This window comes from Myxocyprinus asiaticus, chromosome 18 (assembly GCF_019703515.2).
Source record: "Myxocyprinus asiaticus isolate MX2 ecotype Aquarium Trade chromosome 18, UBuf_Myxa_2, whole genome shotgun sequence".
Classification (NCBI taxonomy): Eukaryota; Metazoa; Chordata; class Actinopteri; order Cypriniformes; family Catostomidae; genus Myxocyprinus; species Myxocyprinus asiaticus.
Genome location: NC_059361.1, coordinates 17,305,723 through 17,374,055, shown reverse-complemented (window position 1 = coordinate 17,374,055; position 68,333 = coordinate 17,305,723). Strand labels below are relative to the sequence as shown.

At 39.6% G+C, this 68,333-nt stretch overlaps 1 protein-coding gene across 3 annotated transcripts; it reads right to left on the bottom strand.

Moving 5' to 3' along the window:
• Positions 1-15,952: 15,952 nt before the first annotated feature.
• On the bottom strand, positions 15,953-41,847 carry LOC127456495 (galaxin-like). Of its 3 annotated transcripts, XM_051725019.1 has the most exons (12): positions 41,783-41,847; positions 41,638-41,682; positions 39,123-39,150; positions 38,176-38,270; positions 37,859-37,993; positions 37,373-37,552; positions 37,017-37,080; positions 36,443-36,468; positions 35,472-35,560; positions 21,968-22,188; positions 18,680-19,041; positions 15,953-17,895 (listed from the first exon to the last, which is right to left on the bottom strand). In XM_051725019.1, exons 1-12 carry the CDS (start codon positions 41,805-41,807, stop codon positions 17,612-17,614), a joined length of 1,554 nt encoding a protein of 517 aa, XP_051580979.1. In that variant the 5' UTR covers positions 41,808-41,847; the 3' UTR covers positions 15,953-17,611. The 3 variants fall into 3 exon arrangements, with proteins under 3 accessions (XP_051580979.1, XP_051580981.1, XP_051580978.1); XM_051725021.1 differs by lacking the exons at positions 41,638-41,682; positions 41,783-41,847 and adding an exon at positions 40,735-41,053; XM_051725018.1 differs by lacking the exons at positions 41,638-41,682; positions 41,783-41,847 and having other exon boundaries at positions 39,123-41,053.
• Positions 41,848-68,333: the final 26,486 nt, after the last annotated feature.

The window sequence follows — 68,333 nt, the reverse complement described above, 5'->3', positions numbered from 1 at the left end:
ACCAAACTTGCCTAGCTGATCAGCCCATTAAAGTTCTAAATCATCTACTTGAGGTCAGCAGTGCTAATGGTCAACCAGTCCATTACGAGGGATATATTGTGTTTCCTATCACTTTTTTGGAGGACATGGTAGGGTCTGAAGTTGGAATTTCCACACTAACCTTAGCTGTTCCCGATTTCAATCCTAAAAAACAGTCTCAAGTCTTGATTGGAACCAGTACTCTCGATTCACTTTATGCAGAATGCTCCAACTTGCATACACTTGAATGCCATTCTCCGCTGGTACAATCCTGTCCTAAAAACTCATGAGTTATGGCACAAACAGAATACAGATGGCTACCTTGGGCTTGTGAGATTGCAAAGCAAAGAGCCTATGGTAATTTCAGCTCGGCAGACAATTGCTTAATGTGGAAAAGCCAACATAAGTTGCCTAAATCCTCACAAATGTATCCTTATTGAGCCACCATCCAATCATTCTCTTCCTGGAGGTATTCTTTTGCCAAGTAATGTGGGTCAAGTACAGTTCACCCCACAGCAAGTGGTCAGATCAACTACGAAATTAACAAAAGCATGACTACAACCCAACTCCATCATTGCTGAAGTATGTGCCATTGAAAATATAATTCCACAAGAATGTGATGTGAAATCTATGACTTCCACTCAGTCTTGTTCACAATCTGCTCTTAGTCTTGACTTTGGAAATTATCCATTATAACAAGAATGGGAGGACAGAATTACTAAGAGACTGAGTGATATGTCTGATGTTTTTGCACAGCATGACTTTGATTTTGGTCAAAAGTATTAAGCTCTCTAATGAGACTCTGTTCAAGCAAAAAGCACATCCTATCCATCCTCATGACATAGTTGCTGTCCAGTGTCACTTACAAGAATTAAAGGAGTCTGGAGTAATATGAGAGTCTCCTTTCTCATCTCCAACTGTGGTTGTGCGGAAGAAGAATGGTGAAGTAAGTTTATGTATAGACTACAGAATGATAAATTTGCAAACTGTAAAATATTCCTATTCTTTTTCTAATCTTGAAGAGTCCTTTTCAGCCTTAACTGGTTCTCGCTGGTTTTCAGTTCTGCACTTGAAGTCTGGTTATTACCAGATAGAGGTGGAAGAGACTGATAAGCACAAAACTGCTTTTTCGTGCCCCCTGGGCTTTTGGGAGTTTAACAGGATGCCACAAGAAATCACTAACACACCAAGTACATTCCAGCTCTTAATGGAAAAATGCATGGAAAATCTGAATCTTACTGAAGTTTTGGTGTTCCTTAATGACTTGATAGTGTTTTCATGCACACCCTAAGAGCATGAAGAATGTCTCTTAAAAGTGTTGACAAGACTGCGAGAGTATGGATTCAAACTTTCCACAGAAAAATACAAGTTCTTTCATACCTCAGACAAAGCATTCAACACAATCATTTCTAAGTTCACTAGTGCCCCTGTGCTTGGTTTTGCTAACCCGAACTTGCCGTACACCCTTCATACAGATGCGAGTACCACAGGTCTTGGCGCTTCTTTATACCAAGATCAGGAGGGAGAAAAGAGAGTCATTGCTTTTGCCAGCAGAGGTCTTTCTCACAGTGAATCCAAATATCCAGCCCATAATTTGGAAAATTTGGAAAATGGGCAGTTATGGAGAAATTCTCAGACTATTTGTATGGTAACCACTTTACTGTTGTAACCAGCACCAACCCTCTTATTTACAATTTAACTTCTGCAAAACTCTATGCAATTAGTTACTGCTGGTTATTAGCACAGGCAGAATTCTCTTTCAATCTGACCTACAGAGCTGAGAAACAGAACCAGGATGCCGATAGGTTATCGAGACATCCTCAAGGTGACCTGGTGAATTACATTATATCACAAAAAGAGCAGGAACAAATCCAGCAGTTTGCTGCTAAGCATCTGGGTGAAGATAAATGCACAGTCATAGATCATGCTGTTGTCCAAGCTGTGTGCGAAAACACATTGTTCAGCAAGGAAGTGATGATTCTGTTGCTCTAGTGGAGTCTTTAGCAATGGAGCAAGAAGCTATCCCTGATTACTTTGCTCATGACATGGTGATGTATGAGTCTTTTCCAATACCCAGTCTAACCAGTGCAGATCTGCAAAATGAACAAAGAAAGGATCCCACTATAAACCAAAACATTACTCACCTGGAAGACAACGGCAAAGTGATTACCAAACCAGATATCAATTAGTGTTACCCACGAAGTTCCATGCTACTGTACTGAAAAACTTACATGATCAGATGGGTCACATGGATGTGGAACGCACTCTCGATCTTGTTCTTTATCGCTTTTATTGGCCTAAGATGAGTACTAATGTCAAAAGAAAGATAAAAACCTGTGAAAGTTGCATCAAACAAAAAGCTATACCAGAAAAGTCAGCACCTTTGGTCAGTATTCAAGTTATGTGTCCCCTCGAGTTAATTTGCATAGACTTCCTTTCTAATGAACCGGATAAGAGTAATATCCAAAATGTCCTGTTTATGACTGATCATTACACTAAGTATGCGGTAGCTGTACCCACAGCTAACCAAAAGCAAAAACTGTGGCTAAGTGCCTTTGGGACCGTCTCATAGTACATTATGGCTTCCCAGAATGGCTACTTAGTGATCAAGGAGCTGATTTTGAATAAAAAACCATCACAAAGCTTTGCGGAACAGCCAAAATTCACAAAGTATGTACAATCCCGTATCATCCTCGAGGTAATCCTGTCGAGGGTTTTAATAGGACGCTTCTCAATATGTTGGGTACCTTGAAGGATCAGGACAAGCCACATTGGCATGACTTTGTAAAACTCTTAGTGCATGCTTACAACTGCACAAAGAATGAGGATTCACTCCATACTAACTCATGTTCAGGAGACAACCCAGACTACCCATAGATTTAGCTTTTGGGCTACCTGTAAATAAAACTGCTCATAAATCATATTCCCTATGTGTGAAAAGTCTCAGAGCCCAACTTGAGGAGAGTTACAAAATTGCAACTCAAAATGCTTCAAAGTCTGCAATGCAGAACAAGGAAAGGTTTGACAAACGTGTGAAGGAATCAAACCTAAAGTACTGGTAAAGAATGTCTGCATCCAAGGGAAACATAAACTTGCAGACAAATGGGAACCTACCATTCATGTAGTGATGGAACAGGCTGGTGACTTACCTGTCTACAAGGTCTGTCCACAAGATAAAGATGGTCCAGTGTGTGTTGCACAGAGACTTATTACCCTGCGGGTACCTTACTTCGTCTGAAGAAGTTGTTCCTAGTCCGATTCCAGTTTCTAAGCCCAAAATACGAAGTCAAAGTAAGACAGAATTGATAAGCGAAGATTTGTCTGATTCCGAAGATGAAATTTTGTCTTTCACAAGAAGTCCTGCTGGAGAAACCAGGATTACATATGCCTATGACATTGAAAAGCCTACCTCAGTTAACAGGAGTCAAAACAATTTCAAAACTTGACATCCCCAAACTACATCAAGTCTAGCTAATCCTTCAGGAGTTTGCTCTCTTAATGATAGTCCTGAAGAGTTGGAAGAAGTAATACCAACCCTGTTGAACAGGGCAGTGATTCTTCTGATACAAATGTTGCAGAGGGATACTCCCCATCTTCTAATGCAGTCGGTGATGGAGAGACTACTATGTCTACTGAATCACAGGAACTGGAATAAAAAACATAACAAGAGGTTAATGCAAATGCAGAATCAAGTACTCAACCGATGTGAAGATGATCAGTCTGAACTCAAAACCCCCAAAGAAATTCCATTATCCATAGTTTGTTTCAATCCATGACTGAAGCCATAGTTAATCCCATGAATCTTGCTGACTTACAAGCAACACTGCCAGAAAGTTACCAGTTAAGTTAGGTCAAGGGATAAAAGCAAAGGGACTTGCTTACTTTCAAAAGGGGAGAATGTAACACTATACAATTTTATATTGTCATAAATTATTTGTCAAAAGAAAATAATTGATGGAACTGATTATATTACTAACAAAATGTAATAAGTAAAAATGTTTGGAGAACAAAATAAAATAAAAGTAAAAATCATTTTCAATACAATGATTTGCATGAACGAATCATCCAATCATGGGAGACCTAATTAGGATGTGCTGCAGTTGAACCAATTCAGTGTTCCAGTAGTATCAACATCAATGGCTTAACAGACAGCATTTAATTTTGTTGATAAAAATAAATATATAAAAAAGTAATTGTTTGCGCAATGGTTTGTATGAACTGAAAATAATGACAAGCACATAGCCAGTCTCTCTCAGCGGAAGCAGATTTAAATCTTATTAGTTTGATTGTGTCAACATTCTAACTGTGTAATGGGGCAGTTTTTGACTAATATTTATGTAGTAAAAAAAAAAACTGGTTCTGGCGCGGTGACTGTTGTACATGTACATTTTGTATCAATCTTGTGTTTTAAGGAATGTCCATTGTGCAATTAAAAAAAGTACTCAAAATTATGTTTTTATTATTTTTTAATTAATACGTTTCCAGCGTTAGTAACCTATAAGACATCCGAGTTATATAACAGACAAATAAAGAGTTTGTTCTCTGTTAGTATGATAACAGTATGTTGAAATGCAAATTAAATATGCTCTCTTAAAAGTTTCTCTGTGTGCATTTGAAGCATGAAATAAGTGCAATTACATAGTACTTTTAATTAGTACATAGATATGTTAATGTATTTGTAGTATACTTATCATGAAATAAATATATTTTAAACACAATTTGGTATTTTATTTTTTCACTAGGGTAATCATTATAATCTTACCTGCATGCTTTTATGTCCATCTACTGTACTTGTATTTTTAGAGCTTTTTCTCGAAAATAATCATTAAGTAAAAGTGTCAGCACTTTGTGGATTAAAAATGAAAAAATCTCAAACAGAAATATTAATCAAATTAAAGAAATTGAATGTTCTTATTTTACTTTTGCCATTTATTGTATCCCACTGAAATATTGCGGGAATCAGATTACCTTTCAATGGACTGCTGAATGATGTAACCGTATGTGATGCTTCAAAAGACAAAGACAAAAACAATAAATAAAGTGATCACAGTGTCATGCAATTGTTGTCTTTCTGAATTGGTTATAACTTTCAAGATATGATAGATAAAACTAAATCTTTTTCTTCAGTTGATTATGAATCATACGAACACATTGTTAATTTGTTCAAAAATATTTATTTCATGTTTTACGTATTAGCTTTAATCTGCAAAACGTTGTGAACTTCATGCATTCAATGGAGATAATGATAGTGAAATATATAATTTTGGCTTGCATTAAACACACATAACTACATTCATCATATTATGGGACTTTTCCACTGCACGGTACAGCTCGACTCGACTCGACTGTGCTCGCTTTTTGGGGGTTTTCCACTGTGGATAGTGCCTGGTACCTGATACTTTTTTAAATACCACCTCGGTCCTGGTTCCAAGCGTGCCGAGCCAATACTAAATGTGACATCAAAACCCTGCAGATCACTGATTGGTCAGAGAGAATCGTCACTACCAGCATCACTGGATTTGCGACACGGGACATCAACCCGCTAGTTTCAAAGTTAGCAACAGTGTCATCATTTGTTCACGCGACTTTCGAATTGTAAAAAGTAATGGCTGTGTGCAAAACCACGCCGTGGTCAGTAAACGAGGTGCAGACGTTCCTCTCTTTAGCGATGAACGAAACGACGTGAATGAAAAAGTCTTTCAGGAAGTGTCTCAGCTATTGGCTGCACATGGCTACCACAGGACCTACCAACAATGTAGGGAAAAGTTAAAAAAACTTAAAAGTGACTACAGAACCATCAAGGACCACAACAGCCGGAGTGGTTCAAACAGAAGAAAGTGGAAGTGATTCGACCAAATGGACGCTATCTATGGCAATAGACCGGCGAGCAATGGGAGCGAGAGTGCCCTGGACTCTGCGTTGTTGGAGTCCACAATGGAGGATGGTACGTTTTGTTACGTTAACTCTATATTCTGCTTGAAAGCTTCACTTTATTTAGTTGACCAGCTACTGGAAAGCTTGCTTCTTAAACAACCAGGCCAATTTAACTGTTATACTTGTGTAAAATCACCATGCAACAACTGCTTTATGCAGCACAATGAGCTAGTAGCTAACAGCTAGAGGTTGTGTTATTGTTTATGTTCAGTAATGTTTGTGTCACGTTTAAGATGATGTCATGGCAGTAGAGGCGGCGCAACTATGACGATCCGCCTATATCCCACCCACGTTGAGGCGGCACAAATCTGCAGTGGAAAAGCAAGCTCAAAAAAGTAAAGCAAGCAGAGTCGAGTCGAGTTGAACTGTAACGTGCAGTGGAAAAGTGCCATTAGTGTTGTCAAGGTACCAAAATTTCAGTAAAATTACAGTAAAAAAAAAAAAAAACAGTGAAATTTCACGGTTATTGATATCAATTTCTATAGCACAGCAAAAATATGTTAATATTATAACGTGCTATTTAACACACCAGTTTAGCTATTCTTAATTATTTAAGAATTATTTTATAATTATAGTTTAATAATTATTATTTTTCAGAACCTTTTTAAAGTTTAATTTAATTTCATCATCAAAATGGTGTCTAATCAATCAATTCTATTTTTTTTTTTTTTTTTTTGTAATTAACATTTTTATTGATTCAAAGAAAATAACACAACAGAGAAAAACACAACATATACACACCAAATCAACATTTAACTTTCAACCCTCACTAATATCCCTCCCCAAACACCAACCCCAAAGAACACCCCTGTGGTCACATAAAATAATAAAAAAATAAAAAAATAAATAAAAAATAAAATATATAATAAACATGCATAATTAAACTAAACTTCTCTCTCCTCATCCCTTCCCCTAGAGTCCCCCAAAACCACCAAATACCTACCCCACTTCCTGAAAAACAAGTCAGAACCCAATTTTTTATATATTTGCCCCCAAATTTATAACTGAAAATACAAAGTCTGGGCAAAGTAAATTTGAGTGCCCAAAATATCACAAATAATTCTGAACCTTTAACCAAAAATCTTGGATCTTCACACATCCCCAAAAGACATGGGTTGTGTCTCCAACTTCTGATTGGCACCGCCAGCAGGTAGGTGTGTCTTTAAGACCAAGCCTATATAATCTAGAGGGGGTCCAATAAAATCTATGTAAAATCTTATATTGCATAAGGCGAACCTTGCATCTCTAGATACAGACTTGACATTTTTTAGAATCTTAGTCCACACTCCTTCCTCCAATACCAAGTTCAAATCTTTCTCCTGTAATCTCTTGAGAGAAGTTAAAGCTCCATCCCCCAGATTCTGAATTAGCAGGGAGTAATACACTGATGCCTCATGACCTTTCCCAAAAGCAGTAATCACCTCTCCCAAAGTATCTTCCGCTTTAGGGGTGTGTGTGCTACTTCCAAAAACAGTACAGTGCATGTGGCGCAGCTGTAAATACCTATAAAATTGAGATCTGGGAATCCCAAAATGATGACCCAAATTCTCAAAAGATCTCAACACTCCACTCTCATACAGGTCGCCGAGTGTAGTAACCCCCCTCACGATCCACTCTGACCAACAGAAAGGAGAGTTGTTGTTACATAATTTTGGGTTAAGCCATATGCTTGAGGCAACATTTAAATAAATGTCCGAATTAAATACTCTGGCCACTCTTGTCAAAATCACGTGCAAATGTGAGATAACGGGATGTATCTTTGCTTTGCAATGGCGAAATAGGGGCAAGGACTTCCCGTTCAATGGAAAACCAGGGAGGGCTCTCTCAGGTGGAAGCGACCAATGAGCCAAATACCTGAGACCGAATGCATAATAATAAAACAAAATCTTGGGTAGGCCTAGCCCACCTTTGTCAATCAGCTAATATGTAATTTGTTGAAATGTAATCTGGGACATTTACCATTCCAAATGAAGGACTTCGCTATGGTATCAAATTGCTTGAAATAAGAGAGGGGCACATCTATAGGGAGTGACTGTAGCATCGATAAATGTAATGAAGCCCACCTGCCACATCGCTCGAAAATCTTTTTATTAAAGGGTGAAAATTAACTCTAACTAAATCAGACAAATTTGCTGGGAATAAAACACCCAAATACTTAATGCCCTGTTTGGGCCACTGGAAGGCGCCCGACTGGAAGGCCGTTACTGGACAGAACGCTGTCAGAGCCAAAGCTTCGGATTTAGACCAATTGACTTTGTATCCTGAGAGCTTGGAAAAGGAATTAATAATTCTGTGGAGGCAAGGCATAGATCTGGTTGGGACAGAGACAAATAATAAAATATAATCTGCGTAAAGCAGAAGCTTATGCGCCACACTTCCCACCATCACCCCTGGAAAATCATCCTCCTTTCTAATCACGGCTGCTAATTGTTCTAGGGCAAGACAGAACAATAATGGGGAAAGAGGGCAACCCTGCCGAGTGCCCCTATTCAGAGTAAAATAATCCGAAATTAATCCATTTGTTTGTACCGCTGCTACAGGGTGTCTATAAAGTAACTTAATCCAACCAATAAATGTACTCCTGAACCCTTTAATTTCCAAAATCTTAAAAAGATAATCCCATGCCTTTTCAGCATAAAGTGAGATGGCAGCGACCGGAGACTGATCATTCGCTACTGACCACATTATATTGATGAAATGCCTAATGTTATCAGAAGAGCTATGGCCCCGAATAAACCCCATCTTATCTATATGTATAAGAGATATCATAACGTTACTTAACCGGTTAGCCAAAATTTTTACATCTAGCTGGATCAGGGAAATTGGACAGTAACTTTTACACTCGCTTGGATCTTTGTCCTTTTGAAGAATCAGACTGATCCGGGCTTGTGTCATGGCTGGGGGAAGCTTTCCATTCTTTAATGATTCTGTATAAACTTCTAACAAAAGCGGAGCCAATTCTGTAGCATAAAATCTAAAAAATTCAGTGGCAAAACCATCTGGCCCTGGAGCCTTGTCGGTAGGTAAGGCCTTAATTACCTCGTCAAGCTCATCCAAGGTTATCTCAGAAACCAGAGAATTTTTTTGCTCAGTCGTCAATTTAGGAAGTTCTAATGGTTCCACAAATTTTCTAATATCTTCATCAGTAGACGAAGATGTGGAATTATAAAGATCAATACAGAATTCTTCAAAGGCATTATTAATATCAATGGCCAAAGTAAAAATTTCACCACCAGCAGATTTCACTGAGGGAATGGTAGAAAAAGACTCTCTCTGCTTTATATATCTAGCCAAAAGCTTCCCTGCTTTGTCCCCCAACTCAAAGTATGACTGTCTTGCCCTGAATAGCCAAAACTCCACTTTCTGCGACAAAATAGTATCATATCTGTATTTCAATCGGGTCAATTCTCTGAGAACATCAGATGACATTCGGTGCTTCAGCTCAGCCTCGGCACTTTTAATATTCCCTTCCAACTCCATGAGTTCTCGTGCTTTGGATTTTTTGGTAAATGAGGCATATTGTATGATCCAACCCCTAAGAACCGCCTTAAGTGCCTCCCAAGCCACGCCCACAGAAGATACTGAGGACCAGTTGGTCTCCATATAAACATTGATTTCAGCCTTTAACATTTGTTGGAAATCAGGATTTTGCAACAGGGATACATTAAAGCACCAACTATAAGATTTCGTTTTCTCCATATGTGGCAACATCTCTAAACTCACCAGGGTGTGATCTGAGACTAAGATGTTTCCAATTGAGCAATCAACAACAGATGAAATGAGGGACTTAGATATATATATAAAAAATCTATTCTAGAATAAATCTTATGGACTGATGAAAAAAATATAGTCCCTACCAAATGGGTTCAAAAGTCACCAAATCTCTACAAGACCAAGATTTGTACACATCCTGTGAAGCGTCAATGTTGCTCTAGGGGGCTTACATACTTTTGCTTCACTATGATCAAGGACTGAGTCCATCAAAAGATTAAAGTCTCCTACCAATATTATATCATGAGGGGTGCCAGCGGCTTGCAACATCCCTTCAAGATCAATAAAAAAGCCCTGATCATCAACATTAGGCACATAGATATTAGCAGAAACCAACCTTTGCCCCTGAATTTCTGCTAAAACAATAAAGATTCTCCCTAATTTATCTTTAATCTGTTTGAGAGATTTGAACTGTAGATGTTTACTTATCAATGTAATGACTACCCTACTCTTACTTGAGCCAGCACTAAAGAAAAAATGCCCACCCCATGTCTTCCCAATTTTTTCAGCTTCCTGCGAGGAAAGATGTGTTTCTTGAAGAAACACTATATCACATTGCTTACGCTTAAGAAAATAAATAACCTTCCTTCTATTTATAGGGTGCCCCAACCCATTCACATTCCATGTGGAGAGAGATAACCTACTCATATTAACATTTGTCATATTGATATAATAAAAAAAAAAATGTGTGTCAAAAACAAGATTATACAGACCACATTCCCCATTAGTGCACTTCCCCCGGAAAAAGACAAACGTGCGACAGCACCAATTGGCGTCAATCCCTCTGAACTCAAACAGTCCATGTACGCATACGAGAGCCCCCGCAACAACTTTGCCATCGGACTGCTCATGTCCGGTGCTTCTGCACAAATTTTGTGAGGCAAAAATACATAACAGAAAATACTTTGTAAAACAGACCCCAGCCAACAGGCAGAATAAACACAAAGAACATGTAGATTCATTCACAGAATTGTCTCGAAGGTGTGTTCCTCCACAAAAAAATTCCAGCCGATATAAAGCTGTTCAGTTTCCTCAGACAGACAACCAAGTGTTCAGTAAGCCGGCTGTTTATGAATATGGCAGATGACGTATTCATTCTAATGTCCCTTAAAAATACTCCACAAAAACAAACTCCAGCCAACAGGAGGCATAAGCACAAAGAACGAACAGATTCATCCACAGCTGTCCCGAAGCAGTGTTATTCCACAAAACAAGCTCCAGCTGCTAGGTGGAACCAGCACAAAAAGAAACAAAACAGGCATCCCGGTTCCTCAGTTGATCAAGTGTGTATTGAGCGAGTCAAATTCACTCGGAGGCCGTGTTAAAAAAAAACCCACCATCACTTACTCAGTCCGTCAACTCTATAAAAGACGTCCTCTTTCTGAGCATGTAGATATTTTGCGGTTATCCATAGTGTCCATTCTCAATCTGGCCGGGAACTTCAGTGTAAAAGCGATCTTCCGTCAATGCAAAAGTTTCTTGAAGGAGAAGTGCTATGCCACAAAACAAACTCCAGCTGCTAGGTGGAGCCAACGCAAAAAGAAACTTCCTTAGACAGTCGAGTCACTGAACAGCGAGTCAGTCCACTTACAAGAGAAACACACAATTATTTACTCACCCATATATTCTATAAAAGTCAGTGCCTGCTTGGGGCATAGAAATACTTTGCGACCATCCTTAGTGTCTATTGTCAATTTGGCCGGAAACATCAAGGCAAAAGCGATCTTTAGTTAATGTAAGAGTTTCTTACATTCCTTGAACCGATCGCGTTTCTCTCTTGTCGAATTCGCAAAGTCCGGGAACAATAAATATTGTGATTCTTCCAAGAAAGTTTTCTTTTGCTCCTGGCCTGGAATAACACAAGATCTTTAACGGATGATCTCAGAAATCTGGCCAGAATTGGTCTTCGTCAGCAGATCTGTGAGCAGGGACTCTGTGAGCTTGCTTGATTTCCAGCTTATGGCCTGTTATTTTGAGCAGACTCAGAAAGAGCTCGTCCAGGAATTTCACCATATTTCTGCCCTCTTCATGCTCGTCCAATTTTTCCAATATGTGTTCCAAGTCTGTTTTGGACGCTGGCGTATTAGCAGATAATTCCTTTTCCGATGACTCCAGAAAATTGATTTCTCAACATCTGCCACTCTTGTGACCAATTCAGAGAATTTTGTTTCCATCGCCGTAATCGATCGACGTATTCAGCAAAAACCTTCTTCAGCATCATCGAGATGTTGGACAGTTGATGCTGAATTTCTTCTCCCGTCGCGCTTTCCAACTCGAGTCCCCGGCTCGCAGGGCCATCAGAGGTTCCAGCTTGAGCACGTCAGTGTCTTTTAATGTCTCCAGAGTCTGAGGATTTTGACTTCTTTGCCATGTTTACCTCAAAGAGCAAATATGTAACTGGGTGTACCGAATCTCAACAGATTATAACATGAAAATAATTAAAACACTAGCAAAGTGTGCAGAGCTCTGACTCACATTTCTGCTTCTCACATGGCGTCACGTGACTCTCTCGTTTAAAGGTTTCATTAATGATATGAAAATTAAACCAGATGTGTTATGTATACAAGAGACATGGCTTAAGCTCAGGTTTGATTTTATTATAAAATGTTATGTGAGTGAGAGAAGGGATCGCGAGGAGGGTAATGGTGGAGGCTGTATCACTTTGATCAAAGAAGGATTAATTTACAGAATGGTAGGTAGAGGAATAGATAGGGAGTATGTGGTTGTGGAAGTATGGGTAGAGGGGAAAATTTATTTAATAATAAACTTTTACAATCATCCTCCTTTCTAATCTAAATATTACTGAGTGAACTAGAGCAAACAGAGGGTCAAAGGAGAAATAGGGTGATTTGGTGTGGGAATATTAATGCACAGAGCACTTTATGGGGGGGGGGGGGGGGGGGGTTAATGACAGATGTAAATGGGCAAGTAATCGAAGATTTTGTGGATATGAGGAATTTGGTCAGCCTAAATGATGGGGGATATACAAGAGTGAATGAGGTTACAGGCCAGGAATCAGTATTGGATCTAACATTGGTATATGATTCTCTTGGGGGGGATCACTAATTGGAAGGTTTTAAGAGAGAGTACAGAAGGAAGTGATCATTTTCCAATATTAAGGTCAATTATGGTAAATGTAGGTAGAATAGACATGAGTCAAGATAATTTAAGTAAATGGAGGTATGATAAAGCAAATTGGGAGGCATTTATGAGGGTGATTGAAGAAGGATTGAAGAACATAAAAATAGGAAAAGATGGATCAGTAGAAATGATTAGCGGACAAATATAACAAGTTATACAATCAGCAGAACAAAGTATATTCCAAAGAGTAAAGGTAGGAGGAAAACTAAGATAGTTCCCTGGCGGAATGATGAGTGTGCAAATGCAATAAGAAGGAAGAAAGAAGCATTTAGGAGGATCAGGAAATCACATAATTTTCAGCATTTGATATATAAACAGAGTATAAACAGGCTCAAGCAGATGCCAGAAGAACAGTAAGAGAGGCTAAGAGGATATATTGGAGATCATTTTGTAGCGAAATAGGTAAGAATATGCCAGTGGAAGAAGTATGGAACATGATTAAAAAAATGAGTGGAATACAAAAAGAGTATGGGTACCCATTTTTAAATATGGATGGAAATACAGCAGTGAAGGATGAGGATAAAGTGGAAATGTTTCTGAAGGCATTTGTCAGGGTAAATAGTTAATAGATAATTTAACAGACCAGAATAAGAAATTAAGAGAAGATATAGAAAGAATGTCCAGATTTAATAAGGAAAAGAGGGGCAATGGATAATTTGTTGGATGTTCTATTCTCTATGACAGAATTAAAACGAGTAGTGAGAAGAATGAAACAAACCACCCCGGGGCAGGATGGGATTAGTTACTGTATGGTGAAGCATTTTAGTGATGTTTCAATGGAAGTGTTGTTAGCATTCTATAATAGAATATGGACAGAAGGGGTATTGCCAAAGAGCTGGAAGGAGGCATTAATTATACCTATAGTGAAGCAAAGCAAAGATCCAAGTATCCCTACAAACTGTCACCCAATAGCTTTAATTCCCCATCTGTGTAAAATAATGGGAAGAATGGTTACTGATAGACTGACATATTATTTAGAAAAAAGAAATTACTTATCTCCATATCAGAGGGGGTTTAGGGGTGGGCGAGGGACATTGGATCCAATGATATCGTTAGAGGCAGGTATAAGAAAGGCATTTATTAATAAAGAATGTGTAATTGCTGTATTTTTTTATACAGAAAAGGCATATGATATGTTATGGAAAGAGGGATTATTAATAAAATTAGTGAGGATGGGTATAGGAGGAAGAATGTATAACTGGATAAAATAATTTTTAATTGGAAGAAGAATTAGGGTGAAGGCTGGGGTAGCCATATCCTCTAGTGGAGTGGTGGATAATGGAACACCTCAAGGTAGTGTAATAAGTCCTCTGTTGTTTATCATTATGATAAATTATGTTTTTTCAAGGGTAGATATAACAATTGGTAAGTCATTGTTTGCTGATGGTGGGGCTCTTTGGTATAAAGGAAGAAATATAGAGTATAATGTGAAGAAGATGCAGTCTGCATTAAATAAAGTAGAGGAATGGTCGATAAAGGAGGGATTCAAGTTGTCAGCAGAAAAGACACAGATTATCCTTTTTACTAATAAGACAAAGTGTATGGAAGTAAAATTAAAATGATATAAAAAAGAATTAGAACGTGTATCCATAGTAAGATATTTGGGTTTATGGTTTGAAAGCAGATTAACGTGGAGAATACATATAGATAAAATGGTTGGGAAATGCAAGAGAATATTGAATGTAGAGGTGTGTGTCAGGTCAAGTATGGGGAGCAGATAGAATGGCATTAAAGACTATATATACATCAATTATATGGTCTATACTGGATTATGGTTGTATTGTATATAGATCAGCAAGTAAAACTCAGTTAAATAAACTGGACAGAATTCAGTCTCAAGCTTGAAGAATCTGCTATGGAGCATTTTTAACATCTCTAGTTTCAACTCTTCAAGATGAAATGGGTGAAATGCCACTACAATTAATAAGACAGCAGTTAAGGTAGTATTGGGTAGGAGGCCAGAGTGAAAGTCACCCTACAAAAAAGGTAGTGGGTCCTAGTTGGGAACATGGGAAAAGCAAATGCACCAGTTTTGGTTGGGTTGTTGGAGATTTAGTTAAAGACATGGGATTAGAGTATAGATATGCATCAATAGTAACTTTGCCGCCAGTGCCGTTATGGGTCTTGCCACAGCCTAGTGTTGATCCAACTTTATTAGAAATAAGACCAAATGAAGGACATAGTGAATCAGAAGTGTATAAGGTTAAGGAGTATGTGGAGTTGAGATATGGGGATTTCACACACATTTTCACAGATGCTTCAAAAGATTCAAAAAAATGGTCGCGTAGGAGTTGCATACACAATTCCAAAGTTGAAAGTGTCTAGGATAAGTAGGATATCAGATAATTTATCTGTGTTTACTGGAGAAATGATTGCTATAATGATGGCAATAAAGTGGGTAAGTGAAGTTAGAGCTCAACATGTAAACATATGCTCAGACTCTAGCTCAGCCCTCTTACGTCTGTATGTTTAGCAATCAGATACAAGACAGGATTTGGTAGTAGAGGTTCTTCAGGATTTATATTCATTACTGCAGAATAATATACATGTTCAGTTTTTGTGTGTTCCGGCGCATGTGGGGTTGAAAGGAAATGAAGAGGCGGATACATTGGCTAAGAAGGCATTAAAGAGGGAAACAGTGGATATCCAAGTGTCTTTTAGTAGATCAGAGATTAAATCAATAATCAAAAAGAATATTAATAACATATGGCAACAGCAATGGGATAATGAAATAAAAGGCAGACATTTGTATGCAATTTAACCAGCAGTAGGAAAGGGTAGGTTATCAGGAGGGAGAAGGAGAGAAGAGAATATTATAACAAGACTAAGGATGGGTCATACTGGGCTGAACAGTACATTATACTTAATTGACAAACATCCAACAGGATTTTGTGAAGTGTGTGGAGTCAGTGAGTCGGTGGAGCATGTAATTGTTCAGTGTAGGGAGTGGAAAGAAAGAGTTTAACAGAAGAGTTAAGCAGAAAGGGAGAACAGCTTACATTAAAGAATTTGTTAAATTCACAAATAGGAAGTAATAAAATACCTATAGTGATGAAATATCTGGGAAATTCTGGGCTAGTTAATAGAATTTAAGGTGAAAGGGGTTTTTATTTTTTTTTTTTAAATTTTTAGGGGCTGCATGTGGAAGCTGGAGGTGCTGAACACACAGCACAATGTTAGGAAAGGTAGGTAAGGTGGTGTAGGTAGTTAGTGGATTTATTGGAGTTATACAGTGAATTGTAGGAGTTTAAGGTGATTATACAAAAGAGTTTTCAAGTATCCTTTAAACTCAAATAAATCCTCTTAAAATCATCAGTCAAGTCTTCACCATCATTCGTGCGGGGTCTACTACAAAGTCATTCTTTTTTATCATTTTTACTTTTTTTATTTTTCAGCAGTTTCTTGGGCTGAGAATCTCAGAATGTACACTGCCTAACCAAAAAACAAAATTTGCTGTTTGGATTTAAATAAGCAGATACTTCAGAGCCTATGATTGGATCATTATTGCAGTGATTAATACTGTATGTTTCAGCTGGCAAAAATTCTTTTAACCCTAACTGATTCAGTGTGTAGCTTCTTATTTCTGAAACATCCATGTCAGAAGACATATCCCGTGGTCATAGAAAAGATGTTACTGTGGTTCAGGAAGGGCAAATTATTGGCCTGCATCAGCAAAGAATACAACAAAGGAGATTGCTAAAATCACTGGAACTGGGTTAAGCACTGTCCAGTGCATTATTAAAACGTGGAAGGATAGTTGTTAGCGTGGCTAATTGGACTGTGGAGCAATGGAAAACGGTTATGTGGTCTGATGAGTCAAGATTTACCCTATACTCAAAAACGTCTTTAGAAACAATAGATTTCATATTCACAAATGTCAATATACAGTATAAAGTTACTTTTGTACTCAGTAATTTAATGTCTGCAATTCTATAATACACCACGCTTCACATAACAATAAATATGAATGTTGTGTGATTAGCATCAGTTGTATTTAAGACATGAAAATGGAACAGTACATAACAGATCAGAGAAGCTTAAAACAAAATTTCCAAGTTAGTGCATGAGATACTACTACAGAATATAATGTTTGGCAAATAGTATCAAACCTATAAATCAATCAATCAATGGAATAATAAAAAAAAAAAAAAAAAGGATGCATAACTGCAACAAGCTTATGGTGGAGCTATAAAAAAAATACACAAAACATTAAGGAACACCTGCTTTTGTTTACATCCTGAACTAGGATAAACAAAACTTGTTAACTTTTTAGAAAAATTCCTTTAAATGACAAAAATGATCAAAATACAAACAATTTCAAAAACACCTTTAAAGCACCTGTATCTTATAAAGGGACTATAAAACCTTTACAACTGTCAAAACATGGAACAAACCTGAGACCGATGAATTGTCAAAATACAGTACTTGATAAAAACATATATTAGGCCATGCAGTGCATCTTGCAAAATAAAATAAAAATAAAAATAAAATAAATAATATATATACACACTGTGTGTGTATATACATTTTATATATATATATATATATATATATATATATATATATATATATATATATATATATATATATATTTTTTTTTTTCTTTTTTTTTTTCCCCAATTTACCCTTAGTGATTAATTACAATTAATGACAGATTAAAGTTCTTGTCAGGACAGAAATCCAAGTATTATGAAAATCAACATGAATTTGTTTTGAAATGACTTGAAATAGACCTTAATACTTATTGCTATTTTTGATTGCAACCCTCATATAACTGTAACATAGTAAAGAGCATGTGAACGTCAGAGGTTAGGTTAATAGGGTGAGAAAGAGGCTTGTACACACTGCTGTTCATCTCCCATAGGTAGGTCATGCCATGCTCCAGGGCAGGAGAGTTGCAGTGATCCAGTGTCACGTTTACCAAAGGGTTTTTAATGACTTCAGCCGACTTCACATGCATCCTTGCAATAACTCTTAACACGATATGTCGATTATTGTCAAGTGCAACACTCTCCACTTTTCCAAAGAGCACTAGAATCAAACACAAATATACAAGCAAAATTATTTTTTCCCATTTGGATAAATATATATTATATCTTCTGCTTTAGTGTGTCAATAAGAAATATAAATGTTCTATGTCCAAAAACTCTTCTGGTTATGATGGTTATTTATATTTTCAGCTTTAGTGTGCCAATAGTAAATATACAATTTAGACTCCCAAACATTCCTTTTGCAAATAGAAAAACAGGGAGCCCTGCAACAGATGGCAGACCGCACTTTAACTTGTATTAAGGTTAAATGATAGATACAATTATTTATGGCATCATTTTTGAAAACATCCTCACTACAACATTTTCACAACTGCCTAGAAATTTTGCACAGTATTGTACAAATACACACACGCACACGCGCACACGCACACACACACACAACCGTATAGACATAACCAATATTTGGTGTGACCACCTTTGCCTTCCAAACAGCACCAATTCTACTAGTTACACTCACCAATTCTACTAGTTACACTCAGCTTTTCTTGGTTGTTGGCAGATAGGATGTTCCAAGCTTTTGGAGAATTAGTCACAGTTCCCAAACTGACACTATATTCTGTGTGGACCATGCCATCTGTTGCAGGGAGGAATATTTGGGAGTCTAAATTTTATTTTTCCTATTGACAAAGCTGAACATATAATTAACCCTCTAAAGACAAATGTTTTGGTGAAACATCTTATGTGCTAAGACTTTTGCACAATACTGTATATGCTATATACTATATTATATACTAATTATTACATTACACCTTAAAGAACATCACCTGCTTTATTGCATATGTCAGGGATCAGCTCCATTAGTGGCTTTAGTCTGTGCTCTGTAAGAGATGAACTGGTCTTTGGTGTTGGTTTGAGATGTCCAGCGCAGCAACTCCACAGGGATGTGTTGTAGTAATAGTGACCACAACACAAGTGCTTTGGTTGAGTTTCATAAATCATGTTATGGCTTGTGGAAGAACAGCAAGTTTGATTTGTATTATCTTCCAGCAAGAGGGTTCCACAACACTCTGCTTTCCCACCCAAATGGGTGATGTTGTAGAGGTGACCTGAGCAACACCTCAAGAACTGGTTGTAGGGGTCATAGGCTTCTGAGCCACAGCAGAAGTTACCATTTAACCTGGCGTGCCTGAGTAGAAAAAAATACTTATTTGGTGACAGCTGTGTTAGTTTCTTTATCACACATACATTTTCAGCAACAATCATTATTAATCTAATGGCAGAAAGCCACTTTGAAATTGGGCCAGTTGAAAAGTACTTAAACAGGCAGCACGGACAAATATGTACACAAGAATACACAAATCAAGAGACTGAAAATCATTAAAGCAAAGATGTATAAAAATATTTTCAGTACAATCTGACACTACCAACTACTTTTAGTAAAACAATACACTAAGAACTATAGACACTTGAGTGTAGTTGTCTAACAATCACCACAGTCGATTTATTAGCGTGACTAGTTTCTGTAGGTCTTTTTTTAGTATATATTTTTAAAGTTTTGATATTTTAGCAATGGTTCTTTAATTAGCATGCTGACAGCGTGCTGTGCTTTAGAAGTTTGCACAGTATAACCCTCTGAAAAGTTGCGTCTCATCCCATTGAAGTCCCCGCCACAGCATTTATACACATTCAGACTGATGTTTATGGCCACTGTGTTGCGTCTCAAGCTGTCTTTTGAGCATGCATCCAATAGCATTGCATATTTTAAGACAGCATGTCAAGTCAACAACAGTCCAACTTTTAAAAAAAACTTTAGGACCTCTGCATTCTATTCCGTTCTTTTGCGCTTTTTCTAGCTGATGAGCACAAGAACATGTCTTATGTTAACAGCTCCTAAGAACCAGAAACCAGCCTAATTATCAGGGACAGTATAGGATGATACGGGTCATTGGTATACTTATAAATGGGATAAATCGAAATACTGATTGTGCCAACTCTAGAAATGTTAGTTTATTTGAGAACGCACATGTGTATTTTCTGGACCAGCCTGAAAAACAGCTTTTTTTCGTAATTTGAGAAAAACAAGCACATTTTGTGATAACATTGTTCAAATTGTATTGCTTATTTAAACATTTTATTTGATGATAATCTTGATGAACCATTTTTGAGATTTCTGTTTTACCCCATTAAAAAAGATTATATCATTATCATTATAACAGCCTAAGCACTCTGTTTGTCTCTAATGCCTAAAGTTACTAGATTTTTCACAGATTCACACTGGCACTGCTCTCTGATTCCTGATCAGTGTTACAGTGGCAAGAAAAAGTATGTGAACCCTTTGGAATGATCTGCATTAATGTATAAATCTTAAAATTTTAAACTCTGGTTTGAGCTTCATCTAAGTTATAATAATGAACAAACATGATCTATTTTAACTAACACACTAACAAATTAATGTATTGTTCTTTTACATATTGAATACATCAAACATTCAGTGTAGGTTGGAAAAAGTATTTGAACCCCTAGGGGAATGATGCCAAGAAAAAAAATAATTAGAGTCAGGAGTTGGCAAACCTGGCATTCAATTAATGAAATAAGAATGGAGGTGTGGGTTAACGAGCTGTTTTGACAAAAAAAAAAAAAAAGCAAAATTTTTGACTTTGCTATTCACAAGAAGCATCTGCTGAAGTGGACCATGCCTTGCAAAAAAAGAGATCTCAGAAAAACTACGATCAAGTACTGTTGCTTTGCATAAAGCTGGAAAGGGTACAAAGTTGTCTCGAAGAGCTTAGATATTCATCTGTCCACAGTTAGATAAATTGTCTATAAATGGAGACGATTTAGTACTGTGGCTACTCTCCCTATTAGTGGCTGTCCAGCCAAGATGACTTAAAGGACACACTCACAGAATGGATTCTAAAAAAGAAAATCCACCTTTTGGAGTGGCTCAGTCAGAACCAAGACCATAACCCAATAAAGATGCTGTGGAATTACCTCAAGAGGGCCATTCACACCAGACATTCTAAGAGTATGGCTGAGCTGAAGCAGTTCTGTAAACGCTTGGTTAAGATTATTGCTGCCAAAGTAGGATCGACCAATTATTAAATTCAAGGGTTCACTTACTTTTTCCACAGCACTGTTAATGTTTAATGGGATGTGTTCAATAAAGACATTAAAGTTTATAATAGTTTGTGTGTTGTTAGGTTAAGCACATTGTGTTTGTCTATACTTGTGACTTTGATGAAGATGAAACATTTTATGACCAATTAATGCAGAAAACCTGCTAATTTCAAATGGCTCACATACTTTTTCTAGCTACTGTATGTTTCAGCAGAAACCAGTGTTACCAACAACGAAAAACAAGTGACCCATTTTTTCATGGTTGCATCTGATTTACAGAAAAGGAGAATTGCTCAGTTTCATTTAAGGTGCTGTAAGCGATTTCCTCATTGAATTAGACACAACAACCCCTCTTTTTAAAACCCCAACCTCCATAAATCTCTCTTGTGTGCCCACGCTTACACATGCATGGGAAAGACAAAAGGTATGTAAAGGGACTGGTAAAGGCAGAAACACAGGATGAAAGGAGAAACAAATTAAGGTGAAATATAATAACATTATGTGGAGTGTGGCTCAAACGGTGGGGATATTTGACAGCTGCATTTAGTGGATGGTCATGCTTTATTGTGCTATGGGAGCCAAGCACCAAATCTAAAAAATAAAAAAATAAATAAAAACACAACTGTTTTCATGAAATACCGTGACTGCATATTTATAAATGACTTTTAATTCAAATTAAGCCCAAAATCACTTATAATAAGTGGTCATGACAATACTGGAAGTAACATACACATTCCTCTGCACAATGTTCTGTGACTTCCTTATTATCAAACACTTTTAGAAGAAAATATATTAATTATGGTTTACAAAATATTGCTGTGAATGTTTTTTTAAGGTGACATCGGTAAAGGACAGCTTTGCAAGGTGCTGCCTCCACGACAATGTGTGCCAGTATAAAGCCCAAGACCATCATTGGTCAGACAGTGAAATGTGAGCAAAAAATGACTTTGCACAACTTTAAATCAAAATCAAACTTTAGTGCGCTGTGGGCCTACCTGTATCCATTACAGCAAATATGCTCATTAAGATTGAAGGTTTTCTCTCCACAACAGTGTTCACCAAGACGAGGGCGGACAAACAGTTGGCAGGCTGTCTTTCCTGGAGTATATACAACACCTCCGACACACTCTGACCGTTCAGGCAAATTGCTATGAAGAATTCCATTGCAGCATATCACCTTTTTATCTGATAGACTGTAGACATGTTCACCACAACACTGAAGAACACAGATATACATGATAAGTAAATGTATTCAGAATTTTTGAAGAATATTAGGGATGTCAAATGTACCAAGTCGATACAAGGAGTACCAAATATTGTTATACATCAAAAAGAATACTGACAAGAAAAAAAAAAATCCCTTCCTGCTATTATTTTATTCTTTGTTCTTCATTTTATTAATGACTGTTAACTCAAATAACCACTTAAAAGCTGCAAATTGCTTTATGCCAATTGTCAAATGTCTGATTATGAAAGAACATTCAATACAACTAATTTTTATTACCCCTTTCAAGACCTTTTGCATTGCTGTAACCCTTATACAGAAATCTGTAGAGATAATTGCTTGACCATTATTTTGCAATGTCATGAATACTGTAGGATCTTGTATATACAGTGACAAGAAAAAATGGTATTACCTGCATTTATGTATAAAATTGTTTTAAAATCTGGTTTGATTTAAGTTACAATAATGAACAAACACAATCTTTTTTAACTAATATCACAAATTATTGTATTGTCGTGTACATATTGAATACATCGTTCAAACATTTACAGTGTAGGTTGGAAAAGTATTTGAACCTCTAGGCTAATGACATTAACAAAAGCTAATTGGTGTCAGGAGTTGGCAAACCTAGCATCCAATTAATGAAACTAGATTAGAGGTGTGGGTTAGAGCTACTTTGGCTTATAAAAAGAACATTTTGAGCTTGCTATTCACAAGAAGCATCTGCTGACATGGACCATTCCTCACCCAAAAAAAAAAAAGAGAGATCTTAGAAGACCCACAATCAAGAATCGTTGCATTGCATAAATCTGGAAAGGGTTACAAAGTAATTTTGAAGAGCTTAGATATTCATCAGTCCACACTCTTTACTGTTTCTTGTACCGTTAAGCTCGCAGTCTACTAGTGAACACAAGCTGTGCACACCACATGTCTGCAGGGAACAGGAGGTTTTCACATATCTGTTGTTCTTTTTGAGTTATATGTAAAGTAATGCTGTTGACTGTGGAGTGTTTGCCAACTATAATCTCATGTGAAACTGATGGTGATCTGCAAATAAATGCCACCTGTGGAATGCCATCCACGTTGTGAGTCTCTGTCTAACTCTGCTGCAACTAATTGGGCAAGCTATCCCCATTAAAAAATGTGTTACATCACCCAAAGATATGCGTTAATGTGCGGTAACACACACCGGCTGCGAGCCACCACAACACGATAAGGTTGAAAGTTTCTCGCAATGTGGAACACTTGTGTCAAGCCTTGGCAGGACAGTCCCTTCACCTCCGTCTGTTTGTCCTGTGTGTGTGTGTATGTGTCTCCCTCCCTGAGTTATCAGTCTTCCAGCTGTAAAAAATCAGTTTTCATGTAATGCTCTCTGATTGTAGGAAAACGTATGTGGTTTTGTCTGCCTTCAGAAATTCCAAGAGATGACTATAGTTTAATCAGTAGGAGCCTGATGAAAGGAATTTGTAAAGAAGTACTTGGTCACACTGTCAAAATATTTCAAATTATAAAAATTAGGTGTTATTTTTTTCCACAGATGTTACTGTTGCTAATATTATAATTTAGATCTGCTAGAGGTTGACCGATAGTGGATTTTACCGATACGATAACTAAGTTGGGCAGTACCTACTGATAACTGATTAATCAACCGATAGTTTTTAAAATACTGAATGAGCTTCAACAGACAGTTCACATGGTGTTACACTTACACTGATTCCTACTACTCCAGACTCAAGCTTTAAAATACCACATAGTTTTTTTATTCAGTACAGTTGTATGTAGAGTAGCAATATTCACAGATAGCAGTGGTATTCGGCTGAACTCTGTGGTGAAGCGGCTCAGACTATGAGCCCAGTTCAGGGGCTGTTCAAACAGATGGAACACAACAGACTGGAACCAAAAACGAGAATCTCAAGACACATATTTCCAAGTTGAACATCGTTCCTGACAAAGCATTTAAACAACTCATTGCTTAAACTGAGAAACGCTTATAAGAGAGAAAGACACAACTCAACCTCCACCAACAATAAGGGGCTGTTCACACCGAACGCTTTTGCAACCATCAATTTGTTTTTCCATATAATAGCGTGCTAGACGAACATCTTTGTTTCGCTTTGTTTTTGTTTATTCAGCGTCTTGTGCAGGAGCGCTGTTTTTCAGATGATGTGTCTAATTAAAAAGAACTTTAAAAGCATATTGAGACACCTGCTTTCTGTTGAACTTTATTTGTTGCACTGTGTCTAGCCTTTTTTAGCACAAGAATGTGATCGATCTGATGTCATCATATTACAGTGAGGATAAAAAATTGAATTGAAATCAGATGCATTTCTGATTTGTTTATACGTTTCTCTCAGCTGCATGAAGATATTCAATCACATCTCTGGCTTTAAATATGCAACTTAGCTGGCTAACGAATGCACAAACTTTACCAGCTGGGTATAAACTAATGCAAATAGATGGTAATAGATGGTAACAAACATTTGGGTAGGACTTGCGTGTATTTTTGTCACATTGTTCTAACCGCTTGAGGTTAGCTTTAATATTAGTGTCCTCTCAGCCTTGTTGGCAAACATATTGTTGTTCTCTACTAAAGCAGCATCTAGTCAACAAATTATTATATAATTTATAAAGATATGACAACATGTACTGTATACATACCTTTTCGTTGTTGATGTTTTAAATCCGCATCTGAAGTGTTCCGCTTCATGCAGAGAGTAGTGTCATTTGTCAAAACAAACACCATAAGGCATCAGTGAAGTGAAGCACCTCTAAAGGCCGCTCTCATACTGTATAACGACAGCTGACCCTTTCCAGCCGCAATGGGGAAAAACTAACAGTGTGAATTTTTGCTGATAACAGATAGTTCCAGAAATCTGTTATTGGTGCCAATTAATTGGCAAAACCGATATATAGGTCGACCTCTAACATTCGCATTCCAACTACAAAATCAATGCTATACTGTCTAATGTGCATCTCAATGCACAAAAAAATGTACGATTATTGGTAACTGCATTAGTGCTACCAAAGCAGATGCTGGTACCACATTTTCAACCAGCCCTTGGAGAGCACAAATAAACCCTGATGTGGCCCAGGCCAGAGGCGGGCTTGTGGACGTACGCATAACAGCACCGCTGCTGAAAAATAAAATGTATAGGGGTAACACTGCATTTTTCAATAAGTTTCCCCTAAAATACATTTATTCACACCAAATGTATGAGTTACTGATGCGATGCAACCAACGATGTGATATCATCGATGCAACGTGTAAACATCATGTATATCTTTTAAGATGCACCTTTATTTTGACACTCAAATGCCAGCCATGTCCGTACGCATTTCCGTAAGGTGATGCAGCAACCTTATGATACTCATCTCGCTCATCTCTGCTCTATCCATGCATGCGCGTCAACCGGGCTTCCCTCGAAATGCGAGCTCCGGTGACAGGATCGCGACCCATTTGAATTCTACATGAGAATTTCTATTTTAAGGCGTTATGGAGCAATTCAACCATGTCAAACAGCAAGACTGCCCCGGCATTCTGAACAGAACTGATGGGGGAAAGAGAAAACACCTGCCCGGCACCAACAACAATACTTTTCACATCTTCACATCATAATTAATTTTAATTTTCTTTATTTATCACATTATACATTTGCACATATACAGTGAAATTCTTCTTTTTCACATATCCCAGCTAGGCTGGGGTCAGAGTGCAGGGTCAGCCATGATACAGCGCCCCTGGAGCAGATAGGGTCAAGGGCCTTGCTCAAGGGCCCAACAGTGGCATCTTGGCAGTGCTGGGGCTTGAACCCCCGACCTTCTGATCAGTAACCCAAAGCCTTAACCGCTGAGCTACCACTGCCCCTGCTGAGCTACCACTGCCCCTTCAACACCCTTTCTAACTTTTCACAGTAAACTGTAACAGAATTTTTCAGTATAACTGTGGGAGTTGTAGCCAAGAAAAAACACAGATAGGACATACTCTCCTGTCGGACACAAGTCATGGTATTTAAGTATTTTGGATTGAAAGACTCACTTGACTGTGGTGATTACCTCTGTCCACTAGGCAATGAGCTGTCATCAAACGATTGATGATCACTTGTGAGTGACTGTCTTTTATGTAATTTAATTACGTGGCACCTGTTTAGGTTTCACTTTCACATCTGAAAATTTTGATTTAAATATTGATCTGTTTCTTACCCACACCTACCATAACGCTTTTGAGGATATGGATTTAATAATTCATGGATTACTTTTATGCTGTTTTTATCTGCTTTTTGGACCTTCAGATTTATGGTCACCATTCCCTTGCATTGAAAGGACCAACAGAGCTAAGAAATTCTTCTACAAATCTTTGTGTTCCGCAGAAAAAAGAAAGGGCCACTTCATGTGTTTTTGCTGACTGGATTACTATCCAATTGAAAAAGCTAATTCTGTTTACACTTGTCTACATCAATGTGTCTCCGCCAAATGGATATAAATCCGATCTTCAATTCCCGCGCTATATACAAATAAAACAGAGTTCACATCCATGATTATGCTAATTCCAGACAGTGAATTTAAAATATGTGCTTTATTATTTGATTCCAAGTGAATTTGCCCAGCACGCGAATGTCTGTGCATGGGCACGCTGTGTTTTCCCCCTCTGGGCTTCTCGTAGTTTAGACGCGTCTTGCGCGTCAGCTGTGCTCATGTCAATGTTTAGTTTCAGTTTCATCAGCGATCTGCATCAAATACAGGTGCATCTCAATAAATTAGAATGTCGTGGAAAAGTTCATTTATTTCAGTAATTCAACTCAAATTGTGAAACTCGTGTATTAAATAAATTCAATGCACACAGACTGAAGTAGTTTAAGTCTTTGGTTCTTTTAATTGTGATGATTTTGGCTCACATTTAACAAAAACCCACCAATTCACTATCTCAAAAAATTAGAATACATCATAAGACCAATAAAAAAAAACATTTTTAGTGAATTGTTGGCCTTCTGGAAAGTATGTTCATTTACTGTATATGTACTCAATACTTGGTAGGGGCTCCTTTTGCTTTAATTACTGCCTCAATTCGGCGTGGCATGGAGGTGATCAGTTTGTGGCACTGCTGAGGTGGTATGGAAGCCCAGGTTTCTTTGACAGTGGCCTTCAGCTCATCTGCATTTTTTGGTCTCTTGTTTCTCATTTTCCTCTTGACAATACCCCATAGATTCTCTATGGGGTTCAGGTCTGGTGAGTTTGCTGGCCAGTCAAGCACACCAACACCATGGTCATTTAACCAACTTTTGGTGCTTTTGGCAGTTTGGGCAGGTGCCAAATCCTGCTGGAAAATGAAATCAGCATCTTTAAAAAGCTGGTCAGCAGAAGGAAGCATGAAGTGCTCCAAAATTTCTTGGTAAACGGGTGCAGTGACTTTGGTTTTCAAAAAACACAATGGACCAACACCAGCAGATGACATTGCACCCCAAATCATCACAGACTGTGGAAACTTAACACTGGACTTCAAGCAACTTGGGCTATGAGCTTCTCCACCCTTCCTCCAGACTCTAGGACCTTGGTTTCCAAATGAAATACAAAACTTGCTCTCATCTGAAAAGAGGACTTTGGAACACTGGGCAACAGTCCAGTTCTTCTTCTCCTTAGCCCAGATAAGACGCCTCTGACGTTGTCTGTGGTTCAGGAGTGGCTTAACAAGAGGAATACGACAACTGTAGCCAAATTCCTTGATGCCTTGACCCCAGCCTCAGTCCATTCCTTGTGAAGTTCACCCAAATTCTTGAATCGATTTTGCTGGACAATCATAAGGCTGCGGTTCTCTCGGTTGGTTGTGCATCTTTTTCTTCAACACTTTTTCCTTCCACTCAACTTTCTGTTAACATGTTTGGATACAGCACTCTGTGAACAGCCAGCTTCTTTGGCAATGAATGTTTGTGGCTTACCCTCCTTGTGAAGGGTGTCAATGATTGTCTTCTGGACAACTGTCAGATCAGCAGTCTTCCCCATGATTGTGTAGCCTAGTGAACCAAACTGAGAGACCATTTTGAAGGCTCAGGAAACCTTTGCAGGTGTTTTGAGTTGATTAGCTGATTGGCATGTCACTATATTCTAATTTGTTGAGATAGTGAATTGGTGGGTTTTTGTTAAATGTGAGCCAAAATCATCACAATTAAAACAACCAAAGACTTAAACTACTTCAGTCTGTGTGCACTGAATTTATTTAATACACGAGTTTCACAATTTGAGTTGAATTACTGAAATAAATGAACTTTTCCACGACATTCTAATTTATTGAGATGCACCTGTAAATGAGGAAAAAAGTTCTGTCTCTCTTATATCATGGATTCATCTCTTTCTTTGTTATCATTTACTGCGCAAAGCAAGCCCTATGCAAATATTTGTTGACAGCTGTTATGTTTAGCATTTTTACTATGCTAACGTAGTGCTGTTTGGGTGGGGTAAAATTTAGATATGTAATTTGAACAGCAAGATGCATTTACATTTGACCAGTTTCATCTGGAATAAGTCTCAAACCAGCTCCTGAAGTGGTTTGAGCGATTGGATTGCAATCCGTCTCGAATACGTTTCGGAGGGCATTTACACCTGGTCTTTTCATGATCGGATATCCGATTAGTGAAAACTCATGAAGTGGCCAAGTGTAAACCGGCTCAGTCATACACATCTGAGATGGCATGAGGGTGAGTAAATGATTAGAGAATTTTCATTTTTGGGTGAACTATCCCTTAACTAGTAAATCTATACTTGATGTCGAGTTCCCTATTACATTAAATCTAGACTTCCCCTGTATTTAAACATATTAATGACTGAATCATCCTTGAATTGAGCTAATATTTCCCCATTGAAATCTGACTTTTTACTGCCCCATAACCAGTTGTGAGCATTAAAATCTCCACACCATAACTCCATGTTTCTCCTATTGTCACAAACATTTTCACGAAATTTTTAAACATGGATTATAAAAGTTTAACAAAACAAGTGATCCCCCTTGACAGAATATTTATATCATAACACATTCTACCTGGAATTGCCCTATATGCTATTCCTTATCCAAATGTCACTACCCTTCCACCCTGTGCTCCTTCCGAACAGAGTTATATCCTGATAAGGTGTAAATTTGGCTTAAGCCATGATTCTTGAACACACAATATACTTGGCTTGTGTTCTTATTATAATACAAAATATTTAAACTCTTTACTATTAGCTAAAAGGCTTCTTGCATTCCATTGCAGTACACTTATTACCCTCAGGCTAATCAGAAAAATAAACAGAATGCTGTGTTGTTGACCGAGTATATCATTAATCACACTAGGCTGAGATTCCAGAAATCCCCAAAAACTCTGATGCAGTTTTTATCTGAAATGATTTGCTCAACAACACAGCATTGACAATAATAACCTTGACAACGAATGCCAAAAAAATGGTCATTATTAAGGAATCTTTTTGAAAAATATCAATGTTTACACCATGTCTCCACTGTATTTTCTGTCTCCATGTTCATTGTTCATTGTTGTTTGTTCTTAACCCCCATCTCTTTCAACCTGACCTCCCTACTGTACTTCCACAAGCCTTCCCTGCTTCTGCATAAGTAACTTTATGTTAAGCTTTATATCTCTGGACCTCACACCCTCCATATGCTGCACTATGAGGACCTCCACAATTACAACATTTTCAAACATTTGTTTCTGGACATTTATCATATTCATGTTCTCCTCCACATTTTGCACATTGCATTTGTCCTCTCCAAACTGCTGCCATATATCCTATGCGCAAACAGCTGAAGCACCAATGATGGGATTGGAACATATTCTCGCACTGGATAACTAATAAATCCCATTTGTACTTTATCTGGAAGTTTTCCTTCATATGTCAACAGTATACTCATGCTCATTTGGTGTTTCCACTCATCTTTTTTTTGTTTTTGTGATTAACATTTTTATATTGATTCATATATTAAACAAATAAGAGCAAAACATACAAACATACTCCCTCCCCCTCCCAATCCCCACCCCCAAGAACACCCCAGTGGTCCCACATGATTATAGTATATAAAAAAAAAAATATAATAATCACACACAACAACTACACCACTCTCTCCATTGTCCCTCCCCGAGAGCCCTCCAAAAACATCAGATATTTGCCCCACTTTCCCACAAACAAGTCCAAATGTCCAAGTCTTCTAGATGACCCTTCTTCAAAAGCCGCCACCCTCCCCATCTCTGAGCACCACTCCTGAAATGAGGGCACGCCAGCCGACTTCCATCCCCTTAAAACTATTTGTCTGGCGATCATGACGCTGGTTAGGACCCACTTTTTTATATGCTTATTCTCCACATTGATGACCACCCCATCGCCAAAAATACAGAGTCTGGGGCAGAATAAAATTTGAGTGCCCAACACATCACACACAAAACTCTGAACCTTCAACCAAAATTCTTGGATCTTATCACACCACCAAAAAACATGGGTTGTGTCTCCATCTTCTGATTGACATCGCCAACAGGTGGGTGTGTCTTTAAGTCCAAGCCTATACAATCTAGAGGGAGTCCAATAGAATCGATGTAAAATCTTAAATTGCATAAGGTGAACCCCTGCATCTCTAGATGCAGACTTGACATTTTTTAAAATCCTAGCCCACACTTCCTCCTCCAATACCAAATTGAAATCTTTCTCCCATAATCTTTTGATAGAAGTTAAAGCTCTATCCCCCAGACGCTGAATTAGCAGGGAGTAATATACTGATGCCTCATGACCTTCCAAAAGCAGCAATCACCACTTCCAGAGTGTCTGCCACTTAAGGGGAGTGTATGCTACTCCCAAAAATAGTACAGAGCAGGTGTACAAAATAATTTGAAATTAATCCATTTGTTTGTCCCGTCGCTACCGGGTGTCTATAAAAGTAACTTAATCCATCTAATAAAAGTATTCCCGAACCCATATGTTTCCAAAATCTTAAAAAGATAATCCCATTCTACCATATCAAACGCCTTTTCAGCTCAAGTGAGATGGCAGCGAACGGAGTCTGATCATTCGCCACTGACCACGTTATTGATGAAACGCCAGAAGAGCTGCAGATCAGAAGAGCTGCATCCCCGAATAAACCCCACCTGATCTATATGTATAAGAGATGTCATAACTTAATTGGTTAGCCAAAATGTTTGACAATATTTTAACATCTAGCTGGATCAGGGAAATTGGACGGTAACTCTTACACTCACTTGGATCTTTGTCCTTTTTAAGAATCAAACTGATCCGGGCTTGTGTCATGGTTGGCAGAATCTTTTCATTCTTTAATGATTCCATATTAACTTCTAGCAAATGTGGAGCCAGTTTTGTAGCATACGATTTAAAAAATTCAGCGGCAAAGCCATCTGGCCCTGGAGCCTTGCCTATAGGCAAGGCCTTAATTACCTCTCCAAGCTCCTCCAAGTTTATCTCAGAATCAAGAGCATTGTTTTGCTCCGTCATCAGTTTAGGGAGTTCTAATGTTTCCACAAAGTTTCTAATATCCTCTTCAGTAGACGAAGACGTGGAACTATAGCGATCAAGACAGAATTCCTTAAAAGCATTATTAATATCAATTGCTGAGGTAAAAGTTTCACCACCAGCAGATTTCACTGAGGAAATGGTAGAAAAGGACTCTCTCTGCTTTATATATCTAGCCAAAAGCTTCCCCGCTTTGTCCCCCGACTCAAAGAATGACTGTCTTGCCCTGAATAGCCAAAACTCCACCTTCCACAACAAAATAGTATTATATCTGTATTTCAATCGGGTCAATTCTCTAAGGCCATCAGGCTACATTCTGCACTTCAGCTCTGCCTCTGCACTTTTAATATTCTCTTCCAACTCCACATGTTTTCGTGCTTTGGATTTTTTTGGTGAATGAGGCATACTGTATGATCCGGCCCCTAAGAACCACCTTAAGTGCCTCCCAAGCCACACCCACAGAGGACACTGAGGACCAGTTGGTCTCCATATAAACATTGATTTCGGCCTTTAATGTTTGTTGAAGTTCAGGATTTTGCAAAAGGGATACATTAAAGCGGCAACTATATGATTTCCTTTTCTCCATATGTGGCAACACCTAAAATTCACCAGGGCATGATCTGAGACTAAAATATTTCCAATTGTGCAATCAACAATGGATGAAATGAGGGATTTAGATATATATATATATATATATTCTAGAATAAATCTTATAGACTGATGAAAATAATTTATAGTCCCTACCAGATGGGTTTAGAAGTCGCCAATTATCTGTTAGACCAAGATTTTTATACATCCTGTGTAGCGTCGATGTTGCTCTAGGGGGCTTGCACAGTTTTGCTTCACTATGATCAAGGACTGAGTCCATCAAAAGATGAAAGTCTCCTCCCAATATTATATCATGAGGTGTGCCAGCGGCTTGCAACATCCCTTCAAGATCTATAAAAAAGCCCTGATCATCAGTGTTGTGTAAATATTAGCCAAAATAAGACTTTGCCCCCGAATTTCTGCTAAAACAATGATGACTTCCTAATTGATCTTTAATCTGTTTGAGACATTTGAATTGTAGATGTTTACTTATCAATGTAATAACTCCCCTGCTCTTACTTCAGCCAGCACTTAAGAAAACATGTCCACCCCATATCTTCCCAAATTTTCTAGCTTCCTGCGGGAAAGATGCGTTTCTCGCAGAAACACTATATCATATTTCTTACGTTTAAGAAAATAAATAACCTTTCTTCTTTTTATGGGGTGCCCCAACCCATTCACATTCCACATGGAGAGAGACAATCCATTCATATTAACATTTGACATTTTGACATATTAGAAAAAATAGATTGTGTGTCAAAAATAAAATTATAAAGACCACATTCCAACATTGGTGCAACAATTAACCCCCGAACATCCCCCAAAACAAAACAAAAAGAAAAACGTGTGCATTAATCCCACGCACGAAAGCGCCAACTGGCGTCCATCCCTTTAAACTCAAAAGTCCATTCACGCCTACAAGAGATCCTGCGACAAGATTGCTCGAGTCCGGTGCTTCTATACAAATTTTGTGAGACAAAATTACACTACAGAAAATAATCTATAAAACAAACTCCAGCCAATAGGCAGAATAAGCACAAAGAATGTGTAGATTCATCCACAAACTGTCCCGAAGGAGTGTTATTCCACAAAACAAACTCCAGCCGCTAGGCGGAACCAGTACAAAAAGAAACAAAAAAGGCGCCCAGTTTCCTCTGACGGTCAAGTGAATGTTCAGTGAGTCAGGTCCACTCAGCTGTAACATGAGAACCACAGATAACTTACTCAGTCATTGACTTTATAAAGGACATTGCTTGCTGTGGGCATGTAAATATTTTGCGGCCATCCTTAGTATCTATTCTCAATTTGGCCGGGAACATCAGTGCAAAAGCGACCTTAAGAGTTTCTTGCATTCCTTGAATCGATCACGTTTCTCTCGTCAAATTTGCATAGTCTGAGAACAAGAAAATGCTGTGGTTCTTCCAAGAAAGCCTTCCTTTACTCCTCGCCTTGCATAACACGAGATCTTTATCAGATAATCTCAGAAATTTGGCCAAAATTGACCGGGGCCTGTCTCCCTCAGCAGATCTCTGAGCTGGAACTCTTTGAGCTCGCTTGATTTCCAGCTTATGGCCTGTTATGTCGAGCAGACTCTGGAAGAGCTTGTCTAGGAATTTCACCATATCTCAGCCTTCGTTCTCAGGAATTCTAACAATTCGGACGATGTTTCGCCGATTACGATTCTCAAGGTCTTCCAATTTTTCCCAGAGATGCTCCAAGTCCGTCTTGGTTGCTAGCGAGTTAGCAGCTAATTCCCTCTCTGATGACTCCAGACAATCGATCCGTTTCTCAACATCCGACACTCCTGTAACCAACTCGGAGAATTTTGTCTCCATTGCAGTGATCGATCGATGTTTTACAGCAAGATCCTCCAAGTCAGCAACGACCTTCGTCAGCATCGCCGTCATGTTCGACAGTTGACGCTGAATCTTTTCCACTGCACCATCCATATTGTGTCCGGGGATTTAGGCCTGTTGTTCAGGGGCTTCAGCTTGAGCACGTAAGTGGCTTTTAATGTCTCCAGAGCCCGAGGATTTTGAATTCTTTGACACATTGTCTTCCTAGAACAGTTATGGAACAGAGTGTATCGAATCTCACCGGTTTATGACACAAAGTATTAAAAACTAGCAAAGTGTGCAGAGCTCGCCGTTCACACATCCGACCCTTGCTTAGTGCCACGTGACTCCCCACTCATTCTTAAACGATCTTCTTACATTTACAACTTTACCTCCTTTTAGATTTTCCTTGATTTCTTCGGTTGCGCTAAATGTTGGAATTCTAGTAATAAATTCCTTTTTCGTATGAAATACTCCAAACTTCCTGAATGAGAGCTTTTCCCCATTCATTTCTTTAATCCTGAGAAACTTCTTTCATTGTGCAACATCTTTAACGATTACCAACTCTCTCCCCAGACCCAAACATCTAGCCATATTAACCGATCCAATCTTTTTGTCTTTAGCCTTCGACAGTCCTATTAGGTGCATGTTTTCCTGAGATATTCTGAAAAGGTCATCATCACTTTATATAAATTCAATTTACTATTTTGTGCAGATTATATTCTTCTTAAATCAATTATAAAAAATGTTAAAAAAAATTCTAGTCACAATTTAGAAAAAGTTAAATTGAAGAAAAGGAGAGAAAAGGACAATTATCCATTCTTGAAGTAACTGGAAAAAAATTTGAAATAAAAGTTTAAAACCGTTTTCCTGTTTTTGCAATAGAAAGCATTACAGGGACCCTCTTCGGGTTAAAAAAAAACTGAAATGTATTTGTTAATGAGGCAAATTAATTACAGTAAAACTTTTTTTTTTAATGGTCTACAAATGTTTTTTGTTTTTTTTAAATGCACAGTCAAAATATAATTTCATTTTATAGTTGAAATGTTATTTCAAATTGCATTTTAACATGTTTAAAATGCAATTTAAATTTAAAGGATTAAGGCGTTAATTTGAAATTAAATATTTAAACATGTTATTTCAGTTTATGATTGAAACACCTATTTCATTTTGCAGTCTAAACATGTTAATTCACTTCACAGTCTAAAACTGTTTTGTCAGTTTATGGTAAACGTTTGGCACCCTGTGCTGCCATGCATTTACCGTTATTTTACTTAGTTTTTTTTTTCACAGTGTATCCAATCAATATACAGGTGGACAAAATTTTTATCAGAAGTAAGAATCAACAATACTACTTACCTTAGTAAGTACTGATGACTTCCTATACAGATTCCCTGAGCAACAAACTTCCTTTTGGGGATTGTAGGCTTTTGATCCACACATCAGTTCTTAGACAGAAGACAATAAGTTAGAGTGTGAGATTAAGATGGAACAAGATGTTAACAAATACAATCTCATTGTAAAGTGATGCCAAATTATATTATATGCCCTGAACCTAATATAAAAACAAAATCTGTTCTTATTCATAGTAGTTGCATCCAAAAAAAAAAAAAAAAAAAAGAAGAAAAAATTAATTTGAAATGAGCAGGGTGCAGCAGATTCACCAATGAGAACATAAATCACCATAAATGTGACTTGAAACAAAACACCTATTAAGAAGAAAACAATATTAACAACTCTAAATAATGCAGTACCTCTAAAAATTGCAAATAATTATTTGTCCCCATAAGTCTTCACATTTCATATAGTAACATTTACTGTCCAGAGAGCAGGACTGAGTTCTCATTTAAGTCAAGTTTGGCCTATTAACCAATACGATGCAAGGGAACCAAATTAAATTGTCTTTAGTTTGTTCGACTCGCAAAATGTTGTACATTTGAATTTTCCAACCATAGAGAATACACTACTTGTGTACATTTAGTGAGAACTAATCATGAAAATGTATGTAATAAACTATACAGTTTTAAGCAAATAGCACATCAGAATTTACAGTGTACGGCAACAAACAGACAAGCAAAAATGGTGAAAAAGATATTGCAGGACACTGAGAATGTTATAAATCTAATTACGTGTTAGGATCTTTATCTTTATCTTCATTCACAGACATAGAAGAAATAAGCTGAAATAAATACAAGACATTGCAGAGCCCTAAGTTATCAGATTGTGCAAGTCTGAACTCAAGAGAGTAGCAGTGGTTGCTGACTCTGAATTGATGCCCTTTTCATCAAGAGAGATTCATAAAAACACTTGAGGACAATGAAGTGCTTTACCTGAGACTTTGTTGTGTGGGTTTGTACTTGACCACAGAGATTTCCAATCATACATAAAAACAGACAGACACACAAAATTATGGAAATGCAAAAATGAATAGACTTCCATTGTAAGAACATTTCTGTAAATAGTTTGTTCTTTTACAAACTGAGGGATGATTTGTATTGAACCCAGAGCATTCCTTTGATGCATTGTCTGTGAAAAGCAAACATATGCTATAAAGCTTTCCCATACTTTTTGACTATTGAATTTGTATGACTTTTCCAGTCACACATGATTCAAGCCAATTAACTATTTTAGAGCTGTGCATCACTAGACATGACTTTTTTTCCTTGACTTTTCAGTCATGGAAATCAGGATATACAAACAATATTTGTAATTTTAATTGTAATAATTGCTTTAATTATTCATTCAATTACAGTATTAAGAACTACTTTTGTTTAGGGGTACTTTTTAATACTAAAGCATACTTGTTTTTTGTAATCAAAAGAAGCAGTGACTGCACATAGATGTTACAGTATTAGTACTTGGAGGAATGAACAGGAAAGTGTGATTCACAGCAGAATGACTCACGAGGTGGAGGGGAATTGTTGCTGGCTTTGTGTCTCTGTGCAGCTGTTCTCAGTGGACTGGTCATCTGATCAAAAAGGGGAACAAATACAAAGATAACAGACACTAAACAACTTTGCTTTACTATTATATGCCTACTACATATTTTTCGAGTGTGAACTGAAGGGAGTAGCACCGGTTGACATTACACAAATCACATGTTTGCACAGTGATTGAAATAATCCATTTACTACAGAGTTACAGTTAGTGTAATTATCCCCTACAACTGTGAAAGAGATTACTTTGTTGTCCAATGTTTAGCCACTTGAGGTTTGTTGCTCCATTATCTGATAATCACTGTAAGAGCTTTAAACACAAACCTGTCAGAAGTTTTGAACAGCAAGGCTCAGGCTTGGACTTCACTTTTGGATCGCTACAAAGTGAAGTACAGCAGCAGTGGGTTTCTGTGCTATATGATTTGTTGCCACAACAGGAAAGATTTTGCTCCAGTTTGTATATAGTGTCAACACAACACAACTCAGTCTCCTTTAGATACACTTCTGTAAATGAGCAGATAAAACCTTCTGGTCATAATAGGATTTCCTTGATCTAAAGGTATGAAGATCTTACCAAAATCTTTTAACCATTTCAAAATGTGTAAACAGAAATTGAACAGTTAAGTAGTAATCAATGTTAATTATTGTTACGCCAACATCTATTTTAATAATCTGTACTATTAGAAAACAAACACCACACACTTAATAGGCAACATGACAAGAAAACTCATACGCACTCAGAAGAAAGTATAAATACCGTGGTGCTTCCAGTTGTTTTTTGTTTCAAGTTACTTAAAGTGGATCATCTACCTGTGCCACAGCAGTCTCCTTGAGCACTCTTCCGAGTCTGAATGCGGCCATTACAGCAAATCTTATTAAGAGGATTGTAGGCTACAGATTCACAGCAGTCAGCCACCAACTGGCTTAATCCTGGTGTTATCTTACCTGGAAAACATAAAGTAAATAAAAAAAAAAACATAATTAGGACACAAAATGTAAATAATGTGTGTTCAATCTGTGCAGTTTCTGAGAAAAGCATTACTTGTATCTTCAAAATCACATGTTGTGAATCACTTCTCTTACTGACTCAGCAACTGCATACTGAGGGCTCAACAGGTATCTCTTACCATTACAGCAAGAACTACTTGAGATGATGTAAGTCATATTTCCACAACAGTGCAGATGGTGGCCTTCATGTATTTTTTCTGTGTCACCTGTGATGCTGGTGGCATAATAAAAAGGCAAATCATTCTGGTTTTACTCTTACTAAGACATTTCATTGAGTTATGTTTAAGTGATCTATGATAAAACATGTGTAAATCAAAACAAATGTATGTTTTCAAACTTTAAGCTCCAACTGCAGAGGCTCAGAGCTTTAAATGGTTAGTTTGCCGAAAAATGAAAATTCTCCCATCATTTACTCACATGCCATCACAGATGTGTATGACTTTGTTTCTTCTGCTGAACATAAAGATTAAAAAAAACAAAAAAACAATTCAACTCTGTAGGTCCATACAGTACAAGTGAATAGTGGCCAGAACATAAAGGCAGCATAAAAGTAATCCACAAGACAGTGGTTAAATCCATATCTTCAGAAGCGATATGATAGGTGTGGGTGAGAATCAGATCAATATCCTTGATCAAAAGTCTTTTTTTTTTTACTATAAATCTTCACATTTACTTTCACATTCTTCTTCTTTTGTTTTGGTGATTCACATTCTTCGCGCATATCGGCACCAACTAGGCAGGGAGGAGAATTTATAGTAAAAAAGGACTTAAATATGAATCTGTTTCTCACCCACACCTGTCATATCTCTTCTAAAGATATGGATTTAACCACTGGAGCCTAATGAATTACTTTAATGCTGCCTATATAAACTTTTTGGACCTTCAAAGTTCTGGCCACCATTCACTTATATGGACCTACAGAGCTGAGATATTTTTCTAAAAATCTTTGTTTGTGTTCAACAGAAGAAAGAAAGTCAAACACATCTAGGATGTCATGAGGGTGGGTAAATGATGGGAGAATTTCCATTTTTGGGTGAACTATAAAACCCTGGAAAAAGTCACTCACGGGCTCCATGTGTCATGATGGCAAATTTCTGAGGAAGACAGAGAGACAATTAGTGTTATGAGATTGTAGGTGATTGAAGGCCATGAAGGATGCACATGATGCATCATCCAAGATATGGCAAATGAAGGCTGCGAAACAAGGCTGCCTTCCAAGGGTCTTCACAATTGCGACGGCCTTCGACGGTGCTTGATGACGTGGAAAAAAAACTTTCGCAAAAATAATTTAGAGATTAAGTACATATTTCTCGTTTTCTGTAAGTATATGGGCTTTCTAAACAAAGTCAAATATCACATGGTTCTAAGCATATGGTTTGCCATGCGCACTTACTAGACCATCTCATTCTGGCACTGAATGCTGAGGAGGAGTCTAGCCCACAGCCTCAGAATGACTCAAGGAAGGACACAGCCTAAAAAGGCTACATAAGATAATTATTATCAACCTCCCTCAAAGGCTATTTTAAATGCCAGCATCGATTGTTACAGTCAGAATACCTATTTTTTGTAAAGTTATTCCTCTCTCTAACAATGGCAATGTTGTTGGGTTGGTTGAATTTTTTTTTTTTTTTTTTTTTTGTGCTTTTCTTAATTTTATATTTTTGTTTCCTATGGTGTTTTGAAATAGTAAGCTTGCGTTTTCACTTATTATTTGAAGCACTTTTTGCTAAACAATGTGTGTTTGTGTTACGAATGTAATGTGGACATCAATTACTGAATGGCAACCTTAACAGGTCTTTTGTAAATGGAGACATGATCTATCGGACTGCTACACTTGGTCTGTCTCCACTCAGCAGATTCATTTTGTTCCAGTGGCTGACAGGCATTTGTCAAGCCGTGCTTCCAGATACGCAGTCTGTACTCTTTGCCACAGGCTACATTTTTGAGTGCGCTTCACCGACAACTAATCTTTCTCCCGCCGCTGATACAGGGCTAAGTGCATTTGGTTCGTAACTTATTTTTTTCATAACGATTTGGTTCCCTAAGGCGCCGTTCACACCGAACCAGTCCTTGCCCTAAAGCTAAACGTAGGGCTACGAACGCAGGTGTCTCGAGTCGCAATTTTAATAAAGTAAGTTGTTATTTGTAACTTGACACGGCGTCTAAAAACTGCTCGTGACGCTGAAAAAGAAAAGCAACGGGTAAACACGTCCGTCTGTCGTACGTTTACATAGAGCAACTATTGAAAGACAGCGCTGAAGGACGCAAAAACGCATTCGGTGTGACCTGCCCCCAATATGCTGCACTGACATGAGCTCATTTACACACGCGCTCTCGCGCTCTCTCTCTCTCTCTCTCAGCATGATTGTGTTCACATACAATACTGCCAAAGCATTAATACACAAAACAGATAATGACCAGACAAATAATAATAATAAAACAGTAACAAATAACAACACAAACAGAATTAAAATAAGGTGCCAGGTAATGAATAAAATAAATAAAAACTATAATAACAATATAAACTCTACAATATAAAATAAAATAAGCATGACATTATGAACATTAACAAATACTGTAACCGAAGTACATTAAGGCAGTAATTGGTTTCTGAGGGTGTGCACTTGAAAAATTAATTTAGCTGCAAGTGATGCATGATGGTCCTCCCCCAGTCACACCTGCATTAGATCTATTTCTGTTGAGCTGGCCCTCAACCATGAACGAAACCCACAGACCTCCATCATAGGAGATATGTTGCCCATTACAGTTCGGTACAGGCGTCGGAACCGCCGTCAGCCGTCCTTGCAGCGTATCTTCGTTTGTGTGTGCAACGGAGGAATTCCTGCCGCTGTTTTGACTCCTTTACACAATTTATTAGCTCTTCGTTTGTTCTCAGCTGGTAAAAATACCACCATATATACATATATAAATCTAACGAGCGCATTTCGCCCAGCAGCCAACATTGTTTTGGATGTTCTGCAAGTTCCGTCGCAAAATATACGTCATAAAAGCTGTCCAATCAGGTTAAAGAAAATGACTTTAACTATTACATTAGAATGACTTTCCAGAAGAAGAAAAAAATAGAGCGGTGGATTAAGACAGTAAAATGGGAGAAGATGCCAAATTTACTGTCACTCTCTCAGCAGCTGCGGTAATTCGTTTTTTAAAACTAATTCCAAGGTAATATAACACAATAATGTTATAAATTTACACAATATTTAAAAAAAATGTATAATATGAAAAGTTGTGCGAGATTTACGCTGCTAAATAAGGTGGAAATGAGTCATCACAGTCTGTGAAAAAGGTCTATTGAGCTGGATAGTCAATAATTAATGCCCACATTATTGAGCACACAAACATGCCCTCTTAAACTGAACGAGGAACATCACTTGTTTTCTCTCAGTGCTCTTATTGGTTTCAGCAAAACCAATAAAATTAATTTGACTCACTTATCCATTTTAATGGCGATTCTTACAAATTACACATTGGCTGACACAATTAAAACAGTAACCATCACATGTCACCATATCTAAGATACAGCCATTAAAATAAAATAAAAAAATAAAAAATTCCATGCTTACCTTGTGCAGAGAATGTGGCCAACAGGGAAAATATTGTCACTAAAACTGTAATGAAGAGAGAGAAATAAAATAAAATTATATTCAGATACAGTATTACCTAAATTCCCAAAAAGAACCAACTTAAAAAAAAAAAAAAAGAACATACATGCAGCTAATTTGTAGATCTCCATTGCGCATCTACAGTGAATCAGTGTTCAGTGAAGCAAGGAGCAGACATCCAAAGGGATGTGAATTTATCTAAACTAGACTCCACCTACAGTGAAACAAGGAAGGACCTGGGATTTTGAAGCCCAAAACAGAACATGGGAATAACAAGTGAGGGTATGACAATATAGTATCAATTTAACTTTATGCATTAACACATGATTGCATGTGCAGCCCTGATAGCACATGTACTGTACGTCACCCAGACGTCTGTTTGATGTGTGTTTACATCTGGAAGACATGTGTTTTGTTGTTTGCTCATCTGCATACAGTATGTCAATAAGTACGTCTCAGATGTCAATAAGACATTCAGCAGATGTCTTTGAGACGTTTATGATTTAGAATGTTTGTAAATCTGATCTTTTTAAGATGTTTAGTATAGATGTTAATTTGATTGTGATGCTTTCCAGATGAAAAGATCTAAAACAGACATCTCAGAGATGTACGTGTGGCATCTGGGAGGTTGTAAGGTCCACAGGTGAACTGCATGGTCACTGAGATCTATATTGGCATAGTGAACTAGTAATTAACTTATGAAAGACTACCATGTCTGCTGTACCATTGGTATACTGTAAGTTGCTTTGGATGAGTCGCTGTATAGGTATGCAACGGTTGAGCATTGCATCATCTGTTTAAGTAGTACTGCCAAAAACAATAGCCTATTTATATAAAATATTGAGTTAATTTTCAAATTCTAAAAAATGTGACCTGTTTTTCTTTATACACATTGGAATTTGGGTTAGCAGGAGTGAATTAGTTTTTAGGAGCTAGTTTTTTTTTTTCTGTAAGATGACAAAAGATGACATTACAAAGGGCAGAAATTTCACCGATATGTTTCTGAGCTCTTGAGGGGATGTGAAAGCATGTTTAAGGATTCACTACAGGCTCTTGCATCAGCTACCTATTATTGTTAAGCAAAATGGTTTAGCACTTTTATGAATAAAGGTATACTTTTTACAAAGCAACTAAAATTTACCTTCCCACATCCAAACCAACCTGCTGATCTCTCTCTCTCTCTCTCTCTCTCTCTCAATTCAAATGAGCTTTATTGGCATGACTTGTGCAGTATTGCCAAAGCATTGGCTATTACATGAGCAATGGACAAAATGATTATATAGTACATAAAGAAAATGAATAAATCAATACATTAAAATATTTTTTTTTATAAAAAAAAAAAAAAAAAAAAAAGAATATTTCTGACTTTAGTTTTGTCCACTGGCTGACTCTTAGTTTGAGGCAAGCTGCTACATATTTTGCTGCTGTTGTGATCAAGCTGGAGTTCTCCCAAAATATGTCTTAATTTTTCAGGATTCGGTAATGCCATAATTGGTGCTATTTGTCAGAATTTTGTAAAGTAGGCAGATCCAATGTTGTGATAGTGATCACAGTGCAGCAGGAAGTGTTCTTCTGTCTTGTTACGGCACAACTTCCTTGGTCTAGGGGTGTGGGAAGGTGGGTAACAAATGTTTTTGAATGCAAGAGTGATCCTGCCTCCAGAGCAGACCACAAAATACTTCAACATGTGATATAGTCGTCCACCTCCCTACTAAAGAATCCCACAACATAAACAACTTAAAATGGGTTACAAAAAAGAAAAAGAAAAAAAAAAACATGTAATAAAACTAGTTTAGAGATTGCACATTCAACTGTAAAGTATTTCAACAGGAGTATAAGCAGTACACCACTGCAAATTACAAGATTGTTATGCTACTCACTTTAGTATAATATGCTCAAAAGCTGGGACCAAGAGACAAAATAACTCTTGCTGGAGAAAAAATTCTCTATGCATCTCTCTCCAAGGTGAAGAGAGTTGTGGGCCTCTTGTACTCTCCATTCCTGGGCTGAGCCAATCATAGGTAATGAACAGCAGGTGGGTCTCTTTATCCTGCTTAATAGACAGCAAAAGTGACAAGGAAAGCACAGGGAGACACAACACACATCAATCCACATTTAAATATCACTATCACAATGATATTAATAATATACGTCCCTCGGGACGTAACAGTCTCCACCTCTCTCTGAGAGCACAGTGAACACAGTCTCTGCTCTCGCGGCTGCCATCTCTGTCTGTGCCTGCCATCTCTGTCTGTGCCATCCTCTCTCTATAGCCAGAGAGTGATCACTCAGTCTGTATTTGCTTATTGTCTTTCTCACTTTATGCTCTTTCACACAGCTCAGGTATTCTGCTGGTTTGTAATCTCTTTTCAGGTTTAAATAGAGTTCCATCTTCTTTTGTAATTTATTGGCATCTCTCCAATAGGCAATGTAATTTTGTTTTTGTAATTTTATAATTTGGTTGGGCCAGATTATGCTGTGCTAGTTTGGATGTAGTTTCAGCACCAGTTGTGAAAGGGGCGCTCCTGTGCAGGTTCTGCTCCTGGCAATGCAGGGCTTCAGCCTGGGATGAGCTCGGCTCACTGCATTTTAGGTGCTTATATAATTTCAGAGCTCTTTTTTGGATACTGATTTGGAAGGGGTATTGTCCTAATTCAGCTCTGCACGAGTTGTATGGTGTCGCTCTGTTTACTTTTAGGATGCTTTTACAAATTTGGGTATGCAGAGTTTCGATTTCTTCTTTTCCGCATTTCAGCGTCTTCTCCCTCCTCTGCACTGTTGCACTGCAGAGAATGCCCCTGGGTGCTTCGGCAGAAAAAAAAGAGTATATTTTCCTAAAAGAGTATATTTCCAAGAGCGGCACACATGGAACGTCTTTTTAAAGACGCATCTTTTTAAAGATGCCTTTCCGTTTGTGTGTTATTCCTGGTTGCGGTCGTTACCTCTCAACTTCAGACAGTCACGATCGCTGTCTTTCGTGTCTGGGCGCGACCCACGCGGAAACAGCATCCGTGGATGGTTCATGTACTTACTGCGAGAACATGACTATGGCAACGTTGCAGTCGCGGCTTGCTTTCGTAAGAAAGTGGAACCCTCCGCTCTTCCCCCAAACCCTCGCTGCTCGATGATTGGTTCCTGGGCTTGTGGTGCTGCTCAAAGCAGCGGAAGTGCACGAGGAGCTGACAAAATCGTGGGAGGCACCTTTTCTGCCCAGTCCCGATTTCTCAGCTCCCCCACCCTCACTACCGTCGATGGCGGGGTGGCCAGGGGCTATACGGCGATTCCCCTGGTGGATAAGGTGCTCGTGGTGCACCTATGCCCGCAGAGCGCCGCCACCTGGTGCGGACGCCCAAAGCTCCCATCCAAGGCCTGTAGGTTCATATCATACCTGACTGCCAAAGCCTACAGTGCTGCTGGACAAGCCACCTCTGCCCTGCAGGTCCACCAAGCCAAGGCGCTAAAAGAACTGCACGAGGGTAGTTCCACCCCAGATCTGATGCAGGAACTGCACTCGGTGACCGACCTCGCTCTCCGGGTGACGAAGGTCACAGCGCAGTCTCTCGGGCGGGCGATGTCCACATCCAGGTCCAGGAGCGTCACCTTTGGCTCAACCTGGTCGAGATGGGTGAGGCTGACAAGACACGGTTCCTTGCTGTCCCTATCTCCCAGGCTGGCCTATTTGGCGACAACATCGAGGTCTTTGCCCAGCAGTTCTCGACGGTGAAGCAGCAGACGGAGGCTATCCCGTATATCCTGCCCCGGCGCGGCTCAAGATCCCGCACCCCGCCTGCTCATCGCCAAGGGCGTCCCCCTGCGGTGACTGCCCCGGCATGGAGCCCACCGCAAGAAGCAGATGCCACCCATCTCACAGACAGCTTCAAAGCGCCCTTGAGACGGGCGACCCAGGGTCGACGAAATGCACTGCTTTGGAGCTGGTAAGAAGACCACTCCATCCCCCGTTGGAAGGCCGGGATGAGAATCTTTTGTTGCCTTTTCATTTGATTTCGCCGCTTGCCTAAGTGGCTGCGGTACCCAACAGTTCAGCAAAAGAGCAGTTTCCTCGTTCCCTGGGTCACATACCCGGTGTGCACGGCCGTCATCATGACCACCGTCCACCTTTTTATCCTTGCAGGATTGGCGCTCCAGCGGCGGTCTCCTCGCTCCTGTGCACCCAGTTGTGGCACATATCCGCCCACGATGTGACAGTCTCCACGGGTTGTGAGGACAGGCCTCTTCCTCCCCCGTCCCAGGCTGTTCCAGGTGTGGTCAAAAGGAGCCAGGTAAGTGCTTCGATGTCCCTAGACACAGCACGGCCACGACATGGTGTGGCACCTTGAGCTTCGCCCCGCCACGAGGCCCCACCTACCGGTATGTCCGATGAGATTGTCCCTTTGGTTCCCCTTGTGTGAAGCTTGGATGCGTGGCTTGCGCTTTCCAATCCGTCGCGATGGCTGATCAGGACCGTCCGACTCACTACGCGATTCAGTTCGCCAGGCGTCCACCCAGGTTCAGCGGTATCCACTTCACAAAATTGTGAAAAATGCTGCTACCTTGCGCACGGAGATCGCCACCCTCCTACGGAAGGGTGTGATAGAACCTGTCCCTCCGGCTGAGATGAAGAAGGGGTTTTACAGCCCCTACTGCATCGTACCAAAAAAAAAAGGCAGTGGGTTGCGGCCAATCTTGGACCTGCGAGTACTGAACTGGACTTTACACAGACTCCCGTTCAAGATGCTGACGCAAAGATGCATTCTGGCGAGCGTCCAGCATCAAGATTGGTTCGCAGTGGTAGACCTGAAGGACACGTACTTTCACGTCTCGATTCTACCTAGGCTCCTGGGGCATATGGCATCCTCAGCGGTGGCCACCCTGCTCGGGTTGATGCATATGAGACCGCTTCAGCACTGGCTTCAGACTCGAGTCTCGAGATGGGCATGGTGCTGCAGGACACATCACGTGGTCATCACGCTGGTCTGTCACCGCCTCTTCAGTCCTTGGACCGACCTCACATTTCTACGGGCAGGCGTTCCCCTAGAGCAGGTCTCCAGGCACATCGTGGTCACGAAAGACACCTCCAAGACAGGCTGGGGCGCTGTTTGCAACGGGCACGCAGCCGCCGCCTTGTGGACGGGCCCGCGGCTGCGTTGGCACATCAACTGCCTCGAGTTGCTGGCAATTCTGCTCACCCTACGGAGGTTCCGGCCATTGATCCAGGGCAAGCACTTGTTAGTTCGGACAGACAACACGGCAATGGTAGCATATGTCAACCGCCAAGGCGGTCTGCACATCTTGTTGTCATTGCTGTGTCCGGTGCATGCTTTACACATCTATTTGGATCACATGCAGAGCTTTAGGATCTCTGAGCAGCTCTTTGTCTGCTTTGATGCACAGCGGAAAGGAAGCACTGTCTCCAAGCAGAGGATCGCCCACTGGCTCATTGACGCCATAGCGATGGCATATCATGCCCAGGACGTGCCACCCCCGGGAGGGCTACAAGCCCATTCTACCAGGGGTGTAGCGGCCTCCTGGGCCCTGGCCAGGGGTGCCTCTCTAACAGACATTTGCAGAGCAGCGGGCTGGGCAACACCCAACACCTTTGCAAGGTTCTACAACCTCCAGGTGGAACCAGTTTTGTCATGGGTAGTGGCACATAATACAAGCGGATAAGCCTGGGATAGCCAGCTGGGTGTATTGCTTGCACATAGCGCCTTTCACCTCCTCTGAGCTGAAGACGTGCGCCATTAATTCCCAGTAGTGTTCACAAACTATGTTCCCTAGTTGACTTCCTCCGAGCCCTGTGGCAGTCGAGTTTTCGGAGAGACTCGCTGCCAGCCCAGTACACGTGCTAACTAAAAGCTCTGTCTGGGGTAGGTGCTTCGCATGTGGCAGTTCCCTGTAGGTAACCCCATGCGATGTATATCTTCCGCTAATTCGTTTCCCTGTTGGCAAACTGCGTCTTCCTTGGGCAGAGGCCCCTCTGCCCCAGTCTCCATGTTTGTAGTAACTCCTCCCCCATTGGGTAGGACCTACCATGAGACTTCTCCACATGATGTACTTCCGACATAGTTCGGCAAGACCATGTGACATATTTTCCACTTAAATATCCCCCCTCTCTCTGGGCGAGGTGTGGTCTCCGCAGTGTCCTCCCCTTGGGAGGGACACCCCCCGACTAGACCTGGTCGGCCCAATTGGATATTCCCCCTTTTTTTAGGGAGTGGAAAAAAAGAAGGGGAAAAGAGGCCACGACTGGGTTAGCCTGTCTCTATCTTTTGGGTAGATGACTTGTCCCCAAAGGGCTGTTCGACACTCATAACTATGTTGGAGGAGGTTACATGTCAGCCTGGTGCGCTGGCTACGAGGCACACAGTTGTCTGCCTGTCACACACCGCCAGTTCACGTAACACAGTTCAGCCATTTGCTGCGTTTTGTATAAGGACCCCTAGTGTCACTACATCGACACAACGTCGAGTGAGTGACAGATAGGGAATGTCATGGTTACTTGTGTAACCTCCGTTCCCTGATGGAGGGAACGAGACGTTGTGTCCCTCCTGACACAATGCTGAACTACCCCCTGAAATGGCCGGACCATGTCTCGACTCCTCAGCATAAAACATGAATGAGTGGTTGCACGCCAGCTCCTTTTATACCCGTATGTCCAGGGGAGTGGCATGCAAATACACTCGCCGGTTTTCATTGGCCTTTTATCAAAGACCAGAGGTGCCTCAGGCTCCCAAGAGTGACCCCTAATGTCACTACATCGATACAACGTCTCGTTCCCTCCATCAGGGAACGGAGGTTACACAAGTAACCATGACGTTTTAGTCCAGATAAGTGTATTCGTAGGTGTGGACTTGGTTTCCTGCTCTGAAGGTGTATTTATTTTCCCTACACCTGGATCTATTTTGAAAAATCATTATTTTTGTTTTTGCTAAGTTGATTTTAAGAGCCCACGTTTGACTGAATGTCTCTATGATGTCAAGGAGCTGTTGTAGTCCCTCTTTTGTTTTTGACAGAATGACCAAATCATCTGCAAAGAGGCGACATTTAATTTCTGATTCAGCCAGTGTTGGGCCTGGAGCAGTCGAATTATTTAATGCTTTGACTAATTCGTTTATATAAATGTTAAATAGAGTGGGGCTCAGTGGGCAACCTCGTCTGTTTTTTCAACGGAAAAATTCTGTTCGTTTGTTCCCTATTTTTACAGCACATGGTGCTAATTAAATCAAATGTTTTCCCTACAATCCCATTTTCCAGTAGTTTTAGGAAGAGTCCTTCATGCCAAATTGAATCAAAAACCTTCTCAAAGTCAACAAAGCAAGCAAAGACTTTGGTTTTGTTTTGGTGTACATGTTTATCAATAATCGTGTGGAGGGTGTAAATGTGGTCAGATTAGGGGCGGACTGGGAAGAAAATTCAGCCCAGTATTTTACATAGAAACTGGCCCAAAAGTTGTTGGGGGTTGGGAGGGGTTGCTGTCCTTTTCTGCATATCGCTCCCCCCTTCTGCATATCGTGGCGCTGTTTTGTGGCACGTTTTGCATGCGGCCCCATTTCACAGCCGGCCTGCCAGGAAAAGTCCCGGTTCTCCCAATGGCCAGTTTTTGGGCAAATCTTTTCCCAAAACAAAGGTAGTTGATTGCAGATCTTATATAGTATATCTGTACTCACTTTGAGAGTTCTTTCTTCTTCTCTCTGTGGCAGTTGTATGACCTTTTGGGCTGCTGTCAGCTAGTTGTCTTCTGCTGATTTTTCTTGATTAATTAAACTCCTCTTGTAGGTAATATATTTGAATGTCTGTCTTATTTTAAAACAACATAAAAAAATAAATAAAAAAAATCAAGGGCTCGTCTTCTTGCTGCTGCTCAACAGAAAACTCTCTCTCTCTCTCTCTGGCTTCACAGTCCGTGCCCAGGCTCTCTCTCTCGTCTGTCTGCTGTGTGGCTCTATTTATGCCGCTCTACCCGTGCTCACTGAAATTAGAGACAGGTGTTAGACATAATTTAACTCAGGTGTAAGCGCCCTTACCGCTTTCTCTCTCTCCGGAGAGATGCTTGACCACACCCCCGTTGCCACAATAATGTTAAGATAGGACACTACACGACACATCTCACTGATATGCGTGTGCTATCAGGGCAGGTGCTGTTAATCTGATCTCAAGCAACCTCAGAATAGCACTCTTCACTGATTATTGCAAACTTAGTTACTTCCTGCTTTCAATGCAGTATGCGAACGTGGGTCTCCCATGCTGCTGACGCAATGGGCTAAGTTGGCATAACGTGGCTAATCCTTGGGTACTGACTTGCTGACTTCCTGTGAGATCACATTGGATAAACACATTCTCATGACCAAATGTCGCTGGGGGGATTTTTTGCCTGCATCATCAAATTGTCACCCTTGGTCCTTTTATTAAATGTCACGCTGATGCTATATAGTCCAGTCCCATTGTTTAGAAACATTGCAGCGCATGTGCAGCAAGTTGTGTCAGAAAGCCGGCAAACTGTTTAGTTAGAATTGACAGATTAGACAGCTAGCGCTAGCTACTGTATCTCCTCTAAATATGGTTAAAAGATAATATAGAATAAAATTAGCCTTCAGTTTTAAAGCTAGCTAGGTTTGGGCACACTATTGCTAGTAACACAGCTTGTTAGAGCTTGATAGAGCTCGGAATATTCTTAGCTATAGCTTACTATAATTTTAATGATATGAGTTAATAACATACCTGCAGGGTTGGGGAGTAACGGAATACATGTAGTGGGATTATGTATTTAAAATACAAAATATAAGTAACTGTATTCCACTACAGTTACAATTTTAATCATTGGTAATTATAATAAAGTTACATTCAAAAAGTATTTTGATTATTGAAGAGATTACTTTAAATTTTATTGCCATTTGTTTCATTTAATATTTAGTCCTTTCAGATGGAAGATATTTATACATATAAATGATACGATCCAAAGTGCATTTGAACAGTGGTGAAACATGTTTTTTATGATGTGCTAGCAGACAGAGAAGTAAGTTTGAAGTTTGGAGCAGAAGAAATAGAAATAAACCTTGTGTAAATTTGCAGCTATATGCTAAGCTAAAATGCTATTTCTAGCCATTTTACATGCACGTTACCAGGCACGATCATATTTTTTTATCATGAAAATTCACATTGGATCAAACGAATGTTTGACACAATACATTCACTCACTGCCAGCTCCCCATGCTAAACCGGTAAGCTTTGCTCTACCTGATAAGTTTGATGGTTCTGCTGAAAAATGCCGGGGTTTTTTACGACAATGCAAGGTATTTTTCTCAAATCAGCTTGAATCATTTGATCAAGAAGCCAGGAAATGTTGTTTTTTTATGTGACTGCTTACCGGCAAAGCTCTCGATTGGGATAAAGATACTCAAATCCAGGTTTCATCTGATTACTTCGTTCAACAAATCCACGATGTCTTCGAGTATCCAGCGGGTGGCCAAGATATCTCTGTTCAGCTACTTCGTCTACGCCAGGGTCATCGATCAGCAGATTATGCAGTTCTGTTCAGGACACTAGCGGCTCAGAGTGGGTGTAATGATGTCGCTCTGAAGACTGTTTTCCGCAAAGGGCTTAACCTGAAACTCAGGATGGAACCGACCTGCAAGTGTGAAGGTATGAATCTTTCTGAATACATAACTATGGCCATCAAGATTGATAACCTGCTTCAGAATGCTTCACGGCCTCAGTTTTGCTTCACCTCGAATTCTACAGTCTCAGTACATGCCCAGGCATCCACTGTATCACCCGAGCAAATTGCATACAATCGTGTTTCCATGGAGGAACGCCAACGTCGACGCAACGAAAACCTTTGCTTTTACTGTGGTTCACCAAGTCATTTCAATGCTGCGTGTCCACACAAGAAATCAAGTTCCCCTGAGTCAAGGCAGCACGTGAGTACCATGAACATTATATCACCCATCTCACATAATTTTCTGTTGCCTGTAGAGATCTCCATTTGTGATCATGTAAGGTGTGTTGCAGCATTAGTGGATTCTGGGGCTGCTGTTAATCTCATGAATTTGGAGATTGTTCAAGAACTCAATATACCACCTTTGAATGCTTTCCTAAGATTAACATCACCACAGTTGACAACGCACCTATTGGTACTGGCATAACACAACAGACTGTTCCTATAACCATCAAGATTGGACTTTTTCATGTAGAGAATATCTCACTATATGTCATCAGTACCATTGCAGAACTACTCACATCGTTGCTCAAGGGAAGGCCAAGCAAGTTGCCATGGAACGATGCCGCATACCAAGCCTTCATCTCCCTCAAGTCAAGCTTCACGACCGCTCCGATACTGAAACATCCTGACCCCAATCTTCCCTTCATCGTTGAGGTAGACGCTTCAGATTGTGGGATTGAAGCAGTACTGTCACAACGTCACGGAACACCAGGCAAGCTGTACCCTTGTGCCTTTTTTTCCAGGAAGTTGAACTCAGCTGAACGTAACTATGATGTGGGGAATAAAGAATTACTTTCCATGAAAGCGCCACTCGAGGAATGGCGTCACTGATTAGAGGGGGCAGTCCACCCATTCTCAGTTATCACCGATCACAAGAATCTTGAATATATCCAGGCAGCCAAGAGATTGAACCCACATCAAGCACGATGGTAATTGTTTTTCACCAGGTTTAATACAGTCACTTACCATCCTGGCAGCAAGAACAGCAAGGCAGATGCACTATCACGCAGACATGATCCACCTCACCCTGGGTTCATCCTGCCACCATCTGTCATCATTGCACCGATTAGCTGGGACATCATGGAGGATACAACGAGCACAACAGCATGAACCGTCACCACCTAACTGCCCCCCTACCAAGCACTACGTACCCCAAGCTCTACGTCAGAGGACTATCCAATGGGTCCACACTTTCTTGAGCACAGGACACCCTGGTATCCAAAGAACTGTTACCCTGCTACGTAATTCTTTCTGGTGGCCGTTGTTGATTCATGATGTGACTAATTATGTGAAGTCTTGTCAGGTGTGTGCCCAATCCAAGACCCCCAGAGAACTGCCCACGGGGTTGCTTCAACCACTGCCCATACCACAAAGACCATGGTCTCACCTGTCCATCGACTTCGTCACAGACCTGCCAAACTCCCATAAATATACTACCATTCTGGTAATAATTGATACATTTTCTAAATCATGTAGACTTGTCCCTCTCAAGGGTTTACCCACTGCCATGGAAACCACTAATGCTTTGTTCTACCAGGTGTTTAGGATCTATGGATTACCAGAGGACATCGTGTCCGATTGAGGTCCACAGTTCACGTCCCGAGTTTGGCAGGCATTCTGCAAACAACTGGACATTAATGTGAGTCTCACCTCTGGTTATCATCCTCAGGCCAATGAACAGGTAGAACGTCTAAACCAAGAGACTGACAGATATCTTCGGAGCTATTGTAGCTGTGAACAGGAGAAGTGGAGCGACTTCCTGCCCTGGGCCGAATATGCACAGAATTCCCTCACTCATACCTCTACGGGTTTAACCCCCTTCCAATGCGTGCTGGGCTACCAACCCCCAATTTTTCCTTGGTCAGGAGAACCTTCTACGGTGCCAGAGGTGGACGATTGGATTAGGCGAAGTGAGAGGGTGTGGGACAGTGCACAAGTCCGGCTACAGCGAGCGGTCCGAGCACAACGCTTCCAGGCTGACCGACAGAGGTGCCCCCATCCCAGCTATCAACAAGGACAGAGGGTCTGTTTGTCAACAAGGGATCTCAAGTTGTAGCTACCCTGCAGGAAGCTCAGTCCAAGGTATGTGGGTCCTTTCAGAATTATCTGTCAAATAAACCCAATTACTTACCGTTTAGAGCTTCCTGCTAATTTCTGCATTTCTCCTTCCTTCCATGTGTCCTTGCTGAAACCCGTCCACACGGCGTCTGTCTCTGGAACCACGGATTCTGAGCCTCCACCTCCATTGGAGGTAGATGGAGCCCCAGCGTATATGGTCAGAGAGATCATGGACTCAAGACGATGAGGGAGCCAGATGCAATACTTGGTGGACTGGGAGGGCTACAGACCAGAGGAGAGATCATGGGTAGCCACCAAGGACATATTGGACCCATCCCTGATCCAAGAATTTCATCATGCCCATCCTAATCGTCCAGCACCACGACCAAGAGGACGTCTCAGTAGAAGAACACCAGGAGTTGTTCGTGGGGGGGGGGGTGGCGGTTCTGTAACATCCGAGGTTGTTACCCCTCCTACCAACCACCAGAGGGAGCCCTCTCTCAAATACTAACTCTGTACTGTTCATTCTTTGGTGATTTCCTGTTTGAACTATATAAATACCATGCTGTTCCATTTTGACTTTGCGAAGTATTGCCAGTTTACCCTGCCTTACAAGCGTTTTTCCATTGCCATTGCTGATTGTTCTCTTGTTATGACCATTGCCTGTTTTCCTGGATTTACTGCCTTTGGATACCCCTTTGTTTTGTTTGCCTTGTTGGACTGTCTTGTTGGTTTATTGGATTATACCGCCTGCTTTACAACTACCTCTATTTGCCTGCTGATTTGGATTGTTTGCTTGTGTACTTTAATAAACTTCCTGCACATGGATCCTAACACCGTCTCCATGGCCAGTTCGTTACAGACGGAATCCGATAAAAGTGAAGCCCTCAGTTGTTGTCATTGCGATTTTTGCCCAACACTTCACCCAACACTACATTTTAAAATAAAACAATTTGAAACTCTGTCACCATTTACGCATTGCTTCATTTGTTTATTTATTGCTCAGTTGCTCATTGTTTTGTTTGCTGTGGGACACAAAGGTAAGAGGTGAAGTCTGAGTTGCAGAAAAATATTAGAAAAGCATTATAAAAAGCATTTTGTATATATTAAAAAAATCCATGCAATTTGTGCACTGTTCTCCGAGTCTCCCGATGGCATGATCGCTTTGTGTGAAGAACAGATCCAACTTTAAGTCTTTCAGCAACATTTAGAATTCCCATCCGCCATAATAGTCAGATCCTGTCATATGGTTAAATCAATATCATACTAGCAAGAGTGCTGTATGGCCCTACATCAGCACGGCTGTGATTTGGCAGCAGGCCGAGTGCCATAGGTAATCACAGCCGTGATGATTTAGGGCCATACAGCATGACTGCGAGTGTGATATTGCTTATATAAAACAGTTCAATGAACAAGTAAATAAAACAATGAAGGCAAACTAAGGACTGTCACAAAAAAAGCATATGTGAACTACTTTCTTACGTCATGAATCAGGATCTGCCGTTGCTTGCTCAATCCTCTGGTACTAACACTAGTAATGATGCTTGGGCTATTTCTAACAAGTTATTGGGGAAACAAGGGTGTGTGTGTGTGTGTTTGAGGGAGAGAAAGGGAGGGAAAGTGAGAGCGAGAGCGATTGAGCATGTGCGATCACCTCCGGCTGTCGCACATCCCAAGCAGAGATGAACAGCAAAGCTATAGCTGTTTAACTCTATTCCTCATTTTTGTGTTAGTCAGCTTGCTGAAGATAATTTTCTCCGTGTAAAAAATAGCTGTCCGAGTGGGGTCTTCCCTGAATATTTCGTGGTAGCCAGTTCGTTTCACTCCTCCGCCATGTTGACTGTTTACATCTGAATTCTGTTCCCAATGTGGAAACTCGAGTAACTTGAGTATGTGTGATTAGTTTGTCTTTCATGTCTCTTAGCTGTGATAAGCCTTAATGCTGAAGCTGTATTTTCCAGTTGTAGTCTAGTAATAATCTGAGCGATCATGGAGTGAGAGGATATTGCAGATGATTTCAAAGAATCTGCTCGCTGACTGGCAGCGCTGACTCAGATGAACGTCAGTTGAACTCGCGCATAACACACAAAAATGGTCTTTTGTCACCTGCTGGCTAAAATCTTTAATATATATATATACACTATATTGCCAAAAGTATTCGCTCATCTGCCTTTAGACGCATATGAACTTAAGTGATATCCCATTCTTAATCCATAGGGTTTAATATGACGTCGGCCCACCCTTTGTAGCTATAAGAGCTTCAACTCTTCTGGGAAGGCTTTCCACAAGGTTTAGGAGTGTGTTTATGGGAATTTTTGACTATTCTTCCAGAAGCGCATTTGTGAGGTCAGACACTGATGTTGGACGAGAAGGCCTGGCTCGCAGTCTTCGCTCTAATTCATACCAAAGGTGCTCTGTCGGGTTGAGGTCAGGACTCTGTGCAGGCCAGTCAAGTTCTTCCACACCAAACTCGCTCATCCATGTCTTTATGGACCTTGCTTTGTGCATTGGTGCGCAGTCATGTTGGAACAGGAAGGGGCCATCCCCAAACTGTTCCCACAAAGTTGGGAGCATGGGATTGACCAAAATCTCTTGGTATGCTGAAGCATTCAGATTTCCTTTCACTGGAACTAAGGGGCCAAGCCCAGCTCCTGAAAAATAACCCCACACCATAATCCCCCCTCCACCAAACTTCACAGTTGGCACAATGCAGTCAGACAAGTACCGTTCTCCTGGCAACCGCCAAACCCAGACTCGTCCATCAGATTGCCAGATGGAGAAGCGTGATTCCTCACTCCAGGGAACGCGTCTCCACTGCTCTAGAGTCTAGTGGCGGCGTGCTTTACACCACTGCATCCGACGCTTTGCATTGCACTTGGAGATGTATGGCTTGGATGCAGCTGCTCGGCCATGGAAACCCATTCCATGAAGCTCTCTACGCACTGTTCTTGAGCTACATGAATTTTGGAGGTCTGTAGCGATTGACTCTGCAGAAAGTTGGCGACCTCTGCGCACTATGCACCTCAGCATCCGCTGACCCCGCTCTGTCATTTTACATGGCCTTCCCCTTCGTGGCTGAGTTGCTGTCATTCGCAATCGCTTCCACTTTGTTATAATACCACTGACAGTTGACTGTGGAATATTTAGTAATGAGGAAATTTCACGACTGGACTTGTTGCACAGGTGGCATCCTATCACAGTACCACGCTGGAATTCACTGAGCTCCTGAGAGCGGCCCATTCTTTCACAAATGTTTGTAGAAGCAGTCTGCATGACTAGGTGCTTCATTTTATACACCTAGGGCCATGGAAGTGATTGGAACACCTGAATTCAATTATTTGGATGGGTGAGCGAATACTTTTGGCAATATAGTGTATATATATATATATATATATATATATATACAGGTGCATCTCAATAAATTAGAATGTTGTGGAAAAGTTCATTTATTTCAGTAATTCAACTCAAATTGTGAAACTCGTGTATTAAATAAATTCAATGCACACAGACTGAAGTAGTTTAAGTCTTTGGTTCTTTTAATTGTGATGATTTTGGCTCATTTAACAAAAACCCACCAATTCACTATCTCAGAAAATTAGAATATTGTGACATGCCAACCAGCTAATCAACTCAATACACCTGCAAAGGTTTCCTGAGCCTTCAAAATGGTCTCTCAGTTTGGTTCACTAGGCTACACAATCATGGGGAAGACTGCTGATCTGACAGTTGTCCAGAAGACAATCATTGACACCCTTCACAAGGAGGGTAAGCCACAAACATTCATTGCCAAAGAAGCTGGCTGTTCACAGAGTGCTGTATCCAAGCATGTTAACAGAAAGTTGAGTGGAAGGAAAAAGTGTGGAAGAAAAAGATGCACAACCAACCGAGAGAACCGCAGCCTTATGATTGTCCAGCAAAACTGATTCAAGAATTTGGGTGAACTTCACAAGGAATGGACTGAGGCTGGGGTCAAGGCATCAAGAGCCACCACACACAGACGTGTCAAGGAATTTGGCTACAGTTGTCGTATTCCTCTTGTTAAGCCACTCCTGAACCACAGACAACGTCAGAGGTGTCTTACCTGGGCTAAGGAGAAGAAGAACTGGACTGTTGCCCAGTGGTCCAAGGTCCTCTTTTCAGATGAGAGCAAGTTTTGTATTTCATTTGGAAACCAAGATCCTAGAGTCTGGAGGAAGGGTGGAGAAGCTCATAGCCCAAGTTGCTTGAAGTCCAGTGTTAAGTTTCCACAGTCTGTGATGATTTGGGGTGCAATGTCATCTGCTGGTGTTGGTCCATTGTGTTTTTTGAAAACCAAAGTCACTGCACCCATTTACCAAGAAATTTTGGAGCACTTCATGCTACCTTCTGCTGACCAGCTTTTTAAAGATGCTGATTTCATTTTCCAGCAGGATTTGGCACCTGCCCACACTGCCAAAAGCACCAAAAGTTGGTTAAATGACACCAATGGTGTTGGTGTGCTTGACTGGCCAGCAAACTCACCAGACCTGAACCCCATAGAGAATCAATGGGGTATTGTCAAGAGGAAAATGAGAAACAAGAGACCCAAAAATGCAGATGAGCTGAAGGCCACTGTCAAAGAAACCTGGGCTTCCATACCACCTCAGCAGTGCCACAAACTGATCACCTCCATGCCATGCCGAATTGAGGCAGTAATTAAAGCAAAAGGAGCCCCTACCAAGTATTTAGTACATATAAAGTAAATGAACATACTTTCCAGAAGGCCAACAATTCACTAAAAATGTTTTTTTTTATTGGTCTTATGATGTATTCTAATTTTTTGAGATAGTGAATTGGTGGGTTTTTGTTAAATGTGAGCCAAAATCATCACAATTAAAAGAACCAAAGACTTAAACTACTTCAGTCTGTGTGCATTGAATTTATTTAATACACGAGTTTCACAATTTGAGTTGAATTACTGAAATAAATGAACTTTTCCATGACATTCTAATTTATTGAGATGCACCTGTATATATATATGTATATATATATATATATATATATATATATATATATATATATATATATATATATATATATATATTAGTGCTGTCGAAATTAATTAATGCAAAATTCGTTTAACACGTAATATGACCCTTTGAATAAACCGTAGTTCATGAGAAGCGAGTCAATTCGTGCAAACTCCGCTAATGTCACGTGCATTGCCGTCGGGAAAACAGATGGTGGGAGACATTATGCTGAGACCTGCGCCAAGCCTTTTATCAATGTAGCATAGCAGTATAACATGCCCGCAAAGCACAGATAGAGCTCCTAACATTGTAACATCATTGCAGCAGCAAGACAGCTGCCATTTGCATATAACGTGCAAGTAAGGGCAGGCGGTGGAGTTTCTGGTGCCCCCTAGGGAGTTGGTGCCCTATACAGACTGCGTAATATGCGTATAGGGAGCGGCGGTCCTGATTACCGGCTAACGGAAACCTGCTGCTGTCTCCAAGGTTCTGTCACAGTTTCTCTGTTTGATAGTGCACTAGCCAGTGCAGAAGTTGGAGACATTGCTGGAATCCTGCAGGTAATCTTAACCCATTTAATCCCCCCAGTTACAACTGTGACCGTGGTCTAAAAGGATTTTTTGATGTATTTATGCAGAGTTGAAAATTGTAAATGACAGTGCAGACTTTTTAGTATGTCTGTCAAAACTCCATAAAAAGAAGCAAATAAATCCTGTCATAATACACTTACAACTACCATATTTTGTACATAATTTGAATTGAGTTGTGCTGTGTTCATTTTCTGTTTTTCAACTTTGTTGGTAGGGTAGGTTTTGTGTGGATGACCGAAAAATGCATCTGGATGAAGCATATTTTGTCCACTCATGTTTATAAAGATTATGCGTTTAATCGTTTGACAGCCCTAATATATATATATAAACATTCTCTGAAATAAAGCCTAAATATCTTAGCAGTTTTGCTACTCAAGTAAATCGATCTTATTTTAAGGATTTTTAGATATTTTTACAGATATTTTTATTTTATTTTTTTATTCTTATTAAGAACAAGATTTTTGTACGTCTTTGCTCTAATATCATACGTCTTATTAGAGAAAAAAGTATGCTCCAATGTGAATTTTCGGCATAGAATTCATAATAAAATATAATTGAGTCTGGTAACAGATGCATGTAAAGGCAAGAAAAAGCATTTTAGCTTAGTATAAAGCTAAATATTCACATGACAGTTTACAGAAGGTTAACAATTTTTGCTGCTCCAAACTTCAAACCCCCACAGAGTGTTCACAGCGAAATCCTTTTCTGATTGTATGTGGATTCTTTTCGAAGAATGAGGCAGAAAATATATTATTTGTAACCTTCTACACTGAAAAACCTAATAAGTTCACTGCACTCATTTGATTGAGTAAACTCGTTCCCTCAATTCCATTGAGTAATGGGGTCTCCCAAAACTTGAGTATTTAAGTTCAATTAACTTGGTTTTCAAGTAGAGTTAACTTAACTAATTAAGTTGAGTTAACTACATGAAAGTAGATTTAACTCTTTAAGAATTTAAAATTTTACTGTTGTACATTTTAATTGAATTGATTCAATTTTAGATTAAACAACAGCACAGCTCAAATAAAGATGAAAACTGATTCTAGGTCAGTTATTAAATAATTATTTACAGAAATGCATATATGCACTTCAGCTGTATATGCACAAAGTGAACTGAGATAGTGTGACCAGGGTCCAACTTGACCAAAGAGACACAGATCACCCTAATGGTGACATTACACCAAACAACTGTTTGCAACAAAGCATAAATAATACAACAAAAGAGCTAAAACATCTATGAATTCTTAATAACAATTATTTAAATTCCCCAATCTGTTCCCTCTGACCAAGGAAACATAATTCAAGCAGCAAGGGATTGTGGGTATTCCCCGTAGCCTCAATTTTGTACTCAGTAGTTTGAGTTATTAACACTTCAAATCTTAAGTCTATGGATTTTTAAGAAAAATAAGTTCAATGAACTTAAATATTTGAGTTATGAGTCAAAAACTTGACATTTCAAGTAATACTTAAGACAACTTGATTTTTACAGTAATAACAACTTTAGGGTTTACAATGTATATGATGTTACGATGCTACACTGGTTAGCATTTCTTGTAAAAATACCCTAACTGAATAAAAAACATTGACAAGGCATATAATCATGTATTTATTGGATTTATGTTTCATCTGTCAAAGCGTTTCTAAATGGTTTTTGTTAAGATGTAGAAACATTATGTAGCTCCTCTTTTAAGCTCCCAAGGGGAAATTCCTCAATGACATCATATCCACCTTTTCACTCACAACAGTATGACCTTGTATGAATGTAATACATAATGAGAAAATGTTCCACTGCTGTTCAAACGCTCCTCGGATAGCATAATTTATATGGATAAATGTTTTACAACTGAAATGTATAAATATTAAATTAAACAAATGACAATAAAATGCAAAGTAATCTCTTCAGTAATCAAAATAATTTTTTTTGTAAAAAAGGCCACAGTCAGTTCAAGTTGATTTCATTGTAAACACTATACGGAGGACAGAGTGACGGCTGAGGTTATCCAAGTGACGTGGCTTTGGTGAAGTTCCCGCAAATGCTGTCAGTGGAGCGGTTCTGTGCGTCTAAAAGAAACTCGCTATTATTGTCATCTTTGTAGTTTCACGGAGCGAAACAGCAGAAAATAAGGTGAGAGTGCAACAAATTCAAATATCTGGATCTCCTAAGGAAATAGTATGAGCTAAAATTATGACTAAAGTCTTTGAAGCATAAAAGCATGTTGAATAAATGAATTGTATTATCAGTGCTCACATTTAAATGCATTGAATTTACAGTGCTTGCATTTAAATCTGTTGTATTTACAGTGCTTGTATTTTGGGAGGCTGAATTTTAACAAAGTTTTATTTTTAAACATTGAACATTTCATTTGGAATCATTTCACAACTAATTTCATTATTAAAAATTCAATAATAAATATTCACCTTCCAAAGTTCATTTCCAAAATATTCAATTCATTTGAAAATACAGTGTAGATTTTTTGACAGGTAAAATTAAGCCCATTCTATTTCTCTTAACAAAATATTTAGCTGACAGCTATCAAAATCTCTATCAAAAAGTGTGGCGAAACTGCGCACCCAGCATGACCCACTGTACCGCGTGGAGCGGATGCATTTACTTTGTAGAGAAGCGCAGTCCAGTATGTGGAATGCATTGGATTTTAAAAATGTTTATAAAAAAATTTCCAATACATTGTCCAGGTTCTTACATAACTCAGATGTTTGAAGCACTGATTGTTGGTAGGCATTATAATGTAGTAGTACCCTAAATAATGTACCAGTCCCTAAATTTCTTTTTTGTCTCATTTCATTTACTTGTCCATGGCTGGGTTTCCCGAGGCACTATAAAACATTAGTATCACTAAAGTAGTAGCCTACTTAATCTCTACACACGTTTCCCAAAAAGCATTGCTATAGTAACAAAACTTTGTAAATTAACGAGGGCTATGCATAAAGTCATAAGTGCAACTTAAATGTATCTTTCTCAAATTTTTCACAGTTTATCAGAGAATAAGGAACATTTAATAACTTGTATTGATATATTTGGATCATTGGAAAACCAGAAAGGCTTTTGGTGTGCCAAGGGAAAGTGCAAGAACTGAAGGACAATAAAGTGACATTTGTAACTTTAACAATTGCCTTTCACAAATGTAATGATTTTTTTAGTGCTACATTTTCTATTTAGCTCCACGTTACATTATAATGAATTTATTAGCCTAAACAAATTAATGGCACTTTTATCAATGGATTTGGTAGGCCTATTAATATATACAAATATTAGGCTTAATATTTAGTAATACAATTGGATTCAATTATTTTAGAATGTTACCTAACTTGAATATATTGTCATTCTGATTTACCTACTTTGTTGTCACCTTGTATTTATTTATCTAACTAGATAACTCTGTTTCATTTGATCACTACCTCTAGTTCAATATTTCTTTGTTTCTCGTTTGGACATGTAAATGCACATCACTAGTGCATTTCATTTCATCTATACACTTTTTGAATGTAACTGTTTTCTGATTACCAACTATTTAAATTGTAACTAGTGGAATACAGTTACTAATATTTAGTATTTTAAATATGTAATCCCATTACATGTATTCTGTTACTCCCCAGCTCTGCATTAACATTAGTTAAAACAATCATTAACATGAACTATAACAGTGAAAAATACTTTCACAGTATTGACTTTTTTGTGATAATCTTTTTATTAAGCATCAAAAATGCTTTTAACAGAAACAAAAACAAAACACACATCACACTAACACAAGAATTGAGACAGCACTCACATATAAAAGATGTGTATCCATTAACGTATAATTACACCATATAAAACAGAGCACAGGTGAAAAACTTTACAAAGTACAGCATTTATTAATCTTGGTTGTTTTTTAATTGCTATCAGCTACACATCTATACAAATTTACAATAAGCTCAGCAAACTCAAAAATATGAATGATATTTACAAGTAAATCATAGTTCAATAAACTTGCATTTGAAGTACAGCTAACCATAAATTTCAGTATACTTGATATATAAAGACATTCTTTATTAAAGACCCTATGAAATCAAAATTCAAGTTTTGCTGCTTTTAGTCCATATTTATTAGCTGTAAGGTCATCTATATGCTAGTGCACTTCTAAATTTTGACAAAATTTGTTTTCAGAAGATACACCGTAAGCATTTCAAATCTGCAGTCTCTCTCTTCCACGTAAAAAGACTCAGGGACATCCATGACATAGAGGTTGAGAAACCTTGTCCAATCAAATGCTTTATAGAATGAGAATGAACCCTCCCTCTACAACTGTTCAGTACGTCTGGCTTTGTTCATTTGTGATCATGCCTTCGCAGGGCACTTTGAAGAGAGCACAAACAATGCTTTAGGGTCATCCCAAACAGAATTTCCAATAAAAATAACTTAAAAAGTAAGTTCTGATTGACCGTTATCACCTTTCAGCCATCTGAAGCTCTTGCAGTGGAGGGTGATTGTCTTAGAAGGGAATAAGGCATAGGGATGATGACTTATGAATGGGGCTCACCAATGCGGGAGCTGGACACGAGGAAATTTGCTGGAGTTTATTTATATTGTTTGTGCAGGCGGATGTACAGCTCAAGTAAGTGTTCTTTATTCTTTATGCTTATTGTATTGGGATTTAAAACATGGATATATGATTTTTTTGCTCACTTGTTTCTCATCTGCATTGGACTTGCACAATGGCTCCAGCCTCATCATAAGCAAAGACTGCGGTGTGCTGTGTGCATTTGTGGGATGGTTATCAAGTAATGTTGTCAGTTAGATCATTGTTCAGTTCTTTAGAAAAGCTGGCTGGTATTGAGATTGCTTCTTAAGTTTCTAAGTTAAGCGGCTCTAACATGAGCAACAAGGTGGAAAGGTGTATGTGGCTGTAAACTAAAGTCTAAAGTTAAAAATGTGATGTCCTGCCCCCACTTCCTGTTTCAGTAAGAAATAGGTCAAAACACCAAATCAAAATGCACTCAAAGCACTTCACGGGTACTTTATGCAGATGTACATTTCTACATGATCATGCGTCAGCCCCACCAAGTACCAAATAGTTGGGCTGACATATAAAGTCTTACAGGTAACAATTACTTTACATTTTTGAACATTAAGTCAACTTGATAACTGAAGACACTTCACCAAAGCGAACACTAATCACCCTGATGGTGACTTCAAACAAAACTTTTTACAGCTAAACATCGTTAAAAATACACATAGAAGTAAACTGTTAATTCAAAACACATAATTTACAAATTATTTACATGCCCTCAAAAGTCGGCACACTTTGACCAAACACACATAAATAGATTCAAGGAATTGTGGTTTTGCCTTCAGCCACAATGCTTATCCAATGGGCATGCTCAGTAGCAGATGCAACAATATGAAGTTCATAGTGCTTAGCCCTACAAGGTTCCCAAAGATTCTGACCCATACATTTTCAGGACCTTTCCATGACTTTAACAGATGTTTATGACTACTGGATAATATCTTTAAAACCTCCTGAGACCCGAGAGGGACTGCTGTGTGCATTTTCCATTTCCCCTTTTGATTTGTAATTAGTAGTGCCTAATAAACATGCAAAAATAAATACATTAAAATAAAATTTCTAGAGCAAATAGTTTTCCTAAAAATTGATGGCAACATATGTGGACAGCAGGACTAAGTTGTGAAATTTTTAATAATTCCAAACTATACAAAGTCATATTTTTTTAATTAAATTGTTTATTATGTTTCCAGGAGTGTTGGTTATTCATGATTTTGAGACGATACAGACATTACATCTGAAATTAGAATATTTCATTCTGATTCAAAGTAATGGCCAGCATCATCACTGCCAACAATGTTAAAATAAAATAATACATTATAAATTCTAAATCTATGTACTGAGTGGTCCAAACATCATCTGCAGCCTGAAAATGAACTTTTGGTCAGATTTTTTAAGTGAATGCACTTAGCTACATAAAGAGCTATAGGATGCTCCCTATTTAGTAAATTACTTAACCTTCAGTGTGCTGTCTGTCTGCGCTGGTCTCAGAACAGTTCGAAATGCACCTTATTTTTATACTAACTCAATATAAAGCCTCTGAAAGCAACATTTTTCAGCTTTTGGATGAACCCGTTGATTTCAATGTGATAATGCCTAGTAAATATAGGATTAAAAAAAAAAAAAAAATGCACTAAACTACACATAAACTACAAAGGACAGTTCAGACTGCTGAGAGGATTATTGGTTGCCCCCTGCCCCCCCCTTCAAGAACTATACACTTTTAAATTGAGGAAAATGGCTGGAAAAATCACTCTGGACCCCACTCACCCTGTCCACTACCTTTTTGAACTGTTGCCTTCTGGCCGACACTTCAGAGCTCTGAGCACCAGAACCGTCAGGCACAGGAACAGTTTTTTCCCTCAGGCTATCCATCACATGAACTGTTAAATTGCCCCATTGAGCAATAACTATGTGCAATACACAGTTTAGTCTTTCTTATATTTATCCAACACATCCAACCTCTTCTGCCATTTCATTCCTCTGAAAAAAACTAAAAACAAACAAAAAAACAAAAACAAAACATTTGCACTGTACATAACAGATTTATATTTGCACTGTACATAACAGATTGTATTAGATTTGCACTACCCGTATGTATGTGTGTATGTATGTGTGTGTCTGTACGTATGTGTCTGTCAGGACAGTCGATAAGGAGGACACGGAAGGCAGGTTGCTCCACTCACAGGTAAGGCTTTTAATGACCACACTAATCTCTTCAGCTTCACAATAATAAATTCTTAGCTTCACAATAATAATCTCTTCAGCTTCACAATAATAATTTCTTCAGCTTCACAATAATAAATTCTTAGCTTCACAATAATAATCAGCTTCACAATAATGACTTTCTGGACCCAGGCTCTCCTTTTGGTCTGCTGGCAGTGTGGCTCTTTTATGCCACTCTCCCCGTGCTCACTGTAATTAGAGACAGGTGTTAGACATAATTTAGCTCAGATGCAAGCGCCCTTACCGCTTTCTCTCTCTCTGGACGGACCCTTGAACACGCCGCCCGACTCAGGCCGGGGAGGCATCCGGCCTGCCTACCACACCCCCCCACCGTTTCTGGAAAGGGAATCGGCGGCAGCCATCTGCGCTTCCGGACTGTGGACCACCTTGAATTTAAATGGCTGAAGAGCCAGATACCAACGGGTGATCCGCGCGTTGGTATCTTTCATGCGGTGGAGCCATTGGAGTGGGGCGTGATCCGAACAGAGGGTGAAGGCCCACCCCAACAGGTAGTATCGGAGAGTGTGGATCGCCCACTTGATGGCAAGACATTCTTTTTCTACGGTGCTGTACTTAGTTTCCCTCAATGAGAGCTTGTGGCTAATGTACAGCACCGGGCGCTCCTCCCCCTCCACCACCTGTGAGAGTACGGCCTCCAGCCCTCTGTCTGAAGCGTCCATTGTAAAAAAAAAAAGGGAGAGAGAAATCGGGTGAATGTAAAAGCGGCCCCCCGCAAAGTGCGGCTTTAACTTGCGTGAACGACTGCTGGCACTGCTCCGTCCATTGGATCGGGTCTGGAGCTCCCTTTTTATTGAGATCAGTCAGCGGGCTGGTGACGTCTGAATAGTTCGGTACGAATCTTCTATAATAGCCAGCCAGCCCCAGGAACTGTCTCACCCCCTTTTTGGTCTTGGGCCTCAGGCAGATCGCAATCACTGCTGTCTTATCAATTTGGGGAAGCACCTGCCCGTGGCCCAAGTGGAACCCCAGATACCATACCTCCACCCGCCCAATCGCTCACTTCTTTGGGTTTGCTGTGAGTCCCGCTCGACGCAGCGATCTCAGAACCGCCCTCAGATGTTGCATGTGCCGCTGCCAGTCATTGCTGTAAATGATGATGTCATCTAAATAGGCAGCGGCGTAAGCTGAATGCGGTCTGAGGATTCGGTCCATGAGACGCTGAAACATAGCCGGGGCCCCAAACACACCGAACGGAAGTGTCACAAACTGGTGTAATCCAAACGGTGTGGAGAAGGCTGTTTTTTTCAAGGGAAATTGGTGTCAAGGGGATCTGCCAATAACCCTTCATCAAATCCAATGTCGAATAAAATCGAGCAGTGCCCAACCGATCGAGCAACTCATCAACGCGAGGCATTGGGTACGCGTCAAATTTAGACACCGCGTTGACTTTTCTATAATCAACACAGAACCGAATGGACCTGTCGCTCTTAGGCACTAGAACAACTGGGCTGGACCAGTCACTGTGGGATTCTTCTATTACCCCCATATCGAGGGGAATCATAATTCTTCCCGAACGATTTTCTTTTTGTGCTCGGGTAATCGGTAGGGGCAGCTACGTACCATGACCCCCGGCTCGGTTTCGATGTGGTGCTGAATGAGGTTCGTACGACCCGGTAGAGGGGAGAACACATCCGCAAACTCCTGTTGCAACCTGGCAACCTCCGCGAGTTGACTCAGTGAGAGGTGGTCTCCACAAGTGACCGGGGTGATCTGTTTATGTTTTGAATTCAGCTCAGGCACGAGCTCCGCCCTCCCCGGAACTACCGTAGCCAATGTCACAGGGACTGCCTCCCTCCACAATTTCAGGAGGTTGAGGTGGTATATTTGATGTGCGCCCCCTCTATCGGTTCATTTAATTTCATAATCGAGATCCCCCACTCATCGTGTGACCTCAAAGGGTCCTTGCCACTTGGTGAGTAATTTAGAGCTCGATGTGGGAAGCAATACAAGCACTTTATCTCCCGGTGCAAATTCCCTTAGCCAAGTTCCCCTGTCATACAGTCGGCAATGTTGTTCTTGAGCTTGGAGCAAATTCTCCTGTGTTAGTTGTCCCAAAGTGTGGAGATTTGCTCTAAGATCAAGAATGTATTGAATTTCATTCTTACTATCTGAAGGTCCCTCCTCCCAGGCTTCTCGCAATACATCAAGCACACCACGTGGGTGCTGCCCATACAGCAGCTCAAATGGGGAGAAGCCAGTGGAGGCTTGCGGGACCTCTTGTACTGCGAATAACAGGGGGTCGAGCCATTTATCCCAATTTCTAGCATCGTCGTGTACGATTTACGAATCATGTTTTTAAGGGTTTTATTAAATCGTTCCACCAGGCCATCTGTTTGTGGATGGTACACACTGGTGCAAATCGATTTAATGCCCAATAATTCGTACAGCTCACGTAGTGTCCGTGACATAAACGTTGTGCCTTGATCGGTGAGGATTTCTTTCGGAATCCCCACCCGGGAGATTATTTTGTAGAGTGCCTCTGCAACACTGCATG

Bases quoted from the DNA above. Each gene is read 5' to 3' on its own strand.
- LOC127456495 (XM_051725018.1), bottom strand. From the start codon at position 39,229: ATGATGCATCATGTGCATCCTTCATGGCCTTCAATCACCTACAATCTC. The intron at 38,271-39,122 runs GTGAGTGACTTT...TTATGCCACCAG, and splicing joins CATCATGACACATGGAGCCC to CATCACAGGTGACACAGAAA. The intron at 35,561-36,442 runs GTAAAGCACTTC...CTTCTGTCTAAG, and splicing joins CCCACACAACAAAGTCTCAG to AACTGATGTGTGGATCAAAA.